Source organism: Quercus lobata, chromosome 11, assembly GCF_001633185.2.
Source record: "Quercus lobata isolate SW786 chromosome 11, ValleyOak3.0 Primary Assembly, whole genome shotgun sequence".
Classification (NCBI taxonomy): domain Eukaryota; kingdom Viridiplantae; phylum Streptophyta; class Magnoliopsida; order Fagales; family Fagaceae; genus Quercus; species Quercus lobata.
In genome coordinates, this window is record NC_044914.1 from 15,748,938 (window position 1) to 15,821,026 (window position 72,089).

Genomic DNA, 72,089 nt, shown 5'->3' on the forward strand with positions numbered 1-72,089 from the left:
TATTAAAAATCAAAACTAAGAGAAAATCAAATTAGAATTTCAATTCAAATCCAATTGTACGCCATGTGTCCCATTTAATTTTAAAATTTTGTTCCAAGTGAATTATTAAGTGTAAAAATTGAAAAGTCCGAGTCTAATTAGATTTTAAATTAAATTTCAATAAGAGTCTAATTTTGTGCCACATGTCTATCTATTTTTTTGGCAAGTAAATTATTGGGTACAAAAACTAAAGAGAGTTTAAATCCAATTTAATTCAATACACACACACACACACACACACACACATACATAACGAGAAATTATTACATATTTTAAATTTTTATAATTTAAAAAAGGTGTAAATTAATATAATGTTTAATTTCAACCTCTTCTAAAAAAAATTATAATTTGAAATGTATAATTTTGATTATTTTTAATTATACCTGTGCATATGTAGAAGATTACATACTAGTTATTACTAATAATAAAAATAATAATGTAGGAAATTTCATTACAAAATGATGTAAAAGACAATACTGCATCACACTTGGCTACAATAGTTTGTAATAAAAATATGAGATAATTACAGTAAACCCACCCATGGTTTAACCTGAAATCATTTTATCTATCCGTGGTTTGAAAGTATCACTTTAGCCACCTAAAATAAGTTGCATTTGTTTGCTGTAACCCACCTCTGTTAAAAATAGTGGCAAAATGTGTATTTTTGCTCCCTTTTTATGTCTCTTCTCCCCCCCACCCACCAAAAAAAATAAAAAATTAGAAACAGGATCAAAAACTATTTGGTCTCTCTTCATTCACATAGATCTTGAACACGAAGAACATACCCTCAGGAAAAATCTCCACAAAAACAAAAGAACAGTAACAAAGCTCCTCACCAAGAACTGAAGACAAGAAAGAGAAAACTCATCTTCTTCTTCACAGATACACAAAGATAGAAAAAGCTTAAAATGAATAAGAGATCTTATCATATTCATTGCCTATGGCTGATTTTGATACCTAGATGATGATGACAAGCTATAATTCCAAACACAGCTACTGATTTCAATTATATGTTCCCTACCAACATAGCTACTAAAAAGGAAGAAAAGTTAGGCGCCCATTTAAACATTTAAATATTTAGTAACGGAGAAAGAATTGAAACAAAAACAAAAATAATTTTGCACAAGATGCAACCCATTTGCTAGTAAAATTGAAAAAAAAAAATGAAAAGCCAAAAGAAAGAAATGGAAGTGAAAAAGAAGAAGAAAACATAAATGACACTGTTGAAGCATAAAGATTAATTGAAGAGGAAAGAGAGATCAAATCAACCATAACCAAGACCCAAACCGCAAAACGGTGTGTTCCTCCTTAAAACCCAAGCCCAACCCAATGCAGCCATGCTCCTCCTCAAAACCCAAACCCAACCCAATGCAACCACCTTTTGCTCTTCCTCAAAACCTAGACCCAACCTAATGCAGCCACCTCGTACATGACCTCAAAAACCAAACCCAACCCAATGTCATGCTCCTCCTCAAAACCCATACCCAACCCAACATAGCCACCTTGTGCTCCACCACAGTCACCACTAAAGCCACCGTAATCTAAAGCTACCGTCGATTTGAACTTGATTGTCGATTTGAATTGGAGTGTGAGAGATGAGAGAGATAATGACAGGACAGAGAGAAAGATTGAAAGAGAGTGAGAAACAAATTGGCAAAACTACCATACTGGTCCTTGAAATTTACCTTATAAGCGCAATTTGTCTCTTAAATTTTGAGTGTTATTGATCCCATAAGTTTCAATAATGAGCATTGTTACTTCTTTTATTAACTACCAAGTTTGCCATTAGTATTATTATTTATGTGGCTAATGGAATAGTAACATGATATCTTTTTAATTGATGTGGCATAGTGCCACATCAGCAATTAAAGAAAAAAAAATTTTTAGATAAAGAAATCATGAAGATTTCCTTAAAAATCTCATTTAAAAACAAAAACAAAAACAAAACAAAACAAAAAGTAGATCAGTGGCAAGTTAGTCCTACATGCCAATCTATCCTTGTCCTTCTAGGTCTCTTCGTCAGTGTCCAAGCCTCTGTCTCACTGCCAGAGTCTCCAAATTTCCTTACCCTTAAAATCCTTATGAGGTTGTTCGACCACATTCCAAACCTACATCTTGCCTTTGTTTCCATCCACCATGGCAAGTCCTCCATAACAACTCAACCATCCATATTCAAATTCTCCACCAACCCAAGTGCCTAATTACTCAAACATCTCCATCCCACAAATACGTGGAAAGCGTAGAAAGGAATTGTAAATGTATCAAAGTACAAATCGTCAAATTATAATTATGTTTCTTAAACCATACAAGGTTTAAGACATTATCCTTTTTTATTTTAATAAAAAATCCTTCTGATGAAGCGTGACTTTGTCAGTTGAGATGAATGCTTCCAGATGGATCCGGGGTCTCGTCTGGGCACCTACGCAAATGAAAAGACCACTCCTTTCGATGTGGTCACCAATGTGGTGCCTGTCACAACGTCTTCGATGCCAAAATCAAAACGAGAGAGTGTTTTGTAGAATGAAACAAAATAGCAAAATGGCAATCAATATCCTTTTAGAGTGTTTGTGATGTTCGTACCTTGTGTTGGCAGTGTGGGGGCTTTATATAAGTTGTCTTGGATTCTAGCCGTTGTGATTGATATTTTGATGTTAATGCCTTCCTTTGGTGACACTTCCTACCTAGTAATGGGGCTTTAATGTGCTTTCAACGGTCTATACAATTGGTTCTGTAACCGTCCGAGGCATTATTGGTGGCATTGAATGATTTGGCTGTCTCCGTTAGTGACATAAGTAAGGGTTAGTCTCTTCTCTGGGGAATGGCCTCGTCAGTCTTGCTGATCTCATCTGTATCCAATTTCGTCAGTCGCATCAGCTGCCCCCAGATTCTGTGATCGTTGTGACATGTCATGACAACCATAGAAGATAAAAGGTCCTTGGATTGTAAGTGACTCTTGGGATTTTGCGCTATATTAAATGCGTAGTGGCGGTGCCACACGCGTTATGGCCACGTGGCATGTGCTAATTATTGGGTTTTTTTTTTTTTTTTGCATGACCCTTGGGTTTCCCCCTGCTTTTCTATTTTTTGGGCTTTAGTTTTTAAACTCCCTTTTCCTTTTGTTTCCCCCTTCACTTTTCCCAACTTCCTTACTCATTGCTCTGAGCTTCTTCTTCTCCGCTTGTTCTTGAGACTGTTCCAACTTTGTTCCGGCGATTCCCATTTTCCAATTTGTGCTACACCTTTTCGAGGTATGTTTCTCTTTTTCCTTTCCCTCTATTTCCTTTTTCTTTTCGTTTGTAATCTGTTGTAAGTTTTTGATTTTTCCTTTTTCTTTCTATCACTATGTTTGTCTTTGTTTTCTATCTTTTGGGGTTTTAGTATTTACCTTATTCTACCGCGTTTTTTTCTGGGTGTCCATGGTTGGTAGTTTTAAGGTTAGGATAGCTTGCCCCTCAGTTTCTTTCCTTTTTGCAAGTTTAGGGGGGTCTTTAGATGTTTTCCCAAACGTCGAGGACTTTGTTTTTTAGGGTAACAGCTTAGGTCTTGTATTGGCTGAGTTGTGTCCTTTGCTTCGTCAATCTATTGATTGGTTTGAGGGTCTGGTGAGAGAGCGGGGGATGATGTCTGAGGTTAGGTCTAGCGAGCTCGACACTGGGTTATCATCTAGTGGCAAGCCGATGGAGGGAGATACCGTCGTTTCTACCCCTCTAGAGGTTAGGGCTTTTTACGCCCTCGAGGAGGCGTGTGAGCTAGATGCTGACACCGTGGGTAGATTTAGAGACAGATTTCAATTTTCGGAGAGGGTTCGTGTTCGTCAGCCTAATGACAAGGATAGGGCTTGCCACTTCTTTCCTAGTGAGGTATGTTTCTATGAGGCTGCTTTCAACTGTGGCCTTAGGATCCCCGTCCACCCGTTCATCATGGAGTTTTTGGATCATTTTTGCATTGCTCCTGGGCAGCTTATGCCTAACTCGTGGAGGATAGTGGTTAACTGTATGGAAATATGGTTAGCCACTATCGGGGATATGATTAAGGTGGGTGAGCTCATCCATATGTATCATTTGAAAGGGTCTAAAGAGTACAGGTATTATGAGTTAGTGCCCTGGGAGAGGAAAACAAGGATTGTCAAGGGTTTATTGTCGTCCTTCAGGTATTGGAAAAAAAGATTTTTCTTTGTGTCTGGAAATGATTTTGAGACTCCCTTCAATAGGGATTGGGGTGATATCCCGAGGTTGTTTCGTCGATGGGGAACCCCGACCTTAGATGCGTCAATATTTCTTCCTGTTGTTTCCAGTTTTGTTATATTTGCTGCTGTCGTCATTGAATCCTTGCTTCTTTTTTTGTGCAATAAAGAGACGGCCCAAGCTCAAGAGCAGGCATAAGGAGCGTGTAAATAAGGCCATAGAGTACGCCCTGACGATTGAAAATTAGGATGACCTGGTGGATCCGTGGACCCTTGCCTTCTATAATCTTGGTCCTGACCCATCCTCCTACGTTCTACGAGGTCTTGGTATTGAAGAAAAAAAGAGTAAGTATCAAGTTCATCAGTGTCTAAGATTGTCAGTGTTGACTTTCTTTCAAACATTTGGATATTTTGACAAGTGTTTTCTTCTTTCAGAAATGATGACAAAGTTCAACAAAGATATGTAAACAAAGATGTGGTCTAAGAAGGCCAAGTCTTTGTCCAGGATCGAGAAAAAGAGGGTACGTGTAACAGGAAAAGGTCCTTCCGTTACTCTAGTTGCTTCTACTACTCCCATTGTCTCTGGTGTTGAGACTGTCCGGACGGCCTCTCCAACCACTTTGGTTGAAGAGATTCCCACTCCTTCATCGAAAAGGTTGCACCTATTAAGCAAGGAAAAGGAAAAAGTTGATTCTCACTTGTCCACTGTCTGGGACGATGAAGGGCTGGCTGTGGACAAGGTGCATGGGGTTGTGACGGCTGAGGACTTGAAGGTCTTTACTGGGGTGCCATTCAATGTGGTTGCGAATCAACAAGTCCACAAGCTCGTCCAGGTAATCTGCTCATGCGCCTCTTAGTATCTCCTTCTCTCTTTTTGTACTGACAACTTTGGCTTTCTTTTCAGGTGTTGGGGGAAAGTCTCCACATTGCTTCTGAGTACCTCACTTAGGAGGCCAAGGTCGCGTCACTAACATACAAGATGGAAGCCTTGGAAGAGGAGAATTCCACGCAGAAGAAGAAGCTCATCAACTCTATGCACGAGGCCAACACTTTAAAGGAAAGCACCAAGTCCTTGATTGACGATCTCCGGGCTGAGCGTCGATTAACTCTGGAGAAGGACGATCAGCTTCTAGCAGCTAAGGAGAAGCTTAAGACTATTGTTGCCAGGTCCGTCGAGGCTTTCCAGCAAACTAATGAGTATGAGTACAACACTGTGCTCTTCTGTTGGAACTTCAAAGGATTTAAGCTTCTAAGGAGGTACCTCGTCAAGCATCCCGCTGGAGTTGATCTGCAAAGCTTGGATCTTGAAGTGGTGGATCAAGAGATGGCGATTGACGAGGCTGCCCAGTCTTCCATCCCTGACGAAGATGTCCCCGAGAAGGCTCCTGCTGATGATGCTGCTGCCAACGATGACGTTGCTGCTAACCCCCGAACCTAATACTTGTGAAAATTTCTTCTTTTCTTTTGGTTGCCTATCATGTTTTGGGCTTTTTGTAAATCTAATTTTAGAGCAATTTTCTTTTAATCTATCTTAAGAACAATATTTATTACCCAGTGTTTATGGGCCTTTAGATGTGAGCACAATGGTAATTGCCCGTCATTTTTGGGCTTTTAATTAAATTCATGGTTGTGTACTTACTTGCATTTGTGACTGCTCATGCCTCTATATATTCATCCATGCCTTGTACTTAGCAAAAGTTTTTAGTTTTCCTCTTCCTTCGTCACTGATCTGCTACTTAGTTGATTCCTTACATTTATGACTCTTCAGGGGAGCTCAGATTCAGCTTGAGCTTTGTTTTGATTTGTTGTAAGGTTCTTGTCCCTTTTTTTTTATTTTTTTTTTATTTTATCCTTGTAAGGATTTTACCGTTGTGTGTGGTTTCGTCAGTAACTTACATCTGTCAAGGTGGAATCTTGTTACTTAGTAAGGATTTTACTGTTGTATGTGGCTTCGTCAGTAACTTACATCCGTTAAGGTGGAATCTTGTTACTTAGTCATTTTATTGTAACTTACACCCATTAAGGGATCTTGTCTTATTTATGGCTTCGTCAGTAACTTACATCCGTCAGGGCAGAATCTTGTTACTTAGCTGTTTTATTGTGGCTTACACCCATTTAAGGGATCTTGTATTTATGGTTTCGTCAGTAACTTACATCCGTCAGGGTGGAATCTTGTTACTTATCTATTTTATTGTGACTTACATCTATTTAAGGGATCTTGTCCTATTATGGCTTCGTCAATAACCTACATTCGTCACGGTGGAATCTTGTTACTTAGCCATTTACAGCTGACTAGACTTGCTTGCATGAAGACATTAACTGAATAATTCTTTTATTAATTTCAGGAATGGATACAATTACTCGTTACGTCTAGTGGTGGTACTTCTTCAAGTGCTCAATGTTCTCTGGTCGCGAGAGCCTTTTTCCGTCTGGGGTTTCCAGGTGATAGCTGCCTTGCCTGGAGTAATGGAAGACTCGGTAGGGTCCTTCCCATGTGGGGCCAAGCTTCCCTTGGGCAGAATCTCTAGTTGCTAAAGTGACTTTACGCAAGACAAGGTCGCCTATGTCAAGTCATCTAAGCTTTACCCTCTTGTTGTAGTATTCGGACATTTTTTGCTAGAGGCTTTGTCTCTGACTTTGTCCAGACAATCCAAGTTGATCTGTAGTTGATCATCGTTATGTTCTTCGTGTAATACCTCTCATCTGATGCTGGCTACTCCTATTTCTACTGGGATTATTGCTTCCATGCCATAGGTGAGCCTGAAGGGAGTCTCTCCAGTTGGGGTTCTTGCTGTGGTTCGGTAAGCCCACAAGACATTGGGTAATTCTTTTGGCTATGCACCCTTCGCATCGTCCAGCTTGGCTTTGATAATCTTGAGCAGTGTTTAATTCGTCACCTTAGTTTGTCCATTCGCCTGTGGATGCCTTAGGGATAAGAACTGGTTCTTGATGCCTAAGCCCGAACAGAAGTTTCGGAAGCCTTGGCTGTCGAACTGCCGCCCGTTATCTGATATGATTGTCCTTGGAATCCTAAACCTATGAACTATATTTTTCCACCCAAAGCTTCGGATTCTTGCTTTAGTGATGGTTGCTAGTGCTTCTTCTTCGACCCACTTTGTGAAGTAATTAATAGCAACAAGTAGGAATTTTACCTGACCTTTACCTCAGGGCAGCGGGTCGATGATGTCGATTCCCCATTGTGCAAATGGCCACGGGGATATTATCGTCGTTAGTTTCTTTGCCGGAAGTCATTGGTCATTCCCGCACCTTTGGCACTTGTTACACTTCTTGATGAGCTTTACTGCATCCATCTGCATAATAGGCCAGAAGTAACCTATTCGAATGACTTGCTTACCAGGGATCTAAGGCTAGCATGGTCCCCATAAACTCCCTGATGGATTTCTTCTAGGATGTACTTGGCTCCGTCTTTGTCGACACACTTCAAGTACAGCATAGAGAAACCTCTCTTATATAAGGTGTCATTTAAGATTGTGAATCTGGCTGCTCTCTTTTTGATCTTCTTGGCCTCCTCGACGTCTTAAGGGAGGCCCTGGTCTAAGAGGAAATACACGATCGGTGTCATCCAGCTGTTTGTGCTCTGGATTGCAAATGTTGGGACTTCTTCGATGCTAGGGTGCTTCTGAACCTCCATGTTTAACTCCATGCTTATTAGCTCTTCCTCTGATGAGGCCATTTTTGCGATCTTGTCTGCTCCCATGTTCTGGTTTCTTGGGATCTATACGAATTCCAATTTATCAAACTCTTGGGCTAGATGCTTCGTTAGCTTGAGCTATTTCTGCATCCTTTTCTCCTTTGCTTCATACTTTTCTTTGATCTGCCCTATCACCAGTTTCAAATTGCTCTGGATAAGCAGGTTCTTAACACCAAGTGCCTTCCTTAGTCTCAACCCCATCAGTATTCCTTCGTACTCGGCCTCATTATTGGCGGCTGGGAACTTCAGCTGAACCTCGTACTTGAGTATTTCTCCGTTGGGAGCGACTATGATGATCCCTACTCCCCCTCTCTTTTGAGCTGACGAACCATCAGTCTGGATCGTCCATTGTTCTGTCTCATTGGTGGGGTTGTCCTCTTTTGGAAGGGTGAACTCGGCAATGAAGTCCACAAGAGCTTGTGCTTTGATGGTTGTTCGGGGGTGGTACTCTGTGTCGAACTGGCTGAGTTCAATCGTCCATTGGACCCTTCTTCTTGTCACCTCGGGTTTGTTCATGGACTTCTTGATGAGCTGATCCATCATTACCAGGATGGGGTTTGCCTGGAAGTATGGTCGCAATTTTTGCGAGGCCACTATTAACGCAAAGGCGATCTTCTCAATCCTTGGGTACTTGGCCTCAGCCCCTTAAAAAGCTTGACTAATGTAGTAAACTAGGAGCTGCTTCTTGTTCTTTTTCGAATTAGGACTACACTCACTGTCGTAGCTGATACTGCCAAATACAGATATAAGGCTTCTCCTTGCTTGGCCGGGCTTAGGAGGGGTGGATTACTCAAGTAATGTTTGAGTTCCTGAAACGCTGCTTCACATTCGTCGGTCCAGGTGAAAGCCTGTTTCAACGTTTTGAAGAAGGGCAGACATTTGTCCGTCACTTTAGAGACGAACCTATTAAGTGCCGCGATCCTCCCTGTGAGTTTCTGGACTTCTTTGACAGTCTTGGGTGACTTCATGTTGAGGATGACTTGCACCTTCTTCGGGTTCGCTTTTACTCCTCTCTGGGACACCATGAATCCCAAAAATTTTCTCGATGCGATACCAAAGGCGCACTTACTGGGGTTCAACTTCATCTGGTATTATCTGAGTGTGATGAACGTCTCCTTCAGATCGTCCAGATGTGTTAGTTCTTCTTTGCCCTTGACGAGCATGTCGATCACATATACTTCCATGTTTCTCCTAATTTGTTTGTTGAACATTTTATTCACCAGCCTTTGGTAGGTTGCCCCTACATTTTTTAACTCGAAGGGCATGACCTTACAGAAATAGAGCCCTTGGCTTGTGATGAAAGCGGTTTTCTCTTAGTCTTCTTCAGCCATCTTTATTTGGTTGTACCCCGAGAACGCGTCCATGAACGTCAGTAGTTTATGTCCGGTTGTAGAGTCTACTAGTTGGTCTATCCAGTGTAGGGGGAAGCTGTCTTTTGGGCAAACTTTGTTCAGGTCCGTGAAGTCCACGCACATTCTCCATTTCCCATTTGCCTTTTTCACTAAGACGACATTCGCGAGCCACTCTAGATAATACACTTCACGTATAAAGCCTACTGTCAGTAACTTGTTAACCTCGTCTGTAATAGCGTGGTTCCATTCTGGGGCAAAGACTCGTCGTTTCTGCTGGACGAGCTTCTTTTCAGGATTCACGTGTAACTTGTGCTCGATAACTTTTGGGGATATGCCAGGCATGTCTTCGTGGCTCCATGCAAAGACATCAAGGTTTTCTTTAAGGAACTAAACGAGCATTGACCTCATCACGGGACTCAATGTTGTCCTTATCTTTGTCGTCATGGTTGGCTTTCCTTCTACCAACTCTACTTCTTCCAGGGCTTCTATCTTATCTTCCTCCTTTTTTTTCAATCATCCACGTATGATTCTCCTTCGTAACCAACACAACCTAGTAGCATTCACTAGCTAAGACCTGATCTCCTCTTACTTCGCCTACAACGTTCTCCGTTGGAAACTTCACCTTCAGGCAATAGGTGGACATGGCTGATTTCCATTTGTTGAGTGTGGGCCTATCGATGATTACATTGTATGATGAGGGGCAATCTACCACAAAGAAGTCTAGCTGATGGGTCAACTATTTCGGGTAGATCCCCATTGAAACTGTCAGCATCACTATGCCCTTGGGATATACCCTGTCTCCACTGAAACTGACGAGAGGGGAGTCAAATGGGCGTAGTCTTCCTGGATCTAGCTTCAGTTTTTGGAAGGCGGGGAGGTAGATGATGTCTGTAGAGCTACTATTGTCTACGAGAATCCTTTTGGTAATGAATCCTTCAATCGTGAGCATTATGACCAACGGGTCATTATGAGGCTGCTTCACTCCCCTAGCATCTTCTTTGTTGAAAGACATGTCTTGATCCGTCCGTCTCTACTTGAATGAGGGTATCATGTGGATGCTATTCACATACTGCTGACATGCTTTCCTAAGGGATCTGGATGACCCGCCTATGAATGGCCCTCTTGCAATCGTCTTTATCTCCCCAATTACATTCTGTGGGGGCTAGGATGTGTTATCTTCATCTCTTGATGAGGAGTCACACTGATTTTTGTTACCGTCCCTAAACCTGCTAGACTCTTCTTTCTTCACATACTGTTGCAGTTTCCCTTTCCGTATTAACTCTTCTATCTGCTCATTTAGGTCCCAACAATCTTCTGTGCAGTGGCCATGATCTTTGTGAAACTGGCAGTATTTATTCTTGTCACGGATGTTGGGGGACGAATGTAATGGCCTCGGCCATTTGAGATAGTGCTCATTTAATCTGCGTTAGAATTTTGTCAACAAGCATACCTAGGGGGGTAAATTTTACTGTTTGTGGAGTTTTATCGTCTTTCCTTTTACCCCCGTCATTGCTCCAACGATCTGGGCATTCCCGCTTTTGTCCCCTACGATTTTCTTCCTTCCTTCCCCGTCTCCTGGTCCCTTGTCTCTTGGCCTCTCCGTATCCCTTATGGCTGCTAATGCGTCTTCAGCATTTATATACTTCTGTGCTTTCAGGAGCGTCTTTGCCATCATCTTAGGAGGATTCCTCACGAGTGAAGCTATGAACTCTCTAGACATCAGTCTTGCCTTAAAGGTCGTCAGCTGAACCTTGTCGTCAGCTTCGTCTACCTCCAAGGTCTCCCAGGTGAAGCGTTGTACATATGACCTCAGGGTTTCTTTCTCCCCTTGTCTAATGGTGAGTAAATGGTTCGCCGGCCTCTTAAGACGTTTTCCTCCAATGAAGTGGCGTAAAAAGGCATTACTCAGCTACTTGAAGTTATCGATGGACGATGTTGGCAACTTGGTGAACCATTCTTTTGCTGCTTCTTTGAGGGTGGTGGGAAAAGAGCGGCACAATATCTCGTCAGGTGGCTGTTGAAGGCCTGGTGTCATTTTAAAGATGTTGAGGTGATCCTGGGGGTCTTTAAGCCTGTAAAATGGTTCAAGTTGGGGTAATCTAAATTTCGACGATACCGAACACTCCAAGACTACCGTAATGAAGGGTGAGTCCATTGCCCTCACCATTCTATCCAAACTCCGGTCTGTTTTCCCCTTGATTGCGTTCCTCAGTTCGTCTATCGTCTTCCTCATTTCTCAAAGAAGATCCGAACTTTGTTCATCTAGAGTCGTAGGTATTCGATGTTCACTTCTTCTATGGCTATCTCCTTCGTCCTCCAAGTTACCTTTGGATCGATTTTCCTCCTGCTGCAACCGTTGCTTCATTTCCTAATTTTGTTTAGTGAGCTCTTCAACGGTGGCCGCTAAGGCCTGGATTTGTTGAGCCAAGGCTACAGAACCTTGATTGGACTCTATCTGGATGTTACAGTTGATCGGAAACTACATTTTCGAATCTGAATACGAAAATGTCTTTTTCCCCACAAACGGCACCAAATTGATGAAGCGTGACTTCGTCAGTCAAGATAAATGCTTCCAGATGGATTCGTGGTCTCGTCTGGGCACCTGCATAAATGAAAAGACCGCTCCTTCCGATGTGGTCACCGGTGTGGTGCCTGCCACAACGTCTCCGATGCCAAAGTCGGATCGAGAGAGTGTTTTGTAGAATGAAACAAAATAGAAAAATGGCAATTAGTATCCTTTCAGAGTGTTTGTGATGTTCGTACCTTGTGTTGGCAGTGTGGGTGCTTTATATACGTTGCCTTGGATTCTAGCCGTTGTGATTGATATTGTGATGTTAATGCCTTCCTTTGGTAATGCTTCCTGCCTAGTAATGGGGCTTTAATGTGCTCTCAACGGTCTGTACAGTTGGTTCTGTAACTGTCCGAGGCATTATTGGCGGCATTGAATGATTCGGCTATCTCCATTAGTGATGCGGGTAAGGGTTAGGCTCTTCTCTGGGGAATGGCCTCGTCAGTCTTGCTGATCTCATCTGTATCCAATTTCGTTAGTCCCATCATGTGTAGTAGTGGTAGTGGCGTGCCCTGCACAGGGGTAACAAAACCATGCGGGTGTTGAGTCCGAGACATGGCCAAGCCAATCCCACCCCACCCTAAAGTGGACAATACTCTTGATGGGCACTACTCCTAAAAGGTGCCTTTTAGGGTTTAAGGGGAAACCCCCACCTTGGCCACGTGGCGCGTGCTGATTGGTGGGTTTTTTTTGCATGACCCTTGGGTTTCCCGCTGCTTTTCGGTTGTTTAGGCTTTAGTTTTTAAACTTCCTTTTCCTTTTGTTTCCCCTTCACTTTTCCCAACTTCCTTACTCATTGCTCTGAGCCTCTTCTTCTCCGCTTGTTCTTGCGACTGTTCCAACTTTGTTCCGGCGATTCCCATTTTCCAATTTGTGCTACACCTTTTCGACACTAGGTTGATAATTGTTATTATTTATAAAAAGACTAATTGCTAGTTCATCTGAACAAAATCCAATAATCATGGATTCTAAAAGAAAATTCTCATCAATGCCTCTAGAATGTGACGCCGACAAAGAGACTCTGGGAGGAGATGGACGGTCACTTGAATGATTTGCTATTTTAAGTGATTTTAAAAATTCTAATGAATTATTTAATGTTAATATCTGACCTGTTTTCTATATATAAATAAATTAACTTCCTAATTTATTATTTTAATCATTCAATATGACATTATGCCACATCAAATGTAATGAGTTTATTAAATTGAATTTTGTAATATTTTAATTTTAAAAAATGCCACATCAGTTAAAAATAAGTCAAGTCACTATTCTGTTGGCCACACAAGCAATAAAACTAACCTCAGTTAACAAAATGATTAACAATACTCATTATTGAAACTTGAGGGACCAACAACACTCACTTAAACTTAAGAGACCAATTGTGCTCACATGGTAAACTTCAGAGACAAATAGTATAGTTTTGCCAAATAAATTAATGTATAGAGAAGAAAATTTTGCCTTCTGTGTTCTTTTTCTCATACATTAAGTTAAGGCTGCAAGTAAATTTTTCCTTTTTGTGTTATTTTCACAAAAATATATTTTGTGATTTATTGGAGTTCTTGAGCCAAGTTTTTAGATGTTTATTGGAGTTCTTTTGATCTTATTTTCTTCTGTTTTTGTATATATATATATTTTTTTTTTGGGAAGAAGAGAGACATAAAAAGAAACCTATTTACCACTATTTTAACAGACATGGGTTACGTGAGACTAACGGAACTTACCACAGGTAGGTAAACTGATACTTTTCAAACCATGAGTAGGCGAAGTGATTTCGAGCCAAACCACAAGTGAATTTACTGTAATTACCCCTAAAAATATATATATATATTTAAGGATGAAGTACAGGTTTTTCATTTCAAATCTTGCACTATTTGCTATCAACTTGATTTATAAAATTTAAATATGATTTTTTGTTAATATCCTTTTGTTTTTGGTATATTAGGCTTCGCTGAATGAGGATGAAACTTCCTTATGTCTAGTAACACTAAAAAAATGGCGTTGCATTAACAAAACAGCATAAAAATTTAAAATGAGAAGGAAAAACAATCAAGGTTGGTGGCTTCTTGAGTCCTTCACCGCGTATAAAATAAAAAGAATTAAAATAATTTTAATAGAATCCATAGACTATACTTTTGGCTCTGTTCAGAAATGGTTATATAAAGTGAGCACGAAGAAGTTCTCAAATTAGAAATTTTCAGCCAAGGAGAAGGGTTAGGTGTACTTTCCCCTTTTTTAATTGTGGTGCAGTTATATGATTATATGATTAGATATGTCAATATTATAATCATTTGTTCAAATCCACAACATCCATTAACTTTTCCCTTATAAGATACCCAATAATATTTGTCTAAATCAAAACATCCTTAACTCAGCATTGCGGTGTATTTGAACATATTTTCATGTGTGGAATTGTTCAATATAATAATCATTTGTTAAAATCCACAACAACGCCAGGTCAAGGAGGATCTTTTGTTTTAGACAAATATTATTGGCTATCTTATAAAGGAAAAGTTAATAGATGCTCTAAAAGCATTGGCTTAGAAAGATTTATGGTAAAAATGCAGTAACACCCGTTAATCGAACTTATCTTATAGTAGCTAAATTTGATTTACCAAGGTATTGAGCATCATGGTGATATGTGTGTGTGTGTAAAAGAAATCTATTGAACCGACCTATTGGAAATTTTATTCATTAACCCTGTTTCTACTATTTATCTCTGTTTGTGTTGAGGAGGATAAGTTAAATACATGAAATAATTTAATTGGGAAACTTAAGGAACAACACTTAAGTTATGCCCACTACCAATGTCTAAAAAAAATATTTTAGTATAAATCTTTATATATATATATATATATATATATATGAACATATTTTATGGATAATTAGTAAAGACTAGGATGTCCAAAGGCCGTGAAGTCTAGACTATATCTAGCATTTCGTTTGAGTGTCAAGGTGGTGTTTTCCATGAGTTCAGAGACCTCAAGTATTTTATGTCACACTGGCATGGTGTATGTGGTTTAATGATATCGCATAAGTTACAAGAAAATAAACACATTGCTTTCTAAATGGAAAAGAAACTAAACACGTTAGTTTTGGATGTAAACCTCGAATTCACAAGAGGTCCCTCGAATCCACAAGGTGATAGGGTTCTGAAATCCACTAAAGAGAAATAGACAAAGTCTGTACTATTATAAATCTGAAAAAACTAAATTGTCCTGCAGGCTATAATATGTTTAAATAGTAAAAGAAACCTAAGGCAGCTATGAAATCACCCAGAACCCCTAATCTGCGCTAATCACATAATTAGGTGGCAAAATAGTTATTTTTCCAAAAATAGCAAAATTTAGATAATTGCGAAAATTGAAAATATTGTCTCTAAGAGACGACGTCCCAAAACAGATGGAACCTTATTTTAACTTTTAAACTAAAAATTATTAAGAAAAATAAAATATTACAATAAATAGCAAAAACACTGTTTTTAGGGTCTTAACGAAGAAATTTGCCTAAATTTCTTAAGTTTGGATCAGATTGCTGTTTCCGTTCAACTTACCAAATTTCATGCAATTTCAACATCTTCGCCCCGATGTCCTCTATTGGCACCTCCCTTGATCTTACGTTGTGATTTCCAACTCTCTTTTGCTCTAGGAAGGCCTATGCTGTCTATTCTACATCATTTAATAGGAATGCAGTGAGACAAAGGTAAAACAAGATAGTCAACAATTGAGATTTTGCAGAATGCCAAGTACTTAATGAAGAAGTTTCAAACGGCTCATCATGAAACCAGTGATATAGTGTAGTGGACACCCCCAACCTGGTCTTGGTATAAGATTAATACTAATGGGGCTACTTTTGTTAACTTGTACAGTTTGTAAGTGTTAGGGTTATCATTCGAGCTACAAAGGGTAGGTAGAGGCAGCTTTAAGCAATAAACTACCAATTCCACTAGGATCTATGGAGATCAAAGCTAAAGCATTGGAGGAAGGGGGGTTCGCTTTACTTGGGATGTGGGGGTATGTGATGTTGTGTTTGAGAGTGACTACAAGATAGTCGTTGATGCATTAAATGTAATAAGAGAAGCTCCAATTGCTATTGAAAATATTGTTGGAGGGATTAGAATAAAGCTGCAACATTTCAGGCATGTGAAAATTTCCAATGTTAGGCCAAACGTCAATTGTCCAGCTCACCTTTTGGCCCGGAACATGGATATTTATGTAATTTGGTTAGAGAAAAATCCTAATATGGTTGAGTCTACTTTGGTTCATATCAAAAATTTCTTAGAGAAAAAAGAAAATCAAGCTTGAAATTCAAAGTAAAGAATTGAGATTTTGGTAGAGAGGAATGAAATAATTACCGCTGCAAATTCGTTTTCCTTTGCAAGTGGAAGCTATTGACCGATCAGTGAAGGAAAAAAAAAATCTAATCAGAGAATTGTGTTACATAGGGGAAGAGAAATATGGAGAAAAGAGAAAAGAGAGACAATTAGAGAGAGAGATCTATGGGAAGAGGAGAGAATGAGAGACCAGAGTTAGTGATAGTGAGGGTGTGAGGAGAGAAAAAGTAAAGGGAAGAGAGAAAAAGTGAGAAATCTTACCATAAGAGAGGGAAGATGCTAAAAAATTATGTTTCCCACTACTACAGACGAAGATAATATTTATAGGAGATGCAATGGGTGAGAAAGAGATTGTTTTCCAAAATTTTTTTTGGAAAACAACCTATAAAAAATAAGACTTATTTTTATTAGGGTTTCCTATTGACCTGATGACGTCGAAAATTGTCACCAATGGGTCACACCGTACTCGCGACTCGAAATCGAACCTGCACGACAAAAACGATCGAAAGAAAACCTTTAGAGAGCACCGGTGTGGGGCCGGCCAAATACTCTCCGAAGGTCAAGTCAGAATTCGTCTCTTTACTCTAGAGCGTTAGGGAGGGTCAATTTTTCGTACCTTAATTTGCGTGAATGTTACTCCTTTTATAGTAATAGTGAGCTGGTTTTTCTTCTTGACTTCCAGATCTTTCCAATGTGGGACTCTGATACAATTTCCCTTATTGGATCTTAGGGCTTTTCTAGGCAATAGAGATTTCGGATCGTGGGCCCTTACTACACCTGTGAGCGATGGGCCTTTGAGGCGCGTGGGACCATCTTTACACAGGCCCAACAGTTTTAATCCGTCCGGCCCATTAAGGTCGGCCCATCAGATTATTTTATCACCTTCAGTTGCCCCCTTCACCCCAATGGTCCGTCTGCTTTAGGCCAAGGATCAATGGGGTGACGATCGTAATGTAGGGGTATGACGGGTACTTTTTTATGACGGAATGAACCCCCTGTGAGAGAGAAAAAAAAACGTTTAATCTGGGCGACGGATTCATGCAATAGGTATGACGGTTGCAGATGGATCAACCCGTCAGAAGAAGATTTATCAAGTTGACGGTTACATGAAGGATACCATCTGTCGACGCGTACTGACAGGTTGTCAGCATTTATTGAGCATGCCACGTGTCATTCTCTGATTGGCCGTTGTATAGGATCGAAGCGTCGCTTCGTCTTCCGTGCATCTTCTATATATATATAAGGCGTCTCAATCTCTTATTTTCGCATTTCCAAACAGAAAACGTCTGTCAGAGCGAACCGTCAACTTTGTCAGAACAATCCGTCGAGTATTAATAACGACCAATTACCACAACCGTCACCCGTCCGCCGTCAGGTGTGGTAAGTATTTACTTTAATTTCATATTCAAGTTACATTTTCGTCCAAGCATTGTTGATAGGCTTACTATACCCGTCAATGCTTTCAAACCCGTCAAGTCTTAGGTTTCATCATTAATTGTAGGAAATGTCTAGTGCGTCAAGTAACCAGTCGGTGGTTCGTGACGGGACGGAATACGAGAATGTATACCCGTCCGGTCATAAAGACCAAGATAGTCCCGGCGAAGATAGGAGTCCGTCTGCATCCTCTTCGTCCTCAACAAGTGAGGATGTGGAGATAGTTGAGATAGAGGGTCCTGCTGACGACGGGAATCAAGCACTGGAGTCCGTTGTAGGTGCTGATGGACTAAGGCAGTTCATCATGTTACCAGAGTGGACAGTGCATAGGTTCACATCCGTCATCAGGGAGAGACATTTCAGTACATTTAGAGCGAATTTCCAGATTCCAGATTACATTCCCATCCGTCTACCATATGTGTCGGAGAAATGTTATTATGACGGGGTAGACGGAGTTGGAGTGTACGAGCAGGTGTTGAAGGCAGGACTTCGGTTCCCGCTCTCTACACTCCATAGGGAACTCTTGCATTATCTGGGACTGTCCGTCACCCAGATTTCTCCGAACGCCTGGAGGGTCTTCATAGCAATGGAGATTCTCTATGGTGCAATGTCAGATGGAGAAAGGAGATTGACGGTTCGTGAATTTCTTCACTGTTACCGTCCTGATGAGATTGATAGATCAAGGGGGTTGTACCGTTTTGCTAGTCGAAGTCCCCTGTTGAAGATTATCTTTGAGACCCCAGATTCAAATAGAGACTGGAAGAGTCGCTACTTCTTCCTAGAGGGTGACAGGTGGATGAACCGTCCAGGGGAGACGGAGTACATGCCCGTCGATACAACATGGGGTATAATAAACCAATTACGTATGCACCCGTCTTGCTTGTCCTTCTTTTTTTATCCGTCCACTTTTATGTGCGTATTTTGACCGTCTCTCTCTGCAGGTAGATGGCGCCCGCAGGTCAGCCTTGAGGAATTTAGTTTCCTTGAAAAGATTTGCAGAAAAACTAAGCCGGAAGAAAGAACCTGGGCTAAGTTAGTGAATCCAAAGACAATACACTGGTATTGTGACGGTCCAGAACCTACCCGGGAGGCCATTGCATACGACGAAAGAATACACAAACGTGAGTCCGTCGACTTTGACTCTTGAATTTGGAATTTTATTTTAGAGAAAAAAGAAAAAATCTTCATCCGTCCTGTATTACAGAAATGGACGACGCCAAGAGAAGGGCCATGATAAAATCTCTCGCCGTCGAGCAAAAGAAGACGGGTGAGATCGTGGTTCCCAATGCGCCGGGGTCATCGGCTAAGAGGAAGCAGCACCCAAAATCTGACCGTCCACACAAGCAGCCAAAGGTGTCAATGGAACCCGTGGTGGGCTTGATGGCTGAGGGTGCTAAGACCGTCACCCAAGTTAAACATGGGTCCGGTAAGGGCCTAATGCATGCCCCACCCGTCAACGAGGAGAAGCCCCCTCCCCTACTCCGTGACGACTCGAAGTTTGCTTTGGAGAAGCTGTCGTCAATAATTTCTGCAGAAGATTACGAGGACCTGGGGAATCATTCGACGGAGGCAATGGGGGAGACGGGGTTATTCGCCGTCGGACAGGTAACCTTTCTTTATCCTTCAGTGTATGTCCGTCTACTCCTTTGTTTCATATTTAACACTTAATTCTGTTTATTTCAGTCTTTGGTTATGATGAAGGGCTTGATGGACCGTTGCCTCAACCGTGAAGCGGCTCTGGAACGGGTACGGTCAAAAGCTGGGCAGACGGAGGAGGAGCTTAGCCAGCTACACAAGTGGAAGTCCACAATGGAGCAGAAATTCGAACTCTCTGAGAACACGAGAAAAGAGCTTGAACAGAGGACGGAGGAAGCTGGGAAGGCTTTGAAGGGTAAAGACGATGAATTGAAGGATTTGAAGAAGAAACTCCGTCATGCTAGGGATGACGCCGTCAAAGAGTATCGTGACTTGGAGGCTTTGCTGAAAGAGCTGGGGGGATCGTTCCTTCAGGGCTTTGACGATGCACTCCGTCAGATAAAAAAGGTCAACCCCGATCTGGACGTGTCCATGATTACACTTACTGATCAAGATCAGACGTCTGCTCTGCCCGTTGCCTCAGAAAACACGGAGGACCTCTTTGGAGACGATGCAGCCCAGGGTAACGGAGAGTCCGCCGTGCCGAATGAGGTTCCTGTTGCCGACCCCAAGAAAGCAGACTAACTCTTGTAATTGTTGAGGAGTATCCGTTCCCTTTTTATATATTGTTAATACGTTGTAGACGATTTGTTTTAAGTTTGATTTTGTACTGAACAATGTTTTTCATTCATTGTCTCTTCATTATTGTTATCCGTTAAGGATTTTTCTCTCCGTCTACATGTATGTAAAGTGTTAATTTGGACAAACTGGTCTGTTAATCCGTCCACTTTTAAAAAGCTTTTCTCACCTCTAATCGGATCCGTCTATTACGTATAAGACATACTATCCGTCCACTTCGTGGTCGTTTTAGAACCGTCTGTGTTGGGAGCATTATAATTTCAGCCGTTTTTATGGTCCGTCCACTTTTGTGGGCAGCTTTTTAACGAGTCGATGATCCGTTCGCCATGTGGTGGTCATACCGTCCAATTTTATGGATTTATAAAATTACTCACCGTTTACAGTGATCTGTCCACTTTGTGGCGGCTGTCCCGTCCGCTTTATGGACGTGTATAATTGCTCACCGTTTTGGTGAGCCGTCCAATTTATGGACTTAAAAAATTTATTCACCGTCTTGGGTGACCCGTCCACTTTGTGGCGGCTATACCGTCCACTTTATGGACTTGTATTATCACCGTTTTGGTGATCCGTCCAATTTATGGACTTGTAGAATTTTTTTTACAGTTTTGGGTGACCCGTCCACTTTGTGGCGGCTATACCGTCCATTTTATGGACTTGTATTCTCACCGTTTTGGTGATCCGTCCAATTTATGGACTTGTAGAATTTTTACAGTTTTGGGTGACCCGTCCACTTTGTGGCGGCTATACCGTCCACTTTATGGACTTGTATTCTCACCGTTTTGGTGATCCGTCCAATTTATGGACTTGTAGAATTTTTTACAGTTTTGGGTGACCCGTCCACTTTGTGGCGGCTATACCGTCCACTTTATGGACTCGTATTCTCACCGTTTTGGTGATCCGTCCAATTTATGGACTTGTAGAATTTTTTACAGTTTTGGGTGACCCGTCCACTTTGTGGCGGCTATACCGTCCAATTTATGGACTTGTAGAATTACTCACCATCTTGGGTGTTCCGTCCACTTTGTGGACTTTATTTTGAGTCCGTCCATCTTTTGGACTTCCTGTTATCATCCCAGTAAGATGTTATCATCACTTCAGGATGATCCGGCCGTCTCATGGATTTTAACTAGCATTCGTTAACTTTCAGGACAATTGTAATGACATCCAAGTAGAAGAAGATCATAATTGTATCTAATTAAAGAGATGCGGAAAGGAAAAGTGCCTGCCCCCTTGGGCTTAAAAAAGGCACGACAAGATTGTAGCAAGAGAAACACAGTTTAAAGAAAAAACTTATAAGTAGTTAATAAAAGCCAAATGGAAAATTGGTTGAGTTCGCCGTGTTACTATCACTGGTAGTATTTCCTCAAATGCTCGGCATTCCATGGATGCGGTAGCTTCTCCCCCTCTGTAGTCTCCAGGTGGTATGTTCCTTTCCTTTTCCATGCCGTGACTCTGTAAGGTCCTTCCCAGTTGGGGCCGAGTTTTCCCTGTGTAGGGTCTCTAGCTGCACCCATGACCCTCCTGAGTACCAGGTCTCCTACTTGGAAGTCTCTGTGTCGGACCCGAGAGTTGTAATGTCTGGCCATGCGATCCTGGTATCTCGCTATCCTTTGCTCCGCAGCCGACCTTACCTCATCTATCAGGTCCAGCTGTAGCCTCATAGATTCGTCGTTCCTGCCTTCGTCATGGTTGTGAACCCTGTAACTTGTGAGGCCAATTTCTGCGGGGATGACCGCCTCGCTCCCGTATGTCAGTCGGAATGGCGTCTCTCCTGTCGGAGTTCTCGCCGTTGTCCTGTATACCCACAGTATGCTCGGTAATTCTTCGGGCCATATTCCCTTTGCCCCCTCGAGCCGAGTCTTGATAATCTTTAGCAGGGATCGGTTCGTGACTTCAACCTGGCCATTGGCCTGAGGATGGGCGGGCGATGAGTAGTGGTTTTTTATTCCCAGCTGTGTACAAAAATCCCGGAAGTGGCCGTTGTCGAACTGCTTCCCGTTATCCGAGACAAGGACTCTAGGAATACCAAACCTGCATACGATGCACCGCCAAACAAAACTTCTAATGTTCTTTTCTGTAATGGTGGCCAAGGCTTCCGCTTCTACCCATTTTGTGAAGTAGTCAATACCCACTACCAAGAACTTTAGCTGCCTTACCGCCGTTGGGAAGGGTCCCATGATATCCAGTCCCCACTGAGCGAACGGCCATGGAGCCGTCATAGTGGTCAGCTCCTCAGCTGGCTGTCCGATAAAATTGCTGAACCTCTGGCATTTGTCGCAGCTTTTAACGTAAGACTCGGCATCCTTCTGCATGGTTGGCCAGTAGTACCCGGCTCGCACCAGTTTGTGCACCAACGACCGCGATCCAGAATGGTTCCCGCATATCCCTTCGTGTACTTCCCTCATTACGTAGTTTGCCTCTTCATCCCCGAGGCATCTTAGATAAGGGCGGGAGAAACCTCTCTTGTAAAGAATGTCTTTTATCAAGACGAATCTTGTCGCTTGGACCTTCAGCTTCCTCGCTGCCTCCTTCTCTTGTGGCAGTAACCCGTCCTTCAAGTATGAAGTTATCTGTGTAGTCCAGTTTCTTTCGGAGCGTATCTCCTGCGTATTGTCGGGGTCTATTAGTGGAAAGAGTTGAACAAAGGAAAGTACATTACCCGGTGTCATCACATGTTCTGCTGAAGCGGCTTTAGCTAGCCGATCGGCGAGCTCATTCTCTCCCCTGGGGATTTGGACGACCGTCGCTTTTAGCCCGTCGACTCTCGTCCTCACTTGATCAAGATATCTCTTCAGTCTTTCCCCCTTGCATTCATAGTCTCCGTTTACTTGATTGGTCACGACCTGAGAGTCGCAATGAACGGCCACACTTTCAGCTCCGGCGGCTTTGGCTAGGTCGAGTCCTGCCGCCACCGCTTCGTATTCTGCTTCATTGTTGGTAACGGGGAAGTCGAGACGGACCATACATTCGATCTTGTCTCCCTCGGGTGACAGCAACACTATGCCGGCCCCTCCAATTCGCCGATTGGATGACCCGTCGGTGTAGATGCTCCACTTGGGGGGTTCTTCTGCCCCCTCGTCCTCGTTACGCGTAAACTCTGCTATGAAGTCGGCTACTGCCTGTCCTTTAATGGCCACACGCGGACGGTACTTGATATCAAACTCACTCAATTCTATTGCCCACAGCGTCAGTCGACCTGCGGCTTCGGGATTACTCAGTGCCCTTCGCAAGGGCTTGTCGGTCATTACGTTCACGGTATGGGCTTGAAAGTAGGGTTTGAGCTTGCGAGCCGCAGTGACCAATGCGAAAGCGAGTTTCTCCATAGGTTGGTATCTTTCTTCGGCACCGCGGAGTGCCCGGCTGGCGTAGTATACAGGCTTCTGTGCATTATCCTCTTCTCTAATCAAGGCCGCGCTGACGGCGACAGGGGAGACAGCCAAGTAGAGGAAAAGTTCTTCACCGGGTTGCGAGGGGCTCAATAGGGGTGGTGAAGATAGGTATGCCTTCAATTCCTCGAACGCTCGCTGACACTCGTCCGTCCACTCGAAGGATTTCTTCAATGTTCGAAAGAAGGGCAGGCACTTGTCCGTGGCTCTCGACACGAATCTATTTAATGCCGCTATCTTGCCGTTAAGGCTTTGTATCTCCTTCACATTTCGCGGGGGGGCCATTTCTACTATGGCTCGGATTTTGTCCGGGTTAGCTTCAATCCCCCTCTGGGATACCATGAACCCTAGGAATTTGCCTGCCGTTACGCCGAATGCGCACTTTCCTGGATTGAGTTTCATGTTGTAGGATCGAAGCGTACCGAACGTTTCCTTAAGATCTTCCAGGTGGTCTTCCTCCTGCCGGCTCTTTACCAGTATGTCGTCGACATAGACTTGAACATTCCTCCCGATTTGCTGCGCGAACATCTTGTTCATTAGCCTTTGGTATGTTGCCCCCGCATTCTTCAGGCCGAATGGCATTACTTTGTAACAGAATAGTCCTTGGCTGGTTACGAACGAAGTCTTTTCTTGATCGGCCTCGTGCATGCGGATCTGGTTATAACCCGAGAAAGCGTCCATGAAAGCTTAATAGTTGGTGTTGTGCCGTCGAGTCTACTAGGACGTCGACTCTTGGAAGGGGATAGCTATCTTTAGGGCACGCTTTGTTAAGATCGGTGAAATCCACACACATCCGCCACTTGCCGCTCGCTTTCTTCACCATTACCACATTCGCCAGCCAATCGGGATAGTAGACTTCCCTGATGAAGCTTGCCTCTTGGAGTTTGCGGACCTCTTCCGCTATTGCTTGGTCTCGTTCCGGTGCGAACACTCTCTTCTTTTGTCGGACGGGTGGAAATGAGGGCAATACATTCAATTTGTGCACCATGACCGAGGGATTGATTCCCGGCATATCGTCATGGCTCCAGGCGAACACATCCTTATTGCTTCTCAAGAAAGCTACGAGCTCTTGACGGATTGCGGGTTTCGCAAGCGTTCCGATTTTGGTTGTTCTGTCCGGATTGGAACTGTCGAGGGTGATCTCCTCGAGCTTCTCTGTAGGTTCCGCCACCGTTCGGTGCTCTTCTATGTTCAAGGCCTAGATTTGGTCTTGTATCTCCATCATAGCTACGTAGCATTCTCGTGCGGCAACTTGACTTCCGCGTAGCTCTCCTACCCCGTACTCCGTTGGGAACCTGATCATTAGGTGGTAAGTTGATGTTGCCGCCTTCCACGAGTTGAGCGTAGGTCGTCCAAGAATAGCATTGTAGGCGGACGAGCAATCGACCACCAAGAATGTCACGTTCCTGGTGATTTGTTGGGGATAATCTCCTACTGTCACCGGCAACGTTACCGAGCCCAAAGGGAATACCCTACTCCCTCCGAAACCAACGAGCGGGGCGTCCGTCGGTATTAGCAGCTCCCTGTCAATCCTCATTTGCTGGAATGCTGGATAGTACAAGATATCAGCCGAGCTGCCGTTGTCGATCAACACTCGGTGCACGTTGTAGTCTCCTGTCCGCATACTGACGACGAGGGCATCGTCGTGTGGATGGTGTAGGCGCCGTGCATCCTCTTCCGTGAACCCAACAATAGGGCTTTCCCTGTCTGCTATCCTCGGCACTCTGCCCGTCAACTGGACGTTCTGTACCATCCGAAGGTATGTTTTGCGAGCCTTCTTTGACGATCCGGTCGCAGTAGTTCCTCCGATTATCATTCTTATGTCTCCTATTGGGGGTCTTGGTCGCTCGTTTTCTCGGCGGAGTTGTTGTTCCTGCGGGGGTTGGTCCGTTCTCCCCTTGTTGACGAACTTCTGCAGCTTCCCTTGTCGGATAAGTGCTTCGATTTGCTGCTTCAAGTCGAAGCAGTCGGCCGTGTCGTGGCCGTGGTCACGATGAAAGCGGCAATATTTGTCTCTGGACCTTTTGCTGGGGTCACTCTTCAGCTTTCCTGGGAACGTCAGGGACCCTTCGTCCTTAATCTGCATTAGGACTTGGTCAATCGGCGCATTTAGCGGGGTGAAACTTGTGAACCTTCCGCCCATGGGTTTTGGACGTCTGTCCTCCCTTCGGTCTCCCATCCTTCCTTTCTTCCTCCCCTGGTCCTGTCGGGAATCCTCCTGTCTGTCTCTTTTCTTGGGTCTATCTTCTCGCGATAATAGTGCGTCCTCAGCGTTCATATATTTGGTAGCCCTGTAAAGCACCTCCGACATGGTCTTGGGGTCGTTTTTGTATAGGGAGAACAAAAACTTACCCCCCTTCAGCCCATTTGTGAATGCTGCTACCAATATTTTGTCGTCGGCTTCGTCGATCGAGAGCGCCTCCTTATTGAAGCGTGATATGTAGGCCCGCAGCGTCTCCTCCTCTCGCTGCTTGATATTCATTAAACAAGCCGTCGATTTTCTATACCGATGTCCTCCGATGAAGTGCGTAGTAAATTGAGCACTTAGTTCCTTGAAGGTGCTGATGGAGTTGGGTGTTAGTCGGCTGAACCAAATCCTTGCTGCGCCCTTCAGGGTAGTAGGAAAGGCCCTGCACATAATCGCGTCTGCCACTCCCTGAAGATGCATCAGGGTCTTGAAGGTCTCTAGGTGATCTAGGGGGTCCTTGACTCCGTCATAACTATCCATACTCGGCATGCGGAACTTATTCGGCAGGGGGAAGGAATTGACGGTTGTCGTGAAGGGCGAGTCAGTCCGGTTGACAAGGTCGTCAAGATCACTTGACACTCGACCCTTGAGAGCATTCATCATTACATCCATCTGTTCCTTAATCGCCTGCATCTCCACGATGATGGATTGTGGAGCTGTATCCGTCGGAGTAGGTATGTTAATATCCCGTCGCACTGGTCTGCTCGGGGCGTTACTCTCCTGCTGTCCGTCCTGATCTCTCCTTTCAGCGCTGGTCCCTTCTTGATCCGCTCCTTGGTTATTGACCGCCGCATTCTTTTGTTTCAGCTGCTCTTCTAGGTCGTTGTTTTGTTTGGTTAGGCGCTCCACGGCTGCGGCGAGCGTCCTGACCTGTTTCTCAAGGGCAGTTGTAGGGGCTTCTTCTTGAACGTCATTCGTGGTTGCCATTGAGCGAGTGAGTACCATGTAACTCCTTTGTCTAGGAAACGATTAAGTGTTATTCGATTCCCACAGACGGCGCCAACTGATGACGTCGAAAATTGTCACCAATGGGTCACACCGTACTCGCGACTCGAAATCGAACCTGCACGACAAAAACGATCGAAAGAAAACCTTTAGAGAGCACCGGTGTGGGGCCGGCCAAATACTCTCCGAAGGTCAAGTCAGAATTCGTCTCTTTACTCTAGAGCGTTAGGGAGGGTCAATTTTTCGTACCTTGATTTGCGTGAATGTTACTCCTTTTATAGTAATAGTGAGCTGGTTTTTCTTCTTGACTTCCAGATCTTTCCAATGTGGGACTCTGATACAATTTCCCTTATTGGATCTTAGGGCTTTTCTAGGCAATAGAGATTTCGAATCATGGGCCCTTACTACACCTGTGAGCGATGGGCCTTTGAGGCGCGTGGGACCATCTTTACACAGGCCCGACAGTTTTAATCCGTCCGGCCCATTAAGGTCGGCCCATCAGATTATTTTATCACCTTCATGACCAAAAATAGTTTTCCATTAACCAGGTCTTTTTTTTTTTTTTTTTTTTTGCTACCAAACACTGGAAAATGTGGAAAACTATCATTATAGAAAGTTTTCCTACGAAACAAGCAGAGCGTTAATAAAGTTACGATCTTTCTATATCAAATAAATAAATAAAGAGTTATACGTTGTAATAGCTCCCAGTACAAAATTTCAATAAAAGGAAAGGAAAGGAAAATTTATACTCTTCCTTGTTTTATATTTGGTTTCATATTCCACCCTTTTTTTGTCGAGAAATTATAAGATCCACATGGTGGACAAGTGATGTGGTCCACCATTCCACTAAAAAACTTCCATTTGTTTAAAATTGTTAGTTAGAAAATTTTTTTAAATAGAAATTAATTACTGATTCAACAATTTTAAATAAGTGGAACTTTTTTAGTGGAATGGTGGACAAATGACACGGTCCACCAGAAGACTCTATAATTTCTCCTTTTCGTCCTAATTGAGAAGTGTCTGCTATTATTATTATTTTATTTTTATTTTTTTGTTGTTGTTGTAGAAACCCGATTTTAGAAGTTGTGTCTCTCTCTAGGACTCTCCCAAACCCAAACACAGGAACTGAAAATTTAAGAAGTCCCTCGACACTCTTTCTGAACCTTTCCATCTCTAGTCAGGATCATAGTTAGTAAAATACGGTGCATATACATTATAGTAAGTATATGGACGGATATAATTCGACATTTTTAAGAGAAGTATGTTTCAAAAATTTGGCAGAAAAATACAGAAACAGAGAAATAATGGCACATGTAAAAATCTCCATTTAAAATATTGAAACATTTGTCATAGAGCAATACTACATCCACCATATTTTTGCAATAATTTCGCAACAAATTCTAGATGGCAAGATATTAGTATTGTTAATGTGGGCTCAAATTAAAACCATTAATAGCTTACCACTTATGATTTGTTATGAAATTACTATGGATGTAGCATTTCATATACTTTCTCTTTTAATTTATTTACGGAAATATGCTTCTTTTTAAAATAAATACAATAATTTTTGTATTGCTTAAGATTCTCACCAATTTAATTTTAAGTAATCTATTTAATAAAAAAATGATTTCAATAGATGTTAATAGCAACATTATTAAGTAATTAATATTCATCCAAAAGCTAATAATTGAATTATTAGCTATCATTTATTGCTATTTTTTAGGAATTGTAACAAAGGATACGGGTTTCACTCTTTTGAGAAATTATAAGGATCTCGTAGTGGACAAGTGACATGATCTACCATTCCATTAAAAGATTTTTACCTGTTTAAAATTGCCGAGTTAGAAAATTTTTTTAAACAAAACTAATTATTGACTCAGCAATTTTAAATAAGTGAGAGTTTTTTAGTAGAATGATGGATAAGTGACGTAGTCCACCAGAGTACTGTATAATTTCCCCGCTCTTTTAAGGCTATTTCTTAGGAGTTATTTAAGCATTTATTGCTGTAGTTGACTGCGACTTTATCTCTTTAGTATTTTATAGCCCGTATGTTTCTGAAGTTTATTTTGTGCGTTACAAACAGGAATGAAACTCTCATTCCAAAATAACGCGCAATTTACCATGCAGTTGGAAATAAATCGGCAAACAGGAGTATTATTAATTGTTACGTACGTACGCGTAACATACGCATAATTACTAATTACCAACTAGGGTCAGAATTCAATAATATTATACGACCGATTCAAATCAAATGAGATTATTTTTGTTCTTCGCAAAAATAAAATAAAAAATATATATATAAACGCGTGAGGCCGTGTTCACTTGCAAGTTCCAACGTTAAATAATAATAATAATAATAATACAAAGTGACTTTCCATGATAGTTAAGAGGAAATTTCCTATTCTATTAGCAATGCAATACAGCAATAGGCATCATCAACTACTCACTAGCGCTTAAAGCATTTTAAATCGTTAACTGTGGTCATAAATAGAGCATCTCTCATCATTGTCCTCCAATGATCAATCCAAAATCTCAAGTAAAAAATAATTTTTCAATGAACAAATGATCATGATTCCTCTCGAGAGAGAATAGGAGTAAAAGAAAAGAAGCTGAGAACTGTATGAGCTTCATGATGAGACAACCTTGATAGAGCATTCTGATCTCTAAAGTCAAAAATTCAAATCTTTCATGGAAAGAGTTTTTACCCTTTCGCCTTCTTCCTTGGAAACAAATGCTCCACCAACCAAGTCTCATCCAGGTAGTTTACTCAGTAAAGGTAGAATTCCACACTTCAATCCTTACATACCCATACCATTCCCATCAGCCAAATCAGAGTCTATCAGCCCAGTTAGTGAAACAATTCCATGCTTCTCGTGCTCTATACCACTGCTCTTTCCACCAACAAATTCAGAAACAGAAAGTTAGGAAAATGATGAAAGAACTCCAACTTGGTCATCTTCTTTGGGAGTCTTCCTCCCTAAAATCAAGTCCCAGCTCAATAATTTGTTCATAACCAAAAGGGTTCAACAATTTGATCCATCCATAGAGTCAATCTTCCCGCCAACAAAGTCTGAAACAAACAGTTCTGAAAATGATAAAAGAACTCCATCTTTATCATCTTCTGAATTAGGGGTCTTCCCCCACAAAACAAAGTCTCAGCCAAATAATGTGGTCATCATAAGCAAAAGGTTCCACATTTTCATCTCTCTATAGAGTCAGTCTTCCCGGCAACAAGGTCTGATACCGATAGTTTGTTAAGTGATGATAGCAATCCTGAATATTCTATGTTCCGGACCAACAATTTGTTAAGCAAAAGTGTTCCACACTTTCATCCCTCGATAGATTCAGTCTTCCCAGCAACAAAGTCTGATACCGATCGCTTGTTTAGTGATGATAGTAATCCTGACTATTCAGAACCTCCTTCTACACGCTCATATTTACTTTCAAAAAAATTGAGTTCTGTATATGATTTGAGTTACAAGAATGCAACAACAAAAATTTCCCGACCACCTCATCCTGCAGTTTATCAAGACAAAGCAAAAATTTCCAGGCTCTTATTTCCAAAGAAAGTTAATCACCAACCCTCTCCTACTACAGAATCAATCCAGCTTCAATTTCCGGAAGATGGGTCTGGCAAGTCTAATGCTAAAGAGAATATTTCAAACTTTCAGTCATTTCCAGACAGCCATTGATCCAAGGAATGAAGCAAAGAAGGGTCTGGATCTGGCAATTGTTTTAAAATGAGTGTCTCCGATCTCCAAAAAAGAAATTAAAAATTAAAAATATTTATTTATAAGTTTTATGCAATACAACTTGTAATACTTCAGGTCCAAATAAAAATGAGGCTGACAAGAGGTGGAGTATTTAAGCTATTATATCATCTTGTTTTAAGTAAGAGCAGCAGTGCAAGCATTTTCAACCAGCGCAGCTAGATGTTCTTTCAATGGAGGAAAGGTCAATTTGGTTCTGTGAATGACAGTAAGTGGCTAACAACGACAGAAAACGTTGAATTATGTCCCAAAGAAACACCTCTCTCTTCTTCTCTTTTTTTTTTTTTTTTTTTTTTTTTTTTTTGTGGTATTGCAAATTTGTCTACATATTAAAAAAAAAAAAAAAAAAAAAAAAATTCAAAGCCATATGCTCTTCGGCCTTTCGGCCTTTTAGACTTTATCTTTTGGGCCTTCATTGTATGAAAATATTTTGGTTTTGTTCATTTGGGCCTGGTGTCTTCTCCAATTACTTCAAAAAACTTGGATCACTTATTTGATTTGTGGATCCACCCTTGGTGAAAAATAAAGGAGATTCTAGCCTTTTGCCCTTAATTTTTAAAAATTTTTTGTAATATGCCCCTATTTTCAAACTATATAGGGATATGCCCCTGTTTCGATACTCGATTACCTTAAAATCGAGTTTCAATGAAATACTCGATTCGTAGAGAATCGAGTTATGCCGAATAAAAAAAAAGAAAAAAGCATGAAACTCGATTTTAGGGAAGTTGAGTTCCAAAACGCCGCTATAGGGCTTTAAAACGTCACTATAGGGCTTAAAAACGCCACTATAGGGCCCCTTGAACCTGGTGTGGGGACTTATAAAAAAATTTGGCAGAAAAACGCCGCTATAGAGCTCTAAAACGTCACTATAGGACTTAAAAATGCCACTATAAGGCGCCTAGAACAGGGCGATTACACTTATAAAAAAATTTTGCAGGAAAACGCCGCTATAGGGATTTAAAACGTCACTATAGGGCTTAAAAACGCCACTATAGGGCACCTGAATATGGGCCAATCACACTAATAAAAAAATTTGCAGGAAAACGCTGCTATAGGGCTTTAAAACGTCACTATAGGGCTTAAAAATGCCACTATAGGGCTCCCTGAATATGGGGCGATTACACTTATAAAATTTTTTTTGCATGTAACTCGATTTCTTGAAACTCGAGTTCCATGGAATTTTTTATTTATTTATTTTTTTTTAAGTTTGATCGGGCATAACTCGATTTTCTACAAATCGAGTATTTAATTGAACTCGATTTTAGGATAATCGAGTATCGAAACAGGGGCACGCTCCTATATAGTTTGCAAACAGGGGCATATTGCCAATTTTTTTTTAAAATTAAGAGTAAAATGCTAGAATCTCCAAAAAATAAACCTAAAGGTTTCCTCTCGTGGTAAATGGGAAGAACCCATATTTTGGTTATGCTTGTTTGGATAGCAAAAATTAGGACAATAAATGAGCCAAGTTTTGTCGAGTAATATATATTCAAATTTGACTCGTCAAGAAAAGTCAAAAGCTCAAACTTAACTCGAGCTTGTGACAAGCCTAATAATAGTATTTGAGCTCAAACTCGTAGGAAAACCAAAAAGGTTGAGCTTAGCTTGACTTGGCTTAATTAATTATTCAAGTTAAGTTCAAGTTTAATATCAAGTTCAAAATAAAGCTTAGGTCAAACTTTTGAGCTTGAGATCTAAGAAATTATATCATCAAATGCTTATATCTCTAAAATTAGGAAAAAAGAAAAGAAAATAGTATACTCATTTTATCATGCATCTATTCCTACTTATGGTTAGCCATTATTTAAATTAAAATTTTACATAATTAAATTTATTCATTCATCATTCTCCGTCTACAATTTTAGCAATTGTTCAAAATTCAATTTTTACATTCATGTTAGATAGTAAAGAATTAGAAAAATATAAATAACAAAATACTAAAATGTTTCATAATTTTACTTTAGATGGTTGATAGGGAAATATCATATGTAGCCAACTTAATTAATTAATTTGTTTTTAAATGTAACTATAGTCTAAATTGGTTCTGGGTCAGTTTAAAGGGAAGGAAAAAATTAATGTAATGAGTAGTGGTCCCATGCTGGCCATGTCATTATTAAAATATGTGTAATAAGTATATTTAGCTAATACATATAAACTAATAAATGAGTTTATGCTTGAATTGTTTTGTATCAAGCCTGATAGCTCACAAGCTTGTTTGTGAACAAATTTTTTTGCTTAGACTTGGCTTGTTTATTAAAAAAACCTAAAACTAAGGCACAAGTTAGGATTATTTATAAACAAACAAACATGAACAATCTTTTTATTGAGCCAAACCTAAGTTGTTCATATTGATTTATGCATAATAGATCTAAGATAATTTATGAAGTTTCCTTTATGAATCTCTGAATTTTTCTATCAAGTAATATTTTTTCTAAACAATAATAAAAGCTAATCTAGATTTTTCTATTAAATCTCATGTTTTTTACAAATAATAGTAAAAAATGATCTAGATTTTTCTATTAAATCTCATGTTTTCTACAATAATAAAAACTGATATGGATTTTTCTATTAAATCTCATGTTTTCTACAATAATAAAAAACAGATCTCAAATTTTTCTACTAAATCTCATGTTTTTCTTTCATAAAAAAAAAATCTAGATTTTTATCTCAAATCTCTTTTTTTTTTTCTTTTCTTTTTTGGTAATAAAAATAGATCTGGATTTTTCCTTTCAATCTATTGTTTTTCTTTCTAAATAAAAACATATTTGGATTTTTCTCTACAAGTCTTTATGTTCTAATAAAAAAACAGATCTAGAATGCTTTCTTTTTCAAAGTTTCCTCTTGTTTTAAAGAGAGTAGATTCATAAAGCTCATATCATGACTTAATTTGAGATCTATCATTTAAACACATGTTGCATCTTATCATTGTATGTTAATGGGTACTTAAATGATCATTTAGGGTCTAGAAGACCGAGTTTTGCCCGGGTAGAATGGGTGTCTAACACCTTCCATTCTATAATCTAGCCCCTGAACCATAAGTCTTGGTTCGTAGAATAGTGTCTTGTCTTATTTTTGTTTTGGTAGATATTATCTAAGACCAAAGTTTTGTATTTTTTACATAGATTGTATTTAGGACCAAAGCCTTGTAACGATACGATATTCTACCAAATTGTATTCATAAGTTCAATCAATGAAACTTGAGATATTTCATATATGTAAATTGTATATTGCAATTTTTCTTATTTTTTGTAGTAAAAAATAAGTGGCAACTCCAAATCAGAGGTGTTGATACCTTTATCTTTTGATTAAGAACACCTAAAAAAGACCCAATCTCTGACAATTATGTTGGCATGTTAATTTGTTGAGGCTAATGCACCAAATTTTTAATGGATTTTAGTTAAATTTTTATTGAAATGCAAGTTTATCTAGCTTGATGCTAATGCTCGAATTTCCATTATCTACTTATCAATAAATAAATAAAAATGAAAAAACACTCTTGTTTGATGGAAGGTTTCCCATATTCAAGGATGTGCAATGGAATTTTTATAATTATATTGACATCTATTCTGAAATACAATAGCTCTAAAAAGTAAGAACTCGTTTCAATCGTTTCAGAAACAAACATCAATAATAAGTCATTTCAATCACTATTTTTGTTGCCTTCATCAATGATGTTTCGGAAACTTGATAAAAGCACACAAGATACTCACTTTAATTTAACATAAAGGTCATTGTGAAACTTAAATTATAAAAATTAGAAAAAGAACTTTATATATTGACAAAGAAACAAGAAAATGTATAATGTCTTTACAATTTCCTTCTACAAGTTTACTTTTTTTGAATTCATTACATGATAATCTTATTATCAATGTTGCAAGATACACCTCTTTCAAAATTTTAATCCAATTAAATTTTTCTTGAGCCTTTTCTTTTTGTTTGTAAGATCTAATATATTGTTAAGGGGGCGAAAGTTTAAGGGAAAAATTTGATTACATACTTAGTTGTAGCTTAATGCTACAACTCTCACTTAAACGAATTAAAATGATTACATATTTTGAAAATCCAACAATTGAATTGCATATTCTTTACTTCATTGTCAAATGTCAATTAACTAATACTTTGGAATGTTTGACAAATGCAAACTTGGCTTAGCTAATAGTCAAATTGAAGAGAATTAAGGAATGTGCTCTCTCTCTCTCTCTCTCTCTCTCTCTATATATATATATATTAGGTTCTAAGACTTTAGGGACAAATGTATTAGAACTTCAATTTGTATTATGTTGGCAAACCATGATTAAAACATGGAGTCTAGGTTATGGCTTGCTCAAAGTGTGGTTTGATGTAAAATTGGAATCAAGTAATTGTAGGAATTGCTATTCAAAACCTGCAAGACTCGATCGATCGAAAATTAGGCTTGATCGATTGAACCTCATAAATCAGTAATTTTCTGCAGCATTATTAAACCATCCCAAGCCCGTATGACATGTAGGGAATTGTGTTTCACTCCAAGTATAAAAGGAGAAACCTTAGCTACATTTTGGAAGTCTTTGCTAAGTTGTGTATTGAATCTTTTGTGAGATTTGAGAGGTGTTTACTTTCATACACATACATAGAATTGTCAAGATCAAGATTCACGTCAAGAACTTGATGATTGCTTCAGTTAATGCATAAAGAACTTTAAAGAATGAAACCTTTGAATGGAGTCTCAAAGGCACAAGAAGGAGAACTTGTGGTTGCTACAGATCAAGAAAAGAAGTAGTCCATGGACTTGGAGCTGTCACATGGTCGTGGTAGTGAGTTTTCTACTCGAGGTAGCAATAGGATGTTAGTGGTCTAAGTCTTATTGTACAAATTTCAATTCTTTTATAGTGGATCTGTTTTTACCTTGAGGATAGATAGGTTAAATCCTCCCTATGTTTTTTACCTGTTAGGTTTTTCTGGGTCATTAGATCTATGTGTTCTTTATTTTTCCGCATTATATCTGGTTTACAAATATTGGTTTAACCTAGATCTAATTAACAAACTTGTTAATCAACTTGGCTTAATATTAGGTTAAACATATTGTGTTAAGGGATCTAAAAACTTACAAGTGGTATCAGAGCAGGTTAGATCTTATGTTTAGATCTCTTGATTTAAGAGTTGATTCTTGACCCCTGTTGTCATGGAACATGGTCACTCTCTTGTGATCCCTCCTCACTTTGATGGGAATAACTATGTCCATGGGAAAGTAAGGATGAAAGCCTTCCTGAAATCTATAGATGAGAGAGTGTGGAACTCCGTTGAATATAGATGAGAAAAACCGACTACTCTTGTAAGTGAATGGTCAACATCCAAAAAAGAGGCAACCGCTTTTAATAGCAAAATCATGAATGCTATTTTTAGTGTTGTTTTTATGGAGGAATTCAGGAGAATCTCAAATGTTGAGGTTGTTCATGCTGCATGGAAAATTCTCCAAACTGTGCATGAAGGCACAAAGGCAGTTAAAATTAATAAGTTGCAGCAGTTAATAACTATATTTGAAAGCATTAGGATGTTTGATGATGAAAGTTTTGATGAATTCTATGCTAAGTTTAATGATATTGTTAATTTTGCATATAATTTGGATGAAATTTATGATCAACTTAAGATTGTTAAGAAGATACTTAGATCCTTAACTAAGGACATTAGACCCAAAGTGACTACCATTACTGAAAGTAAGGATGTGGACTCCATCCCTGTTGATGAGCTTATAGGGTCTCTTCAATCCTATAAGCTAGACCTACCCAAAACAAACAAATCTAAATCAATGACTCTTAAGTAAGTTGATGGTGCTGATGACAATGGATTTGATGATGAACTCTCTTCTACAGAGATTGCATATCTTGCTAAGAACTTTATAAACTTTCTTAGGAATAACAACAAAAGGGCAAGAGGTAGAAACAATGTTGAACCTAAGAACTTTAAGAAAAATGAACCAACTAAAGTCAATAATGCCAATAAATCAAAAGAAAAAGTTGGTCAAACTTCTAGTAATTCTCTAGGTCAACAATGTTTTGGTTGTCAATGGTATGGTCATGTGAAATCTAAATGTCTAACATTCTTGAGATCAAAGGGTAAAACTATAGCTATAACCCTTAGTGATGGTGAAGTTTCTGATCATGAGTCTGGAACTGATAAAGATGGAAACTTCTTTGCTTTCACAGCTACTGCTGTAGTTGATGAAAGTGTTTTGGTTAAAGAGAACCCTTCTAATGGGGAACTCTTTGAGTGTGCTGATTTGCAAGAAGCTTATAACAAGCTTTGCAAGAAGCTTATAACAAGCTATGCAAGGTTGCTGCAAAGGATGCAATGAGTGTAGACTTAGGACTAAAGAAGATTGTCACTCTTGAACTTGAAAAAAAAAACTTCTTGTTGAATTTGCTTGATGCTAATGAATTGGTTAATAAGGGGAAGACTGAAAACATGATGTTGCTTGATAAGATTAAGAACCTAGAACTAGAGTTATTTGTTGTTAGAGAACAAACAAATAGGTTTGCTAGTTCTAAACTTGATCACATGCTGAGTGTTCAGAAGTCTCCCTTAGACAAAACAGGTTTAGGTTTTGTTTATAGCATCTGTATGTTTGAAACTTATTCCAGAAATTTTGTTCCTTCTTCTGAGCCACCCAAGATAGAGGTTGTCAAACCTATAGAAGTTACTCCTGCTCCTAGGAAGATTAGGGTTGATCTGAAAGAGTCTAATTCTAAGAATCCTAACCTCTCTAAGGACAAGAAGCATGATAGACCTTTGTGGGTTTGTCATTTTTGTGGAAAGGTTGGACATACTTGCCCAAACCGCTTCAAGTTGCAAGCTGCAAAGTGAGCAAATAAGCAAAAAGTACTTGTGCCTCAAACACAAGATCCTATAATACTTATTAGTGAATTGGTAAAGTCTTAAACCTTTATACCAATCCTGAAGTTGCTCATAATTCTAATATGAATAATAACTCCAAAACCAGAGTTGCATCTAAGAAGTTTTGGATGCAAAAGGGTCAATCTAATTGAGTCTTTTTGACATGGTCCTTGTGCTTCATCTCAAAATCCTTTGTGACTATTTTTTTATGTTTTGTTTTCTTTTGCTTTTAGGATTTGCATTGCATTACATTCATGCATTTCACTTTAGGTTGTTTTTGTTTGTTTCTTTCAAAAAAATAAAAAAAATAAAAAAAATGGAAAGAGGAATGTGGAAGGATGTGTTTTGTATTACATATCATGGATGTGTAGTTAAAGTTGGCCATGTTATTTTTACATAACATGCCTATGTTCCTTGTTTAACTTGGATGAGCTTATTTTTCTGTACTTTGCTAGTTTTAGCTATGTAGTGCACGTTATGTGGGAGTTGTTTATAGTTTTTGATCACATGATCTTGATTTTTAAGTCACATACTTTTGATTGTAAGGACTAAAAAATCCTACGAGAAAGGCATAAATAACCATTTCACCACTGTTTACCAACCAATCATGAACACCTTAGTGTATATCATAAGATTTTGTGCTCGAGAAAGTGTAGCACATGCACAAAAAGAAAATAAGGTGTAGCCTCACAAATTTAAAAAAATAAATAAATAAATTCTTGTACACTTTAAGGCTAAATTAAAAAAAAAAAAAAAAAATTGCATGATTGTAAGCTTATTTTCTAGGAGATGTGGGAGTTTTATGATATAACTCTTTAGGTGATATTCACTTTCGAACTTATGTGATGAATAATGTAGAAATTATGATTGATTACTATCTACATATCACCTCACATGTATCTCATGCTGTTACTAGTTGCACACACTTTACAAGTAATTCTTTGCTAAACTTAGCACATGAAATTGTGTGTGAATTGGGTTTGGCTATCCAAGATTATATGTTTTTGATTTTGATACAAAATATGTTCATTGATTGAAATTTGGGGACAAAATGTGTCATAATCTTGTTTTTGGAAGTTCTGGGTTGAAAACAAGTGTTTTTGAAAAACTTTTAAACTCATACTCATGTATTTCATTCATGAAATCAATTGGTTTGAATGTTTTCTGAATAAAACTTCTATTGTTTTTCAAAAATTCTATTTTTCCAGAATTTTGATCGATCGAATGTGTTTTTCGATCGATCAAAAATTCCTTAGATTTTTAAGCTTGGTTTTGCTTGGTTCAATTGATCCTCGATTGGTGGTCAATTAGTCGAAACTGTTTTTTCAATTGATCTAATCTAAATTTCAACTGTTCGAAATTTTTAAAGTTTTTATAGAGAACTTTCTGCCTAGCCCAATTGGTACCCGATCGGTGCTTGACTGATCGAGTTTCGAAAGAAAAGAACAAAAAGGTCCTTTTCTATCACGTGTTCTTCACGTTTAAAAAAAAAAAAAAAAATCTACCCTTTTCTTCTTTCTCTTCTTGGACTAATCCAATCCAAGCTCCCTTGTCATTTTCTTCCTCAATTTTTTCAAGGGTTTTTCTCCTCAAGCAGTGGTAAGACCTAACTACCCTTTCTTTTTCATTTTAATTTCATTTTTCATGCATTTTCTTTGAAATTTTTGAACAAAAGATTTTTGGGGTTTTTGATTTTTAGGTTGTTTTTGTTCATATTCAATCAATGGGTTTTTGTTCCTAGGTCCTCTACATATGTTTCTTATACATTAATTAGATTGTTTTTGTGTTTTGAGAAAAATTGAAATGTTTAGGGTTTGGTATTTTGAGAAATTGGGAGTTTTGTTCAATTGGGCATAAATTGATGAAATTGGTTTGTGAAATTGATAAATTATTTCATTATATGATGTTTCCTAACTAGTGTAATGATTAATTGATCAATTTGATTTGGTTTTGAAAATGGGTTTTTCAAAAATTGGGGTTTCTGGGTTAAAACTCTATGAACAAGTCAATTATTGGTAAAAATTGAAAAATTGAACAAGTTTTTGTGCATTAGGGCATGCATCACATGTGCATTCATTACATGCATCATATAGATTTTTATTTATTACTATATTTTGTGCTCTAACTCTTTCTAATGCAGTCTACCCTTAGTTTTTGTTTTTGTTTTTTTTTTTTGTTTTTTTTTGTTTTTTTTTTGTTTTCCTTTTCTTTTATACTCTTAGACTCATGGTTAGGAAAACTAGAGCCAAGAAAATCTCTACTTCATCCTCTTTTGATTTCCAGAGTGATAGGTTTAGGTTTAGGTCAAACCAAGAAGTTTATGAGGAGCTTAATGTTTTTAGACTTGTTTGGGCTGAACATAAGGTTATCCTAGATGAGGTAGATCCGGAGATCCACAGGAATTTTGAGCGTTAAGGTTGGTTACCTTTTTTAGATGTAGAGCATCCCCCTCATGCTGCTTTGATTAGAGAGTTCTATTCGAATCTCTTTATCCACTCTGATGATTCCAACATTCACTATGTTAGACTTGGATAAGGGGTGAAGAGTTTTTCATTACCCCTGAGGTAGGCGTCTGCTCTTAGTGTACCTTTGGTATAGCAGCCTGTGTATCCTTACACGGAGTCCGCTCCTTTTGACGATATCATGTCACTTCTTATCGATACTACAATAGTTGGGGTACTGATCCTAGAGTTACCTCTCATGAGCTTATTGAGCTCAATTACTTTATTCTTTAGGATTTCTTGTCATAGCATTTGGCCTATTTCTCATGTACATACCATTCCTATTGAAAGATGTGCATTTTTGTACGCTCTCATCACTGATGCTTCTATTAGTTTCCCTACCCTTTTTATTCGTTCTCTTGTTGAGATTCATAGGAGTACTGCAAAATCACATGGTTTATTTTTCCTGGTTTTCATTCATATGATTTTGTTAGACTTAGGGTTAGAGGACTTTCCCGCATTTGAGCCTATGCATATCATCGCTCCCATAGGTGCCAACTTCCTTAGGCAAATGGCTGCTTAGTTGAAAACAAGCTCTAAACTCCCTTATGTCGAGTCTTCTACAGGTGATGCATCTCGAGCCCCTCCTTTTGGTGATCCTTCTATTAAGTCATTTGTGGACCCCACAACTGCCGTGGATCCTCCACCATCTACATCTTTGACTTCATCTATGCGTACTATGTTGGACATGGTTCTTACCGTTAAAGCAACGCATGGACAGCTTCTGTTGGATTTGCTTAATGAGGTTGCGGCCTTACGAGCAGATTTGGAGGATGCTAGAGGTGCTTTTCCACTGGCTCCACCCTCTGATGAGTCATGATTGCCTTTTGGCAATACATCACAAAAGGGGGGAGTATATATTTGGCTTTGATTTGTATTTGCTTTATCTGATGATGGGTTGTATATGTTGGGGGAGACTTTATGTTTTTATGTTTTTTATGTTCTTGTTTCACATTATGATATATTGGTTTTGATTTATATTATGAGGTTATTCATGGTATATGTCTTTTATTTTATGTTTTGTGAAAACAAGAAGTTTATTTTGGTTTACTTGTATTTTCCACACATGCATTTATGTTTTGTTTAGTGTTTCAGGAATTTATAGATTAATTCATTCGAGGTTGCCATCTACTTTTGCAATTGATAGATAGTAGTTAGGTTGAATTGTAATTAGGGCTTCAATATGTTATTGGGCTGTTTTTACTTTGAGCATTTTACTTTATGTAATGTGTTTTGTCACGGATTGCTAAAGGGGGAGATTGTTAGGTTCTAAGACTTTAGGAACAAATGTATTAGAACTTCAATTTGTATTATGTTGGCAAACCATAATCAAAATATAGAGTCTAGGTTAAGGCTTACTCAAAGTGTGGTTTAATGTAAAATTAGAATCGAGTAATTGTAGGAATTACTATTCAAAATTTGCAAGGCTCGATCGATCGAACCTTTTGAATCAGTAATTTTCTATAGAATTATTAAACCAGCCCAAGCTCGTATGACATGTAGGGTTTTGTGTTTCACTCCAAGTATAAAAGGAGAAACCCTAGCTACGTTTTGGTAGTCTTTGTTGAGTTGTGTATTGAATCTTTTGTGAGATTTGAGAAGTATTTACCTTCATACACACATATAGAGTTGTCAAGATCAAGATTCATGTCAAGAACTTGATGATTGCTTCAGTTGCTGTATAAAGAAGTCTAAAGAAGATTTGAAACCTTTGAGTGGAGTCTCAAAGTCACAAGTAGGAGAACTTGTGGTTGCTGTAGATTAAGGAAAGAAGTAGTCTATAGACTCGGAACTGTCACGTGGTCATGGTAGTAAGTTTTCTACTCGAGGTAGCAATAGGATGTTAGTGGTCTAAGGCTTATTGTACAAACTTCAATTCTTTCATAGTGGATCTGTTTTTACCTTGAGGATAGATGGATTAAATCCTCCCCAGATTTTTTATTGGTTAGGTTTTCCTAGGTCATCAGATTTGTGTGTTCTTTATTTTTCCACTTTATATTTGGTTTGGTTTAACCTAGATCTAATTAACAAACTTGTTAATCAACTTGGCTTAATATTAGGTTAAACATATTGTTTTAAGGGGTCCAAAAACTTACTATATATATATAAAAGACCAAAAACAAACCTACAATTGTCTACACACCAGAAATATATTCTTTATTTTGCATTTAGAGAAACAAACTAAGGAAACTAAAGATCTAGCAGTTGCCAAATAAAAATCCTATCCCATTTTGATTGTTTCAGTTTATGTTTCACTAATTACAACTTACTATACATCAATTTTTTTAATATTATAAAGTAATCAAGATTTAAATTGAAAGAAAATATGCACATATTAGACATAAAACAAATTGTGGTCTATAAAGCATAAACTAAAACGGTCAAAGTGAGATAAAGGATTTTTATTCACTATCTCCATAAGTACATCGGCAAATTTGACAATTCAATTGTAAAGCCTATGTTTAAATGGCCGAAAGAGAAACCTAGACCAATAGGTTGAGCGGATTGTATCAGCCCAAAGATGAAAATGTTGCCAAGCAAATAATGAGACTGTAGCACAAGCAAGAAACACAATAAGGATAGGAACCCAAACATATTTATGATCATGGATCAGAAAGATGGCTCCAGTATAGGCTAGCACCATTGTAGCAATAGAGATAAACAGGGTCGAGATTCCAAACATCAACCTTGTGGGTAGTGATATAAGAAAATCGTTTTCTGCATAACGTGACGTAAGAATGGACAAGAACATTATTATTGAAGCTGAGGAAGAGAACAGTGCTATTGCATCCGATATGACAAAAATCAAAAACTACTTCTCTCTTAGAAATATAGGAACGCCTGTATTATTATTTTCTCCTCCTGGTACTGTAATAACTGCAGCAAATACCACAGTGGCAATGAGCGTTGCAACAAGCATGCATGAAGTTGCAGTGCTCTTCATCCACTTCTCTCCTTCTTTTAACAACTTCTTGTGCTCCTCAGAAAATAGCTCCTTGGGTGTCTGGTTTTTTGAATTCTTCATCTTAATATATGAAGGTGGCACAATTTTCTCCACTGCCTATAATGGACATTGAATCAAAGTTATACTAATACAAGATAATCAATAGAAGCTCCAATTCAAGCAATTACAAAAATATCACTTTCAAAACTGTTATTTGCAATTAACCAAAATAAATGGAAGGCAAATGATTACAGTTATTATTTACCTGAAACCACAATAGCTCTCTTTGCATTTGAAGTGCAGCTCCTGATACAATTTGACGTTGACTAAGTGGTGCCAAGTTTCCAGCTAGATGCAGGATATTATTGTTATCATTATTATTTTTATCCTTATATGCTGCTATCAAATCTTTAATTGCTCCAATCTCATATATTAGATTAAAGATGGCCTCCTGACGATAAAGAACCGCAGTATGAAACAAACTTCGATTATTTTGATCAACTTTCCATATCAGATCAGGATATGCGCGAATAAGGATAATCAGAAACTCTACATTGCCTAATTCTGCCGCATCAAAGAGTAGTTTTGAAGGTGTTTTAATTAGTTTTGAAATCTCCCAATCTTGCAATTGTAGAACATGTTCCCAAAGTTTTTCGACTAGTTGATGGGCTAACGTCTGCATCAGATCTTTGTGATATATCCATTTGAAACCTATAGGTAGAATTTAATGTTAATTCAAATATAGAATTACACAGAAATGACATAAAATAAATGAGATGTCTATTCTAAAATAACGATTAAATTATTTATAGCATCCTATTTAGTTGAGAACTTTTACCAATTGCATGTCCCTAGAGACTTCAGGGGATATATAGATGAGCCCTTGGAGAATCAAATATGGCATTTTATACCATCTGAACTTTTTAAGGCATGTTCCATCATCTCAATGCCAAAGGGAACATGTAATCAAGGTGTAGAGTGGCTTACTAATCAAGTTTACTTGCCTATATGTAGTAAGACTCAGGCGAAATGTATTTGCCCAAAGCTTTCATGGTCAGCATGGATTGTTTGCCAAGAGATTTTGAGAGGGCTCAAAAATTCCAAAAAATAAAATAAAATAAAGGAAGAAGAAGAAAGCGCTTAACAAACTAACATGAATTTATGCTTCTTTTCCAGATTCCCAGATCACTTCTGTTCGCAATTGTTGAAGGCTTTCGAGCCAAAACATGCAAGGCAGTCTCACCATTTGTATCTCGAGCATAGGCTAATGATCTGTCCTCTTTCAATATTTTTAAAGCTAGATCTGTACAACACAGTTGTTTACTTACAGATATTCAGGTGTAAAGGAAACATTGCAGTGAATGCAAAGCATGCTGAAATTGTCTTATATCAAATTCAAGAGCAGCAATTTTATTGAAGTACTTTGGGGGGGTGTGAAATTCAACAGCTAGCTTATGAATCCCATTTTCATATGCTAATTTATATAACTCAGAAGTGACATATTCAATTGGCGTAATAGGATTTTATGGTTTAAGGTATGTATGATATATAGCTTTCACATAGAATGAGGTGCTTCTTAAAGCAATGCACCAATACTTGATAAATGAATAAAATAAATGACTAAGTTGTGTAGCTTTGGTTACATATATTTAACAATGGTTTTTGAAAATCTAAACATTCTTGGAGGACTTTTTATAATAATCTAATCCAAACTAGAGAATGAATTAACTTGCAATGCAGATATGCTACTACCTTTCCACTGGTTACAAGAGTTACACTCAGTGGCCCAAATTTTTTATCCTGGGCATCAAACAAACATTCATATCCTAATTATCAGTAAATTAGAATCAGCCTGGTACAGACAAAATTAGCACCCTCTAAAAGGGAAATGGCTAGTGAGAGGCCACAGCATGATAAATCATTTCAAAATTGCCAAAAAGGTAAGGCTATTAAAGAAGATTATCCCATGCCATACTAACATCTAGTTATAAGTGCATCATACCGTATAAATCAGCTGAAATTGTAGCAAGAAAGAGGCTAATTTGTTCCTCACGAGCTAGGCTTCCAAAATTAGTAACAGGATAGAGGTATGACACCATATTCCTGTGTCCAAACAAAGCTGCCATGTATATGGGTCTCATTCCTTTATTACCTCGAATCATAGGAAGGTTATTGTTTTTTTCCACCATGACCTCAGCAATTTCCACAATTCCTGATGCGGCAGCAAAACAAATAGCAGTGTTGTCATCTTTATTTTTCAAGGCTAGATCCTCTTCGTTCATATGTTTAATCAGCTCCTTTACAAAAGCAGTGCGTTTTGCTGCAGCAGCAATATGCAGAGCTGTCTCCCACTTTCTGGTTATCGCAACACGAACAATAACTGGATATTTTTCAATGACATCTTTAGCAACTTTCCAGTCTCCTTTGATTGCAAAAACCTCTGAACTATAGATAAGGAGGCAAATGGCAGTGTAATGATTTAGGCACGTTCATGGAAACCTGCATACAAAACTCAGTACATTTAATAGAGCAGTTTGTCCTTCCATCAGCTTTAAAGCTAAGGGATCCAATCTAATTTAAGGGCCTTCATTCAGTGAAAAACAGATATGTGAGTAACCTAAAACACGTGCACAACCTGGGCCTACGGAGGCAACACTTTAACGTTCCTAGTCAGAAACACTAAACAAGTTCCTAGGTTATTGATAATGCATCAGAGATTTAAGTACTGCAGTAACTGCATCTTCCCTTTTTAACTGCTTTTTCACTTGACAGACAAAGTTTCAGAATCAGATTCGAAGTTTAAGTTAGCTTTCTCAATGAAGATGGTACAATGTGAGCCAAAATAGATACTACATGCTTGGCGGTCTGAAATTACATACTAAGTACATGACGTACATCGTATCATTCATATGAGTTATATAGGACCTTGCAATTATTTAAGATTTTCAGCAAATCACATCTCCTTATATATGTTATTGATAGGTGAAGTGATATAACTTAAGTATATACATGATCCAATACCAATTAGTGTTCACACTTCACAAACAAGTTCCATCAACGTTTCCTAGCTGGAATAATGATGAATGTGTTTAGCATTGAGGGCTAATATAGGACTCTGACCAGGCAAAAACCCAAAAGCTATCTAGCAAGCACTATTTGGACAATTACTCTGGTACAATGTACAGAGCTTTCTGCAAATATTACTCCACAAATAGTGATACTTACCGTCACAAAGAATTAGATATGGCAATTCTCTATTGGGTGTTGCACATTCAATTTGTGATCCACTAGGTGTTTGAGTACTTAATCCCTCAGCATCCAGACAAATGTCTTCTTCCATTGGCATGGCTCCAATACTGGGTCCTGGAATTGAAGTCCTAAGATTTATTCTATTAGAGGAAGGCAGTGCAGAGAGTTGATTGCTGGAGTTAGATTACATATAGGCTGCAGCTGATGAAAGCTTGACCCCTCAAAGGAATATGATTTCTGTCTTGTTAGATTGATTTGAGGTCCAAGAGCAGGTTTGCAACTCGAGGGAGAAGAAGATTGAAAACAAGTTGGAGGCGATGAATTCACCATCTCCTCTGTAGTCACCTCTATCTCTCCTCTTCTTTTAGGAGGCATCTTCGTTTGACTGTCATAAAAATAAAATCATATGAGACATAAATGAAGCACATGTGCGCCTGTGTGTGTGTGTGAGTATGCACGCCTGTGCATATAAGCATGCAATTGATTTGGGTCTAACTGTTTTAATTCGACTCAGAATTATGGTAAACAAGCTCAAGAAAATGAGTCCAAAGGTATAGCCACATAAGAAGACTTTCGTTTCTTAATCTTCGTAATCAAGCTACATCTTCATCACATAAAAAGTAAATTCATTGACCTGTGACTATACTTGGGCTACATTACAATCAACTAATACTTTTCAGAGCTAGCTCTCAATTTTTACAATAAGACAATCTCAAGACTTGGGCTTAAATTCTCTTAATGGATTCAAAGTAATATATTCTGGTTTTCCAGATTCTTTTTAAAGTTGTTCCTTATCTTAGTCCAATTTCTTAGGCCATAATTCACTAAAGGTTTTGGCTCTGAAGTTTTCAACTAGTAGTACAGGGAAGTGGCAGCACAACTCGAACGGTTGAACCTAGTTACACTAAGAACACAATAACTGGAGAATCATTATAGCCTCGTTCTTTCTAGTTGAATGAGAATGCAAACATCATATATGGCCTGAACAAACTGTGTCGTAATGAAATTAAAAAACAACAACAACAACAACCACCAAGTTTTACTTCCCAAATTTTGGGATTAGATATAGATCTTCACAAACAGGTCCTGCCACATGCAACAAGAAAGATCGGCTCCTGCTTTGTTTTTAGCTTTTTAGCTTATTTGCTTAATGTACAAAACTAGAAATAGAAAAAAAGTGTTCGTTTCCAATTTTTAAAGAAAAATGAACAACCGAAAAATAGCTGCAAACAAATCATAAAATAAAAAGAAAAATGTTACTCAAATAACAGAGAAGCACTGATCATAGTCTTCCACTTTTAGATCACGATGAATATGACAAAATTACAAATAAGAAGTTATAACTTACCAGTGAGAAAGGCGTTGTAAATTGGACTCTGTTACTTTCTGTGTCTTAGACACCCAGGCAAAAGCAGCAGGATTTTGATGGTTGAGTCTGACGAGTGCTTCAAGCCTTCAACAGAAAACGTAATGCATTAGCCGGAGTATTAAGTTAAGTGAATTTCACAACACATGTATCAAGTATGTGGTTGCAGATTGCACAGCTAAAGCAACGGAGGATGACTATATATATACACACACTAACATAGCCACTCATGCGCCTGTTCGAAGGCAATTCTTTTTTTTTTTTTTTAACTCAGTAAAGTAATCATATACATGCTTCTCAAAAAAAAGAAAAAAGAAAAAAAGGTAATCATATACATATAAAATAAATACATAAATGATTGGGTAAGAAATGTGAGGTAGTGAAATTTTAAAATAGAATAAACTTCATATATTATAGTAAGTGAATAGGATAATATTCTAGGATGCTACGTGAAAGTAAAATTTAGTTTCTTTCGGGTTTCTAGTTTCTAACTTTATCATTGACTGACTTTCTAACTTTAATCATTGACTGACTTTAATTTGCCTTCATCTCAAAAAAATAAAATAAAAAAAAGACTGACTTTTTCCAAGAGCAATATAAATATTATATTCCAAGGGCAAAAGTAAGTCATTGACTAAAGTTTATTTTGGGTGTATTGTGAAAGACAAACTTTGGGGTTTTTGGTTTCTATACGGCTCACGGTTTGAAGCTGAAGTTTGTATGCCGATGGAAGCTGAATGAAATAAATAAGGGATATATTAATTGATGTCCTAAGTGTATTAATTTAAAAACTAATTTTATAAATATTTTTTGAGAAAATGATGAAATAATTAATTTTTTTGAAAGTTTTTTACATTTCATATGAAAGTGGTTTTTTTTTTTTTTTGGGAGAAATATGAATGTGGTGTTTAAAAGTTTCTTTATATGATTTATTAGTAATTGTCTTAATAGTAAGGACGGACCGAGAATTTCAAGCTACGAGGCTAAAGTATATGGAAAAAAAAAAGAGTAAGAAATCCAAAATTTATAAGTTAGCAATGTGGGCAAGTCCAAATTTTATTTTGTTAAATTTATGTAATAGTTTGATTATAGGGGAAATTGTAGTAAACTCATTGTTTTAGAAAATGGTACAATTAAAAAAACAAAAACAAAAAAAGGACTTGTTATTGGTTTTATGGTCCGACTAGGGCCAAACCAGTGGTTAAATCGATGGCATCATATAAAATTTAATTTAATTAATAATTTTTAAATTATATAAATAATAATTTTTTTTTTCATATACTCATAAACTAATAGTAATAAATATGTAAAAATATGTGACATCTTTTTAAATAATTTATGTAAGTTTTTAGTAGTTTACATCTTCTATTAAAAAAAAAATACCAAAATTTAACAAAGAGGATCTTATATCTAGAAAAGTAAAATAATGAAACCAAATATATAGTAAGTTTATAACTATTTAGTATGAAATTAACAATAGGTAATAATAAATTTGAAATAAAATTAATTATTATTTAATATATTTAATATATATTCCTCTCTCTATCTCCTTAGCTATTACAGTAATTTGCTTACTATTATCATAATCCATTTTAACCTCAATAGCTAATCCCAACTCTTTCACCATCTCGAAAGCATTAATTTGTTGTTTAGCACACATTGGCCAAGCAGCAATAGGCACACCAAACCAAAGGCTCTCCAACATAGAATTCCACCCACAATGTGAAACAAACCCTCCGATTGCTGAGTGGGCCAAGGTTGCCACTTGTGAAGCCCACCCAATAACCTTACCAATAACTTGTGTTCGTTCGATGAACCCTTGTGGCAGAATTTCCTCAAGGGTCATGTAATCACTTGGACTTGCAATCCCACCACTTGGTGGTGGCTTATGCAGGGACCATAGGAAACGACGGCCACTATGCTCTAATGCATATGCTATCTCTTTAACTTGGTCTTTTTCAAAGCTTCCCATGCTACCAAAGCATAAGAATACCACAATGATAGAGGCTGATCGTTGTTGATGCCCATTTTTGCAAATCCATATCCAAAAGCCCATAAGGAAGAAAGCCCAATTAAAATCAAGGCCCAAAGACCCACCAAGAAGACCGAAGAGCAAGAAAGGTCCAGAGAAAGAAGTGCAAGGGAAAGCGATCTACAGCAAAACGTAGATCTGTAGCAAATTACAAATCTGCAGTAGAATACAGATCTACCGCAGAATACAGTTTTTCGACAACAAATCAAGACAAATTGGGCCTAAGACTCTTTTGATCTAGTCAACATTATTTGGCCCACAAAACCCCAAGTCCTTTTGTATAAAAGGATAAGTGTGAAAACTATATGAAAAAGCACGATGAAAGGAAACAAGGAATAGCAGGAAGTGTCAGCAGCAGGAATTACGTGAAGGAAAGAAAAGCCAAACCGAAGGAAATGACAAACATAATAGGAAATGTGTGAAGAAATAAGACAAAAACACGCAGTAGAACAAAATAGAACTAACCAAAAATAGTTGGTAAAGCCCTAAGGGTCAAAGGGAGAAATCCCATTAAATCAGTTCGCTATAAAAGGAAGAGATAACCATGGCAGAAAAAGGGGGAGAAAAAACACGGAAGAGAAAAAAACACCGAAGGGGAGACCCAATAGGGGAGAGACACAACGGGGGGGAAGCACTTAGGAGGGGAAACCCATGGTCAAAGAGTAGTAAGCATCCAGAGAGAAGGACCCAGGAAAAGAAAAGACCAAAGGGGGAACACCCCATAACAAGAGAGTAGTAAGAAACTAAAAGTAAAAGAACGGAGAGAAAGAAAGAAAGAAATAAACCGGTAAAACGAAGAGAGAAAACACGGCAGGAATAGGGGTATGCATCAATAGATCATCTTTTCCCTCCCTCTTAGAAAACCCACTCTTTGAAGTCCCAAAAGTAATAGTTAGCAACCATTTAGGCCTATTCTCCAAAATGCAGAACTTTGATGGCAAAAGCCTATGACAAGGTTTGTTCAAGCTGGGGTTTGGGTTCCTTCTTGGTTTACTTATTCTATGGAAAGAATCAATACTTGATTTTGATTGCAAATATATTTGATTTCTCTCATTATAAATTATATCTGTTGTATTTAGTCATTTTACTGTAGCACGTTTTTATCACGTTTGCTGCATCAATTGTCCTACTGTAGTATCTTTACTTGTTGTACTAGTTATTCTGCTATAGCACCTTCTCATTATATTTACCGTGTTAGCTATTATACTAGCTAAACCTTTTCTACTGAAGCTTTCATCTTTATTTGTTATTATGTGTTTTACTTTTGACACAAACTATTCATTATCCTGCCATAAGTACATATATACATATATCTTGTTTCTCATTTTCTGCAAAATATATTTTATAGATGTATATGTGAATACGTATAAGTATATTTACTAATATGTGTATGTATATATTTGAGAATATGCTAACCCATGTAAGCTAACATTTGCTTAATTGGTATTTTCTTTGAATTTTAGATTTGTTTATGTGCAAGAAGTAGAAATGTATTTTTGCAGTAAAAAATGAAGAGTAGTCATTTACATTGCAAAAGGTTTTACTGCACGACAAAAAGCTTTAATGCACAGCAAGCAGCTTTAATGCACAGCAAACAACTTTACTGCACATCAGAAGACTTTAATGCACAGCAGACAATTTTAATGCACAGCAGACAGCTTTAATGCACAACAGACAACTTTACTGCACAGTAGAAGGCTTTAATGCACAATAGAAAGCTTTACTGCACCGCAGAAAGCTTTACTGCACCGCAGAAAGCTTTACTGCACCGTAGAAAGCTTTACTACACAGCAGATGGTTTTATCGCATAGCAGGAAGTGTTACCGCATAGCAAAAATGTCAGTTCTATGGCAGAAACTGGAGAAATGTTCCTTCTGCAGCAAAAATAGAGGATAAGCCCACTTTGTAGAGTCTTCCCTTGGACTTGGACTCAATGTTTGCACACAAACTGGTAGAGGCAAAATGGTTTGAAGCCCATTCTGCAGACTGTTAGGCTCGACTTCCTTCTTAGAAAAAGAAACGTAAAAAGAGCCCTCTACATTTTGGTGACTTCACTGGGGAGTTGGGATCAAGATGGAGAGAATGAGATATTTCTCCCTCGCAAACATATTTCCAAGTCCTTACCAAAGCAAGACATGCAGATATTCTTAAACCGTCTAAGCTATACTCTCAGGAAAGTATCCAAAACGTCATAGCAGTCCTATAGTAGAATTCTATGGCGAAATATCACGTCAACATTACAACAAAATGGTGTTGTGGAATTCTATGGTAGAATATTGCAATAACATAATAGCAGGACAGTACTGTAGCAGAACACAGCAACGTTAAAATAGAGCAGTATCATGAGCAAAGTGCTATGGCAGAATATTGCAACAGGATTTTGTGGTAGAATACCACAATACCATAGCAAATTTCAATGGCATTGCATCAAAATGCAATAGCAAAATATCACTACAACACCATAGAGTTCTACAACAGAAATATCCTGAGAACTCTACAATAAAAGGCCTTTACAATACTTGGTCCTATCCTTTAGATGCCGCTTGTTCTCCTTATCATGCATGTGAGACATGTGGCAAGCCACTTATTCAAACATGCAAAACCAAAACTTCCACCACTTTTTGCTCTCATTTCTTTTAAGGAAGCACTAGAAGCTTTCTAAACTCTCTCCATCTCCACCTTCGGGTCCAACATTTAGAAGAGAAAAATCCCTTCATTCCCTCTTGAGGTTTTAGTCATTTTTTTCAAGCTAGTGATTCTAGCTCTACTTCCTCTCAAGAACCAAAAGCTATAAACAAAAAAAATGAAGCTATAGCAGTCAAAACTTTCATCATTACTATACTATAGCAAATCACAATTTCCTCTACGAAGTATCCTTCAGTAGACTTTTCTATAAGTGTAAAATGTCCCTCCGCAGAAATTTCGTAGCAAAAAGTACAGATCCTTTGGCAGAATTTGCTGAATTTCAGAAATGCAGAATGTTTGTTTGTAGAATATTTTATAGTAGAAAATTTCAGAAGCTAGAATGTAGATCTCTCTGCAGATTATTTATAGCAGAATTTGTTGAATTCTAGAATGTTCAGTGGCAGAATATTTCAAAGCAGAATCCCAGAAATGCAGAATGTTCATTGGCAGAATATTTCGTAGCAGAATCCTAAGAATGCAAATTATTCATCGGCAGAATATCCCAGTAGTTGCTACAATTGTCACAATATGACTTGAAAATGGGAACGCCCAAAGCAGTAAAGAGCCAAGCTATAGCAAACTTGTTGGCGCAATTCCCAGGAGAAGAAGAATTCCCACTGGATGATGAAGTCCTAGGAGAGGTGGCTATGACAAAAGAAGTCAGAGAGCAATGAGTGATGAAGTTTGATGGGTCTTCTACTACCCAATCAGGAGGAGTAGGAGTCATTTTGTATCATGAAGAAGACAAGGCCGTGGCACTATCATTCAGGTAAGAATTTTCCTATTCAAACAACATGGTAGAATATGAAGCCTATCTAACCGGGCTAGCCACGGCCCTCGAAAAGGGAATCAAGCATTTAAGAGTAATGGGTGATTCGAACCTAGTGGTCTGCCAGACCAAAGGGAGCTTCTCCTTAAAGGAACCTAACCTAACCCCATACAGAGCAATGGCCCAGAAGATGGAGGAAAAGTTCTCAGCCTTCGAAATAGAACATACTCTAAGGAACGAAAACCAGTTTGCGGATGCGTTGGCCGCATTAGGCTCACAAATAATTTTCGAACGAGATAGCACCAAGATAGAAGTCAGCAAGAGGAAAGAGTTTATTATTGAGATGTTGAAAGAAAGGTTCCAGGAGAAGCAATGTGAAGGAGATTGGAGGATTCCCATAAGGGAGGCCCTGATGGGGGAAGAAGACACCGCAAAACTGAAGATGTTGAAGGACTATGCCCTGGTAAGAGGGGAATTGTCAGGATGCCAGGTGGGGTCTTGTCCAGGTGCGCAGGGTAGGAGGAGGCCTAAAGAAAGTTAAAAGAAGTATATGATAAGACTTGCGGATCCTACGGAGAAGTCAACCTCTACCCTAGACTTCAAAGGGGGGGTTTCTATTGGCCAAGTATGGGTAAAGACACAAATCAAGTCCAAACCCAATGTGGAACCTGCCAGCTTGCAGCAGACAAAGAAGAAAGTTACATTGTGTTCGTCAGAGAAGACTTGATAAGTACAATCACGCAGTACTTCACAGAAGGCATTCTGCCATAAAAGGCATAGTGAAAGATACGAGCTTGAGAGGCTGGTAATGCGCTACTTTTTGTATAATGGAGTCCTTTTCAAGAAAAGGTATGATGGGGACCCGTTACGATATTTGGGTCTCGATGAAGCAAGAGAGATGATAAAGGAAGTACACGGAAGAGAGTATGGGGAACACCAGGGGAAGAAAAAGTTGTATAGATGCCTGCTACAAACGGGTTACTACTGGCCCACCATGAAGAAAGATACAGCAAAATGTTTGTAGCAGAATTTTGTATTAAATTCTAGCAGGTCTTTTCACAGAATATCCTACCACAAAATTCAGTATTGAATTCTTGAACTTTCTAAGTGCAATCACAAATCCAACATGATTTTCATCTAGAACGAAAGTGATCATTGCCCCATTAAGAATTCATGGGAACACTAACAGTGTGAAGATGTGTGAAAGGGTACTAAACAATTCTGCTATAGCAAGAAATTCGAGTCTAGATCTTATTCAACAGATTTGAGACTTGTTCTCAAAGCAAGAGAGGTGCATACAAAGCCTTTCATGTTCACTTTTGCTAGAGCAATCTTTTGCTACTAAATTAGCAAATATATTAGTATCAATGAAGGGAGGAGGGAGAAGTAATCAATTCGGCGATGTCGAAACATCTGCTTTCAACTAAAGAATACATTGAAGGCATGTGACAGGGTGGTGAAGTATCCAAATTAAATCCAGGCATTGGAATGAAGTCAATCACTTAGATACTGCGTACTCTCCATCGAGAAGCCCAAATCTACAAGCTACTTGCAAACTGCTCTTTGTCCATTATCGGGTCTAGCAAACCAATTCAACAACCTTGAAGAGTTAAGAAGTTTTCTTTGAATCACCTCAGAGGATTTATGCCTAGAGTGGCATTAATGATCATGATCTTTATGATATTTCTAAGAAAGAATGTATCAGATCCCTTGTACTACACAACTGCACCATTATTTTTCAAGTCATGAAGCTCATTGATACCCATGTCTCATCCTAGAAGAACTTTGCAATAGTGGCAAACTCAAATCTCCTTCTTTTAGCTTGTGTACAAGAGGGAAATGGTAGAAACAATTGCTCGCACACATTCTGCCATGAATAGAGTTGCTTATCTTTTTGCTACAGAAAACTATTACATGGTTTTTATTGAAGGTGTTCTGCTATAAGGACATTCTGCCACAGGAATAAAGAAGCATGCTGTCCCAGGAAGATGTTGGTACATCATGGGAATATTCTACATTAGAAGCCTATGCTCTTGGCTATTACTAGCCAACCATGAAGCAAGAGATGCAGCAAGCTCCATTTAGATATACCCATACTCAAAGCAAACAAAGAAGAAATCCAAGGAATATGGGTCTTAGTAGCAAAAGCCAGCAAAAGGGTCATGGTTATGAATTCTTGGCTAGAAGCTAGCAAAGGAACCATGGTTGTGAGATCTTGGCAAAAGCCCATAATGGGGGCTACACTCAATCAAACCCATAAAGGAGCCATGATCATAAGTCTTTGGAAAGAATCTGCAAAAAAGCTATACCCACAATCATATGTAGCAGAAAATACATGGGAAGCAATTGTGCTTGCAATGGAACAAAGCCAAAACATGCTTGGGAAGTAGCTCTTTCCCAAAATTTCTAGCAACAAAGAATTTCTACAATATGGCAACTTGTAGATCCATGGCATCTAATATTTTTTACTGAAGAATGCATGAACCACATGATGGAGTGTCAACCCCAAGAGAAGGTGATATCAAGCACATCCAATTGTCTCACATGTTGGGGGCTAAAGCTCATTCTACAACAAATATGGGAAGCCTTCTGCTGAAAGCTAAGGGCTTAATCTCGTATACTGGGGGCTATCTCATTTTGCAACAAAATTTGGAAAGCCTTCTACAGAAAGCTAAAGACTCATTCTCATATACCAAGGGCTGTCTCATTCTACAGAAAATACAAAAAGCCTTCTTCAACAAGCTAAAGACTCATCTAGCTATCTCGCATGTTGGGGGGCTAAGGCCTATTCTGCAACAAATTTGGAAAGGCTTCCGCAAAGTGCTTAGAGTATCAATAAGTATTGATTGTGGCATTTTAGCAAGTATACATTCATTCGCCACTTGATCTGAGCAACTTCAAACTTTTTGATATGAAGCATCAACTAGCAATTGGAGAGTAAACTTCTCACACGATATAAAGTCTATGCAGCAACGAATCCATGAGAAGAAATTCTACCACCCTTGTTGCAGCAAATGTAAACGAAGCAAAGAAAGGAAGCAAGAAGGGAAGGCCTATGAGCACTCCGGCAAAAACATACATAAAAGTGAACCAACAAGCACTACAGCAGAAAATAAATGCTCTTCGTAAGACTTTGTAGTGGGCCTTTTTGTGGTTAAAGTGGGCTGGACAGCCTCCTGCAGTATTGGGCCTAAGTATTCTGAGTAAGGGAGTTAAAACTGGTCCAACTGCTACTCAATTTGGTCCGGCTTGTGCGCAAACTATGTCTTGTCTGCCAGGAGCATGCTTACGGCGGGAAGAACATGGTGCTTATCCTCTGTTTTTGTCGCAGAAGTAACTTTTCCACAGTTTCTGCCGTAAAAGGAACTTTTCTCCAGTTTCTGCCACAAGACTGACTTTTTTGCTATGTAGCAAAACTTTCTGCTGTGCGATAAGGCTTCCTTCTGTGCAATAAAGCTTCTCGCTATGTAGTAAAACTTTCTGCTGTGCATTGAAGCGGTCTGTTGTGCTTTAAAGCTGTCTGCTATGCTTTAAAGCCTTCTGCCGCAGTAAAACCTTTTGCAATGTGAATGACTACTCTTCATTTTTATTGCAGAAGTACTTTTCTGCTTCCTGCACATAAACAAATCTAAAGTCCAAAGAAAATACCCATCAAATAAATGTTAGTTTAAATGGAGGTAAAAGGGAAAATCCCATTGAATGGGTTCGCTATAATGGGAAGAGGTAACCATGGCAGAAAAAGGGGGAGAAAAAACATGGAAGAGAAAAAAACACCAAAGAGGAGACCCAATGGGGGAGAGACCCAACAAGGGGGAAGCACTTAAGGGGGGAAACCCATGGTAAGAGAGTAGTAAGCACCTAGAGAGAAGGACCCAAGAAAAGAAAAGACTAAAGGGGGAACAACCCACGGCAAGAGAGTAGTAAGAAACTAAGAGTAAAAGAACGGAGAGAAGGAAAAAAAGAAATAAAGCGGTAAAACAAAGAGAGAAAACACGGCAGGAATAGGGGCATGCATCAATAGACCATCTTTTCCCTCTCTCTTAGAAAACCCACTCTTTGAAGTCCTCAAAAGTAATAGTTAGCAGCCATTTAGGCCTATTCTCCAAAATGCACAACTTTGATGGCAAAAGCCTATGACAAGGTTGTTCAAGTTGGGGTTTAGGTTCCTTCTTGGTTTACTTATTCTATGGAAAAATTCAATACTTGATTTTGATTGCAAATATATTTGATTTCTCTCATTATAAATTATATCTGCTATATTTAGTCATTTTGCTGTAGCACGTTTTTATCACGTTTGTTGCATCAGTTGTCTTGCTGTGGTATCTTTACTTGTTGTACTAGTTATTCTGCTATAACACATTTTCCTTATATTTACCGTGTTAGCTATTATACTAGCTAAACCTTTTTTGCTGAAGCTTTTATCTTTATTTGTTATTACGTGTTTTATTTTTAACATAAACTAATCATTATCCTGCCATAAGTATATATTTACATATATCTTGTTTCTCATTTTCTGCAAAATATATTTTATAGATGTATATGTTAATACTTATAAGTATATTTACCAATATGTGTATGTATATATTTGAGAATATGCTAACGCATGTAAGCTAACATTTGCTTGATTGGTATTTTCTTTGGGTTTTAGATTTGTTTATGTGCAGGAAGTAGAAAATTATTTTTGCAGTAAAAAATGAACAGTAGTCATTCATATTTCAAAAGGCTTTACTGCACGACAAAAGGCTTTAATGCACAGCAGACAGCTTTATTGCACATCAGAAGGCTCTAATGAACAGCAAACAACTTTAATGCACAGCAGACAACTTTACTTCACAACAGAAGGCTTTAATGCATAGTAGAAAGCTCTACTGCACCGTAGAAAGCTTTACTGCACAACAGACGGTTTTATCGCACAATAGGAAATTTTACCGCATAGCAGAAAAGTTAGTCCTGTGGCAGAAACTAGAGAAAAGTTCCTTCTGCAGCAGAAAGAGAGGATACACCCACTTTGCAGAGTCTTCCCTTGTACTTGGACTCAATGTTTGCGCACAAATTGGCAGCGGTAAAATGGTACTTTAAAGCCCATTCTGCAAAGCGCCAGGCCCGACTTCCTTCTTAGAAAAAGAAACGTAAAAAGAGCCCTCTACAATTGTCAAGCCACTTCATGACATCAAAACCATTTTGGGGCTCTTGGGTCTCATGGGTTTCGCCCTTCAGGTTCATTATAGGTCCCATAGGGTAAAATTGTGGTGTATTGGCATTAAAATAGGGGTCTATTGCGAAGGGTTCAAGTTCCATTAATGTATTTATAATAATACCCTTTGCTTCTTTGAATTGCCTTACTTGGTTAATAAAAAAAATGGAGTTATCAAAAAGTCCATAAGGGAAGACCTTAGCTGGGACTTTGTTGAAAAAAACTTGGCATAACAAGCTTAGTGTCCGAGTCTTTGTAAGCAACAATGTCCTGGTTTTGTTCATCATGAAGGGTTTGAATATGAAAAATGAGACCAAGAAAATTAGCACCCAAGGCATAGTATATGTATGTAGGGATACCAAATTCATTAGCCACATCTATCATCGGTGTACAGAACATGTCCAAGACATTTGTAGCTACTCGAGATGTATTGGAGCTTGACTAGACAAGAGTAAGCTTGGAAAGAACAACTTTGAGTTGGGGTTTTTTGCTTTCTATAAATGAAAAGAAATCGAAAGAAGTGGTGGGTTTGTCTTCAGAAGGGAGGTCAATGAATTGGATACAATGCTGATGGAGGAGGAATTAAGTGATTCAATGAAGGCACTAACCTTAGAGTAAGATGGTTGCTTCATTATGAAGACCTTGATCATGAGCCTGTCGTCTCGTTTTGTTAATAGCTTTTCAAGCTCTACCATTGGTATGAGGTGACTAATACTCGAGGATGGAATGGACATCAACTCCATTGTCTGCTTCAACAGATATTTTATCTAAACTTTCTCTGGCCTTTCTTTTGATTATCGTAGATGCCTATGAAAATGTGCAAAACAATAGAAATACAATGTGCAATTGATATTCAGTTTGAGCTTTTAGTATTGGACCAATACTATTGGAAGACAAGAATACAATTATTTATTGATATTGATGATGCTCAAGATCCTCAGTCAGAATGCTCGTCCAGACTGAATCGTCCTATGCCAATCAGACCCTAAAGTAATAGAGTGTGAAAGGAAAAAGTGTGGGTCACCGGTGTGGTGCCGGCCACAGGACCTCAGATGCTAAAGTTAGAATGGCTAGAAAAGAATATCAATCACTGTAAAACTAGATTTTTTGTACCTTTTGTTAGGTCTCGAGAATATGCATATATAGGTGCTTTCCTTCTAGCCGTTGGTTCTGCCTTAATGTTGGTATCGAGTCTGAATCTGTAACGTCCCTGGAGGTTGTTAATGGAGAGATTTGTCTTCAATGGTACGAAGGTTTATTACTTTCCTTGTAACGTCTTGTTATTGATTGAGGGATGATGGCCTCGTCCTTGCTAGGTAGTTTACCAGGGGCTAGGTTAATCTCGAGGTCAGCCTTGTCTTTATATGGACGAAGTTATGATCGGGACTATCAGCTGCTCCCCTATTCTGAGGTCGTCCACATTTTGGACGATCTTAGGAATATGAGGAGTTTTTTATTTTTTTTTTAACAATTAAGGTGCTTGGGGTTTTGCTCCCCGTATTAATTGTTCTGTGGCGGCGTGGCACGCATTGTGGCCATGCGTCCTTTTCTGATTGACTAGTAGAGGTCTTGTTTCCAGTGAGGGCCTTTTTAGTTTCCTACATTTTTCAAGGCAAACTTTTTTTAACTTTTTGGCCTTTCTTTTCTCATTTCCTTACTTTCCTTTGTGTTTGATCTCTCCGATCCTTAGCTTTTCTCTTCACTTTCTCTCTGCGTTCAATTTCTCTGAATTCATAGTTGCCACTATGTATTTCACTCCTTGCCTTCCCAGTTTTCTTCCTTATTTCTAGGTACGCTTCCCTTTTTTATGCCTTTTTCATTTTTGGTTTTACTGTTTTCTTCTCTTTTGTACTCCTATTTTCCTTTTTGTGTTGCACGTTTTTCCTTAATGGTGGATTACTCTAAAATTAGGCACACTTCTCCCTCCATCGCCTTTCTTTTTGCTCACTTAGGGGCATTGTTAGATTCTTCTAGTTCTAGTGACCCATTAGGTGTACCTTTACATCACTTTAGTGGTCGATACCCACGGGTTGAGGATTTTGCTGTGGGTGATAGTGGCCTTGATTTAGCATTGGGTGACCTGTACCCGCTATTGCAACAGTCTATGTCTTGGTTCAAATTTGTATAGGGGATTTTTAGGAGGGAAAATATGGAGTCTGAAAGGAGATCGAGTGATCAGGAAGGGGGTTTGTCTTCTAGTGTGGGTACGGATGGGGCTGGAATAGACACAGCTACCTCCGTGCCTTCTTTTCCACCTTAGTCATCTCTCCCTTCTGCTTCTGCCACATCTTGTCCTTTCGATGCCCTTAAGGAAAAGTGCAACTTGAAAGTAAAAGTCTTTGACAAGTTTAGGGTAGGTTCCAATTCCCTGATGAGACTAGGGCTTGTCTTTCCCAGGAAAGGTGAGAAGGCTTGTGCCTTTACCCATGGTGAGGTTTGCTTTTACGAGGCTACGTTCTTGTGCGACCTTAGATTTCCCATCCATCCATTCATTATGGAACTCCTTAATCACCTGAACATTGCTCCAAGGCAGTTTATGCCGAACTCTTGGAGGATCGTCATAAGCTGTATGGTGATTTGGTCGACCATAGCGGATGGGGACATGATCACACTTAATGAGTTCGTCCACCTGTATCACTTAAAAGAGTCTAAGGAATTTGGGTATTATGAGCTCGTACCTTGGGATAGGAAATCTCATCTCATCGTTGACCTTCCTTCGTCCTTTCGTTACTGGAAGTCTAGATATTTTTTCGTGTTAGGCAATGGTTGGGGACTTTGTCCGATGACTTTTGGGGGGACGTCCCTAGGTTGCTGCTCTAGTGGGAGACCCCTCGTCTTGGTACGTTTACCTTTATGTCTCCTTTTTAGTGTTTTGTTTGTGTTAATCGTCCTTCTAACCTTGCACAATTTTTTTATAGTGAAAAAGTGTCTTGAGCTTGACAATAAGTTTGAAGAGCGGGTTCTAGAGGCTATGAAGTACGCCAGTATGATAGACGACTTTGATGAGCTGGTTGACCCACATACGCTAGCTCATCACTGTTTGGGGCTAGAGCCTTCACCTTACATTCTTCACGCGATTAACTGAGAAGAGAGAAAACATGAGTAGCCTTGACATATTAGGTCGTCCTTTTCTCTTTTTCCTGATGCTAAAAAAACTCTCTCTTTTTTTTTTTTTGGCAGAGATGACACCTAAGTTTAACAAGGACATGTAGATGAAGATTAAGGGGAAGAAGAACGAGCCTCTTTCTAGAATTGGCCAGAAGAGGTTAAAGATAGTTGATAAAGAGAAAGAGAAAGAGAAGGAGACAGCATAGAGGGGTTCGTCCACCCCCACCATGGATGAAGGACGAACTGCTTCTTCAGCCCTATTGCTTAAGGAGGTCATCCATCTTGCCAAGAAATGAAAGAAGGGGAACAAAGGGAAGGAAAAAATGTTCTTCAATGTATGGGCTGATGCTAGAGCGGCCATGGCTCGGGTAAGCGAGTTTTTGACTCCTGAGGAAATGAGGGGGATCTTTGACGTGCCCTCCCATGAGATGGTGAGCCAGCACATTCACAAACTTGTGCAAGTGATTTTCCTTATTCTGTCTCTTTTCATTCTTAGTTGTTTACTTACATCTACCAGTCTTGACGAGATTTTTTGTTGTCAGGTGTTGGAAGAAACGATGCATATTACTTCTCAATATATAGGTACTGAGGAGAAGGCCATTATGGCCAACTCAAAGGTGGAGGCACTAGAGGTCGAGGCTTCGGGGCTGCGAAGAGACCTGATTGTTGCTATGGATGCTAATAAAACTTCCAAGGAGTAGATTAAAGTTCTGACTGAGCAGCTAGAGTCTGAGAAGCTGCTGGTAAAGTAGAAGGATGAACTTCTTACTTCATCTAGCCAAAGGATAAAGGCTACCATGGCTAAGGCCGTCCACACTTTCCAAACTACCGAGGAGTATAATACCATTTTGTTCCAATGGTATTTTAAGGGATTCAAGTTGCTGGGGAGATATCTAATAAAGCATGGCCCGGGGACAGAATTGGAGGAGTTGGACTTACAGGCCGTCGATAAGGAGATCGAGGAGGACGTAGTTGTTCAAGCTGCTTAGGCTGCTGCTTTGGCTGGCGAGGATCCCGAGACTGGCAAGGACGATGATAATGCTCCCCAAGCTTGATTTTGTTGTTCCTTTATGAAAGACCCCTTTTTTTTGAAATGCCCTATTTGTTTTTGGGCTATTAGACTCTTTGTATTTGGATGCCCTACCTGTTTTGGGGCTTTTGAACAATTTATAGTTTTTCTCTTCATGCATATGATATATCTATGCATTTCACTTTTCCTCATATTCATCTTCTTGTTTGCATATCTGACTATTATTTGCTTGGATGTATTCCTTTTAGAGAATTTTTGTTGAGGTATTCTACTCGTCCATACAGGTACTTAGAGAATTTTCATTGAAGTACTCTCTTCATCCTTCTAAGGACTTAGAGAATTTTTATTGAAGTATTCTCCTTGTCCATTTACGGAAGTTTTCCTGGACAATGCACTTTCATCAAAGGAATCTTATTGTCCTCTTTGTTTGGATGATGTACATCCACTAAAGGAATCTTATTGTCTTTTTGGTTTGGACGATGTACATCCACTTAAGGAATTTTATCATATTTTTGGTTTGGATGATGTACATCCACTTGAGGAATCTCATCGTCTTTTTTTGGTTTGGACGATGTACATCCACTTAAGGAATCTTATTTTCTTTTTGGTTTGAACGATGTATGTCCACTTAAGGAATCTTATCATCTTTTTTTCTTTTTTTTTTCTCTTGGAGTTTTTGCATTTGGACGACGATTTTAGTTTAACAATGGACAAGATAATCAAAACACATTAATAATGAATGATATGTTTATTTGCTTCGCATAACAGAAGAAAAAAAAAAAAAAAAAAACAAGTCTTAAGCATTGCTGGCTTCTTACAATTGGGTTGTAATTTCTATTCGTAATACTTCTTTAGATGCTCAACGTTCCACGGATAAGGTAGCTTGTTTCTGTCTAGATCCTCAAGATGGTAACTTCCTTGACAAGAATAGTGGATGACTTTGTAGGGTCCTTCCTAGGATAGTCCTGGCTTGCCTTGTGTTGGGTCCTTTGTTGCGGAGTCACTTTTCGAGGGACAAGGTCTCCAATGTTTAATCTTTTCAACTTTACCCTCTAATTGTAGTATTCAGCCATCTTCTGCTGGTACTTGGTTATTCTTTGAGAGACTTGGTCTCTGACTTCGTCCAAACAATCCAAGTTCATCTTTAATTGATCGTCGTTGCTTTGCTCATCGAACAACTCCCTCCTAAGGCTGGTAAGTCCCACATCAACTGGGATGACGGCTTCAGTTTCGTAAGTTAGGTTGAAAGGCGTCTCTCCTATTGGTGTTCGTGTTGTCATCCTATAGGCCCACAGAATGCTTGGTAACTCCTTAGGCCATGCACCTTTTGCCCTTACTAAGCAGGCCTTAATGATCTTTAGCAAGGTTCGGTTCGTTACTTCCGTCTGTCCATTGGCTTGAGGATGTCCTGGGGACGAGTACTTGTTCTTGATGCCTAGGCTCGAGCAAAATGAACTGAATCCATGACTGTCAAATTGGTGGCCATTGTCTGAGATGATTGTCCTGGGTATCCCGAACTTGCAAACAATATTTTTCCATACAAAATTTTGTACCTTTACTTCGTGATCATTGCTAGTGCTTTCGCTTCCACCCATTTCGTGAAGTAGTCAATTGCGACTAGTAAAAACCTCATTTGTCTCTTTCCTTGTGGTAGGGGGCCCATAATGTCGATCCCCCACTGTGCAAATGGCCAAGGTGAGGAAATGGTCATCATCTTTAACCCTAGGACTCGTTGAACATTCTCATACCTTTGGCAACTGTTACATCTTTTGACAAAATTTGCTGCGTCTTGTTACATTGTCTGCCAAAAATAACCCGCCCTCATGATCTTCTGGACAAGGGATTTTGCCCCCATGTGGTCGGTGAAAATTCCCCCGTGCACCTCTTCCAAAACATATTTGGCCTCTTCCTCTTCTACACACCTTAAGTAAGGCTGGGATAAGCCTTTTTTGTAAAGCTCGTCATTGAGCATTGTGAATTGGGCAGCACATTTCTGGATCTTCTTGGCTTCTTCCAGGTTCAGTGGTAACCATCCATCCTTAAGGTAAGACAGAATGGGACTCGTCCATCTGGAGTGAGCATGCATAGGGAAGGTTTGAAATTCTTCGATGCTAGGAGAGTTTTGTTCTTCCAGCCTCTAATCATTTGCCTTTGTTTGATCGTCTGCTGATGCACCTCGTGCCACTTCGTCTGCTTCAGCATTTTGATCTTGTGGGATTTGAACAAACTCTGCCCGATCAAAGTTGCTCACCAACTAGTTTGTCAACTTGAGGTATTTTTGCATTCTCGTCTCATTTACTTCAAAATCTCTCTTGACCTACCCCATGACGGGCTGTGAATCGCACCTTAGCATGATATTTCTAGCTCCAAGTGCTCGAGCTATTCTTAGCCCTATCAATACAGCCTCGTACTCTGCTTCGTTATTGGTTACAGGGAATTTAAGTTGGACTCCATACTTCAAAACATCCTCTTCAGGGGAGGTAATGATGACACCTGCTCCACCTCTCTTTTAGGTTGACAACCTATCTGTGTGGATCGTCCAAAGTTCTTCCTGGTTTTCTTCATGCACTGGGATGGTGAATTCTGCTATGAAGTCTGCCAATGCTTGAGCTTTTATGGCCGTCCAAGGGCGATATTCTATGTCAAACTGACTGAGCTCAATAGCCCATTATACCATTTGTCCAGCAGCCTCAGGCTTATTCATTGCTTTCTTGATGGGCTAATCTGTCATCACTATGATTGGGTTAGCCTGGAAATATGGACAAAGTTTCCTTGAGGCCACTGTTAGGGTGAAGGTAATCTTCTCTATCCTTGGGTATCAGGCTTCAGCTCCCTAGACGGCTTGACTAATGTAGTACACTAGGAGTTGTATCTTGTTCTCTTCCCTGATCAAGGCTACATTGACTGCAGTTACAGATACTACCAGGTAGAGGAATAAATCTTCTCCTTCTTTGGACAAACTCAAGAGTGGAGGGTTGCTTAGGTAGCGCTTTAACTCCTGGAATGCTGCCTCGCACTCCTCCATCCAAACAAAGGGTCGTTTCAGGGTCTTGAAAAGAAAGGAAGGCATTTGTTTGTTACCTTTGAGACGAACCTATTGAGGGCAACTACTCTTCCTGTGAGGGATTGCACTTCTTTGACCGTCTTTGGAGAGGACATCTTGAGGATAGCTCTCACTTTCTCAGGATTTGCTTCTATTCTCCTTCGTGACACCATGAACTCGAGGAATTTCCCCGAGAAGACTCTGAAGGAACATTTGGACGGGTTTAACTTCATACTATACTATCTGAGCGTGTTGAACATCTCCCTGAGGTCGTCCAGGTGGTCCTTTTCTTCTTTGCTCTTGACAAGCATATCGTCGATGTACACTTCCACGTTCTTCCCAATTTGCTTGTTGAACATCTAGTTTACCAATCTTTGGTACGTGGCTCCTATGTTCTTCAAACCAAAAGGCATGACCCTGTAGTAGTAGAGCCCTTACCTAGTGATGAAGGAAATTTTTTCCTGATCCTCCTCGGCCATTTGTATCTGGTTGTACCCAGAAAATGTGTTCATGAAGGTAAGAAGCTTGTGTCCGGCCGTTGAGTCTACCAGCTGGTCAATTCTGGGTAAGGGAAAACTGTCCTTCGGGCAGGTATTGTTTAGATCCGTGAAGTTAACACACATTCCCCACTTCCTGTTTACCTTTCTAACCATGATGACATTAGCCAGTCATTCAGGATAGTGGACTTCCCTAATAAAGTTAGCAGCAAGTAGTTTGTTCACTTCGTCCATGATTGCTTTGTTCTATTCAGGGGCAAAAACTCTTCTTCTTTGTTGGACGAGTTTCTTCTTAGGGTCTACATTTAGGCGATGTTGGATGACATTTACTGGGATACCTGGCATGTCCTCGTGGCTCCATGCAAACATGTCGAGATTATCTTTCAGGAAGCCGATAATCTCTTCCTTCATCTTTGGGCCTAGGCTCGTCCCTACTTTGGTCGTCTTTGTAGGATCTCCTTCGACTAACTCTATCGTTTCAAGCTTCTCGACGATTTCTGGTGTCTTATCTTTGATTGTCCATGTATGGTTCTCTTTGTGGCTAGGACTGCCTGGTAACACTCCCTAGCCAACACTTGGTCTCCTCTTATCTCTCTGACCTCCTGTTCTGTTGGAAACTTCACCTTCAGGCAGTACGTGGCAACGGCAGCTTTCCAGTGATTTAGGGTAGGTCGTCCTATAATCACATTGTAGGATGAGGGTGAGTCTACTACCAAAACAATTATGCTTGTTGGTTACTTGGAGGGGGTAAGAGCTGGCTGTGATCATCAATGTTACTATTTCCCAGGGGTACACCTTGTCTCTGCTGAAGCTGACGAGAGGGGATTTGAATGGACGAAGTCTCTTTAGATCCTCTTTTAATTGTTGGAAAGTAGAAAGGTAAATAATGTTTGCCGAGCTCTTGTTGTCTACCAAAACCCTTCTAGTGCTGAATCCTTCAATCATGAATTCATGATCATGATGACTAATGGATCATCATGAGGTTGCTTTATTCCTCTGGCATCTTCTTCTGAGAAATACATGTCTTGGTTTGTCCTCCTTTGCTTCAGGGGAGGCAAGCTATGAACACTGTTCACCGACCTTTGGTATGATTTCTTAAGGACTTGAATGACACTCTTGTGGATGGCCCTCCCGTGATGGTTTTTATTTCACCTATTGCACTCTGTGGACGAGGGGGTTGGTGATCCTTGTTTCTTTGAAAACCTTCGTGTTGATCTTTTTTACCATTCCTGTACCTGCTGGAATCTCCCCTTTTCATGTACTTCTATAGTTTCCCTTTTCATATAAGTTCTTTTATCTACTCCTTCAAGTCTTGACAGTCCTTGGTGTAATGCCTGTGGTCTTTGTGAAAACGGCAGTATTTCCTCTTATCGCGTACACTAGGTGATGAGTGTAACTACCTAGGCCATTTAAGATACTGTTCGTCCTTAATCTCTGCCAAGATTTGGTCAACGAGCATCACTAAAGGTGTGAACTTCGTTTGTCATCTCTTCGTCTATTTCCTTCGGCATTCTGCGAATTTCCTCGATCCCTTTTTCGCCCCCTCCTGTCGTTTTCTTTCTCTTTCTTCTTCTCTTTGGGTTTCTCTACTCCCTCTATGGCTGCCAGGGCGTTCTCAGCATTCATGTATTTCTGTGCCTTCAAAAGCATCTCTACCATCGTCTTGGGGGGATTTTTTGTCAAGGAGATCACGAACTCCCTAAACCCGGCCTTAAAGATCATCAGTTGTACTTTATCATTTGCTTCATCCACCTCCAAAATCCCTTAAGTGAAATGCATTACATAGGACCTCAAGGTTTCCTTTTCTCCTTGCTTGATGGTGAGAAAATGATCAGTTGGCCTTTTTGGACGTTGCCCGTCGACATAATGACTAAGGAAGGAGCTGCTCAGCTACTCGAAGTTGTCGATAGACGACGTTGGTAATTTGGTGAACCATTCCCTGGCTGCTCTTTTGAGGGTATTTGAGAAAGAGCAGCACAAAATCTCGTCAGGGGGTCGTTGGAGACCCAAAGTTGTCTTGAACATGTTAAGGTGGTCCAATGGATATTTTAGTCCATCAAAGGGCTCAAGCTGGGGTAGACAGAACTTGGAAGGCACCAGACATTCCTAGACTACTAAGGTGAAAGGTGAGTCCGTCTTTCTGACTATTTTGTCCAAACTTTGATCCATTTTTCCCTTGATAGCGTTTCTCAGTTCGTCCATCTCTTTTCTCATTTCCCTAAGAAGGTTTGAGTTTGCCTCCTCTGGAGTGCTTCGTCTCTTATGACTATCCTCGTCGTCGTCTCTATTGGTTTCCGTGCGGTTGTCTTCCTGTTGCAAGTGTTGTCTCATCTCCTAGTTTTGCCTAGCGAGCTCTTCCACAATGGCTACAAGTGATTGAATTTGCAGAGCCAATGCAGTAGGATCTTGGTTAACATTGGATTCCATCTGGCCTTACGAGTTGAATAGAACAGTATTCTCGAATTAGGTGCTAAAGAGTAGCACTGTTTGTTTCCCACAGACGGCGCCAAACTAATGATGCTCGAGATTGTCAGTCAGAATGCTTGTCCAGACTAAATCGTCCCATGCCAACGAAACCTTGAAGCAATAGAGTGTGAAAGGAAGAAGTGAAGATCAACGGTGCAAAAGTTAGAATGGCTAGAAAAGAATATCAATCACTGTAAAACTAGAGTTTTTGTACCTTTTGTCAGGTCTCGAGAATATGTATATATAGGTGCTTTCCTTCTAGCCATTGGTTCTGCCTTAATGGTGGTAGCATGAATGAATCTGTAACGTCCCTATAGGTTGTTAATGGAGAGATTTATCTTCAACGGTATGGAGGTTCATTACTGTCCTTGTAACGTCTTGTTATTGATTGAGGGATGATGGCCTCGTCCTCGCCAAGTAGTTTACCAGGGGTTGGGTTGATCTCGAGGTCATCCTCGTCTTTATATGGATGAAGTTATGGTCGAGACTATTAGATATAATGTCTCATATCTTAGAAGACAAGAATAGAGAGAGAATAGAAAGAGAAGTGAGGTCATGGCTTTGCTAGCCTTGGCAGTAGGGTATATATATTTCTAGTTTCTTCTAGACCCCAGAAGTAGGAATTAATTATTTATTTATTTCTTAAATATGGATAATTCAATGAAGAGAATTGGGTCATTTTTTAATATTTTTAACTTGTTTGGAAAAGCTGAGGGGTTGTTTGGTAGGGTGTTTTAAGCAACAGTTTTCAGTGTTTAAACAATATTATATGTATTTTTACACACTTTTTTGCCCACAGGTATTTTCAAAAAATACTACAAAATTATTAAAACAAAGTTACCAAACGGCCTCCAAATTGCAAGATATGAGAAAATTGGTTTGATGAAAACTGATTTGCTCATCTCATTCATTGAATTAAAAGCTATACATATATATATATATATATATATATATACAAAATGACCCAAATCTACTCTATAACTAACTTAACAGACCGATGCACGTGTGAACAGAAACTAACAAACATAACAAACTCTTATACGTGCTTGATTACTAAACTAACTACACTTACATACAAAGCTACACATCGTTTACTATACAACATCAACTAAGCTACACTACTACACTGTCGTTTAGATAGATTTGTACAATTCTTAAGTTGCTTCAACTTTGTAACACAAGACACAACCCCTTGATGATTATCTAATCCTTCAATCTTTGCATCATTTGCTCCTGTACTAGCTATTGCATTATCTAATTGTCTTGTTTGCTCTGGTGCTTGTCTGGGCTGTTCTGGTGCACTGTGTGGCAGTCTGAGCTGCTCTGGTTTGGCAACTGATGTTGCACCATCATGCCTTTAATACCTCTCTCTTTGACTCTTTCTCTCTAATTTCTTCTAGTCTCTTCTATGTCTCTCTATCCCTGCTCTCTTTGAGTTTTCTTCACAAGTCACAACACTGTCAACACATAATTAAATCTAAGTTAATCAAATAATGATTTAATATGAGAGGGATACCTCTGCTTCTTCTATTTTGCTGCAGTCTTGTAGTGCCGCTGCCGAACTCCTCCTGCCTGGCTGCGTTTTGCTGTAAGTTAGGTTTTCCTTTCTTTCTTTTTTTTTGAATGGCTTAGAAATCACATTCTTTTTCCCTTTTGTTATATGTGTGTATTGCTATAAGTTGGGTGTTTTCTACTCCTAGCCTATTTAGATCTCTATAATCGACTTTGGAATTTTTTATTTTTTTTTTAGCTTGTGTTTGTTTTGGGGTGTTGTTTTGGCTTAATTTTTGTTGTTGGGCTAATTTCTTTTTATAGCTTTTAAAAATATCAATAATATTGTTGAGGGGGGCAAAGTGCAATTTTATTGAAACGAATTTCTAAAAATAATATATTATATATATACTAAAAAATTATAATAAAAAAAATCTGGGGGGCCACTACCCCTCCCACGTCCAACAATAGCTTTGTCCCTGACACACACACACACAAAGTCATTATTTGATTATGGAGAGAAACTCATTAGGGATAAAAACTCTTTGGGGCCTAGCTTAGTATATGGAATCTATTATGAAAATAGTTCCATTACATAACAACTTACAAAATGTCTAGTTATGCAATGTACTTGTATGCGAGTCTCTAAATCCATCCAACAATATACTATACTAGTTAATTCTGTTCACATGTCTTCAAACGCAAGTCATGATGCCTACTGTAAGTCCAATCACTCGAACACTTCAAGGCCTTATGTAGATATCTGATGGTCTCTATGATTTTTATCACTCTAAAGCACTCAAGCTCTCAGTAAGTGGTTTTGTGGAATTTTCTTATCAAGGATGTTCAATGGGAGAGGGTGAAGGTATGTGTGAATACATGATTTTATTTCTAGGGATAGTAATTTCGTTTTGTGGAAGTATGAAAAAGATTTAGTTTTTTCTCATGTTTGGTTGGGAGGATAGAAAAGTGAAAGGATGGAAAAGCTCATTTATTTCATTGAGAAGAAAAATGGGATCATAGAAAATGTAATTTGTTTAAATTTATTTTCATGCCTCTATTACATCAAAAAAATATTAAAAAAAAATTTTTGATGTCCATATAAAAAAGGCTAAGGATTTGCTGAAAACTAAGTTGCAGCAACTTTTGGAAAAATGCACACGTGTCAATGCTTCAGATAGATACTTGTCCAAACTTATATTTAAATGAAAACTTTCATATCAAGATTGAATTTTTCACCAAATAGTACTTGATACATGTGCATATTGTAAGAGTTACTGCAACTTAGTTTATAGCAAATTCTTACCCTATAATAAAAAAAACCAACACATACTTAAGTGGGAAGAGATGGGAATTGATGGGTAATTTCCCATCAAACTCCCTCTTCTCATCACATTTTCTCCCCAAAATGAGGAGACTTTGAAACCATCACAAATGGTGGGCTATGAGAGAAAACTCATGAACCCCACCAAAATCTCTCTCATTTTCTCCGCTCAATCAAACACTCTCCCATACCATTTTCTCCCTACTTTTCTTTCCCTATTTTTCATCCCCCAATTTTCAACCCAACTAAACACACTCTTAATCAAGAGAGATAATTCCGTATCGTACCAGCCAGTACCGCCGGCATTTATCTAAACTTTATGAAACTTCACACAATATCACACAATATCCCCAATTTGTGTAATTAAAAAAAATAATGTGGTACTTGATTTTAATGAAATCAAGTATCTCTTTATAGTACTCGAGCTTATTGCAGTCAAGTACCTTGGTGTTTTTTTTTTTTTTTTTTTTTTTTTTTTTTTTTTTTTTTTTTTTTTTTTTTTTTTTTTTTTTTCTATTGAAAAGGCTTGAATAGTCAAACTTAGTAGCTTGACATTAGCCAACAAACCATTAAATGGCTTGCATGCCCATGTCAGGAAGATGCATGATATTTAAGAAGCATGAAGAAATGCAAGAACTTGCATTAAATGTTCTTCATGAATTGTCAAAGAAGATGGCCAGGAAAAGAAAAGCAATATAGATAAGAAAATGAGATTGCATGTGGCTTTAAGTGGAGGAAAGTGAGAAAAGGAAAATAAGAAGATGAGGAAGAAGTGGACAAGTGGATGAGAAAAAAGAGAAAAAGAAAAAAGAAAAATAAAGGTTTTGGGTTTGGGTAATTAAAGCAACATGGAAGAAAATATAGAAGTAACTACACAAATTATTTCACAACTTATTTTTTACAACTGTGATGTTAAAGCAACATGGAAGAAAATATAGGAAGTAAGAACGCAAATTATTTTACAACCTTTTTTTTTACAACTATGATGTTGCAAAGAATGTGGTGAAGAAAAAATTATGTGTACATGTATAAGTGAAAAACAACCACTCACAGTTTGACACATCAAAGACGTGGCAAAGAAGTTGTGAAATAGTTTAGTAATACTAGAACAATTCATTTAAAAGATAAGCATTAATAAAATTTTATTTTGTAGAGATTAATTCTACCAAAATTATTGGGTTTCAAATTTTAAGATAATAATTTTGTTTTCATTATGGAAAAGAGAAAAATTATTTTCACAACATTTTCACAACAATTTCATAATAAAATCTAAATAAC

At 38.8% G+C, this 72,089-nt stretch overlaps 1 pseudogene across 1 annotated transcript; it reads right to left on the reverse strand.

Moving 5' to 3' along the window:
- Positions 1–42,000: 42,000 nt before the first annotated feature.
- LOC115966454 lies at positions 42,001–58,723 on the reverse strand (annotated as a pseudogene). The gene is made up of 8 exons (XR_004086386.1): positions 57,828–58,723; positions 48,708–49,324; positions 47,155–47,259; positions 46,134–46,191; positions 44,560–45,034; positions 43,711–43,860; positions 42,823–43,268; positions 42,001–42,674 (listed from the first exon to the last, which is right to left on the reverse strand). The product of XR_004086386.1 is annotated as an uncharacterized LOC115966454 (transcript).
- Positions 58,724–72,089: the final 13,366 nt, after the last annotated feature.